General features: G+C 38.5%; 1 protein-coding gene across 1 annotated transcript; it reads right to left on the reverse strand.

The window, feature by feature from the left end:
• Positions 1-16657: 16657 nt before the first annotated feature.
• Positions 16658-44654, reverse strand: LOC122015333 (SCY1-like protein 2). The gene is made up of 15 exons (XM_042572166.1): positions 44479-44654; positions 43834-44396; positions 41517-41621; positions 36332-36436; positions 35871-36053; positions 35598-35724; positions 34882-34943; positions 34695-34781; positions 30737-30823; positions 28688-28801; positions 27534-27662; positions 18751-18813; positions 18246-18407; positions 17852-17970; positions 16658-17780 (listed from the first exon to the last, which is right to left on the reverse strand). The coding sequence occupies exons 2-15, from the start codon at positions 44323-44325 to the stop codon at positions 16844-16846; spliced, it is 2772 nt and encodes a 923-aa protein (XP_042428100.1). The 5' UTR covers positions 44326-44396; positions 44479-44654; the 3' UTR covers positions 16658-16843.
• Positions 44655-72089: the final 27435 nt, after the last annotated feature.

Consider the following 72089-nt stretch of genomic DNA (forward strand, 5'->3'; position numbering starts at 1 on the left):
AAATACAGTTTCCGAGCTGGTTGGCGAACGTGGTGCTAGTCTCCAAACCGGGCAACAAATGGAGGGTTTTCATTGATTTCCGAGATCTCAACAAAGCATGCCCAAAAGATTTCTACCCTCTGCCTCGGATCGACCAGCTGGTGGACTCCACAGCCGGGTGCGAGTTAATATGCATGCTAGACGCCTATCAAGGTTACCACCAGGTGTCGCTCGCCCGAGAGGATCAAGAGAAAGTAAGCTTCGTCACAGCCGACGACACTTACTGCTACAATGTAATGTCGTTCGGATTGAAGAATGCAGGAGCAACTTATCAGCGCTTGATGAATAAAGTATTCAAGGAGCAGATCGGACGTAACTTAGAAGTATACATGGATGATATTCTCATCAAGTCCGTCCGAGCGGATGATCTCTTTAAAGACATGGAGTAGACTTTCCGAACGCTGATGAAGTATGGAGTTAAGCTGAACCCTCAGAAGTGTCTGTTCAGAGCAAAAGGCGGGCGCTTTTTGGGCTATATAGTGACCGAGCGGGGCATAGAGGCAAATCTCAGCAAGGTCAAAGCGCTGCAAGATATGCCACCCCCAAGAAATCTAAGGGAAGTACAGCGCCTGACCGGTCGGATAACTGCGTTGTCCAGATTCATCTCCAAGACTGCCGACCGGAGCCTCCCTTTTTTTAAAATCCTGCGCAAAGCTACCAAGTTCCATTGGGACGAGGAATGCGATCGGGCATTTGAAGAATTGAAGGCATATCTGAACTCTTTTCCCGTGCTAGCCAAGCCAGCTATGGGTGAGCCGCTCTGTATCTATTTATCTTCAACCGAGCAGGCAGTAGGCTCGGCATTAGTGAGGGCAAGCGGAGAAGAACCTGTGTATTTCTTAAGCCATATTTTAAAAAATGCTGAATCTCGCTACACCGGACTCGAGAAGCTAGCTTTTGCTTTGGTCCTCGCCGCTCGGAGACTTCGTCCTTATTTCCTAGCACATACAATCATCGTCCGGACGAATAGCCCATTGGGGAGAGTGCTGCTGAACCCAGAAGCGTCCGGACGGCTCATCAAGTGGACAACAGAGTTGAGTGAGTTTGATATTCAGTATCAACCCCGGTCGGCGATAAAAGCGTAGTCCTTGGCAGATTTTGTTACCGAGGTGCAAAAGCCTGAGCCTGAAGCTATGTGGAAAATTTTTGTGGATGGGTCGTCCACTCGACTCGGAAGCGGAATTGGGGTGTTATTGCTCTCTCCACAAGAAGAACGGATGCATCTAGCCGTCCGGCTGGAATACAGAGCCACAAACAACGAAGCGGAGTATGAAGCCCTCATAGCCGGCTTGCAGGCAGCCCACCATGTAGGAGCCGGTCGGGTGACAATCCATTCGGACTCCCAGTTGGCCGCTCAGCAACTCTCGGGCACTTTTGAGATTAACAACGCTCGGCTCAAGCTTTACGCTGAAGCCTTCGAAAAGCTCAAGGCCAACTTCAGAGAGGTCATTATCCAGAAGATACCCCGAGCGGAGAACCAGGCTGCAGATGAGTTAGCCAAACTTGCAAGTTCAATATCACCGGTCGTCATACAACAGCCAATTGAGCAAGTATCCCTGGTGGCGCATATCGATCGGATGGAGGGCCTCGAGTTTCCGAGCGATTGGAGGACAGCCATCATGGAATTTCTCCGCTCGGGTGCGACACCGTCCGATAGGGAGGCAGCCCAGCTATTGAGCAGGAGAGCCGGCTGGTTCACACTTGTTGGAGACCAACTCTACAAGAAGGCTTTCTCCCGCCCACTTCTGAAGTGAGTGAGCTCGGAAGACGTGGAGTACATCCTCCAGAAAGTGCACCAAGGATCGTGCGAAGGACATCCGGGCGGACGATCGCTGGCTAGGAAGATCCTGCTGGCTGGATACTTCTGGCCAACACTGCAAGAAGACGCCGCTCAGACCGTCGCGACGTGCCTTTCCTGCCAGAAGTACCACAACGTCTCCCACCGACCGACAGAGGAAATAAAGGCATCTACAGTTTCCTGTCCGTTCGATCAGTGGGGAATGAATATCGTGGGTCCGTTCCCTATGGCGACTGGTCAGCGGAAGTTTTTACTGGTGGCGGTCGACTACTTTTCCAAATGGCTGGAGGCCGAGCCGCTGGCGAAGATCATAGAGCAAATGGTCAAAAAGTTTATCTGACAGCATATAATCTGTCGGTTCGGCATTCCTCGTCGGCTGGTATCTGATAACGTGCGGCAGTTCGTCAGGAAGCAGCTCGAAGAATGGTGCAAAAGTTATGGCATTGAGCAACACTTCACTTCCGTGGCGTATCCCCAGAGAAACGGCCAAGCGGAAGTAACCAACAGAGAAATACTCAGAATTCTTCGAGCCCGACTGGACCACATAAGAGGAAGTCGGGTGGACGAGCTGCCGGGCATCTTATGGGCTATCCGCACGACCCCAAAGGAGGGAACGGGAGTCACGCCGTTCCATTTAGTGTATGGAGGCGAAGCAGTGGTCCTGATTGAAGTCGGCGTCGAGTCCGTCCGGATCCAGAACTATGATGATGATAACGCCGAGCGGAGGAACATGGAGTTGGACTTGATCGATGAAGAGCGAGTCAAAGCGTCTGTTCGGCTGATGGCGTACCGGCAGAGGATGAAGCAGAATTATAACCAGCGCGTGATTCCCAGAGCGTTCTAGGTTGGCGACTTAGTATGGAAGAAAGTAAAGTCGGTCGGGGACGTTGGCAAGCTGGAGGCTCCTTGGGCGGGTCCCTTCAAAGTCATCGAAAAGCTCCGCTCGGGTGCTTATTATCTGGAGGATGAAGACGGACGACAACTGGATCGACCATGGAGAGCAAATCATCTCCAGCCGTACCGAGCTGGGTGAGAGGTGCGCTGATGTAATTCATTTTGTGTATCTCTTGGTTGCCTGTGTTCTTTTAATGCAGGAAGCAAAATGATAAGAAACGCATTTGGCAACCTTCGCCGAACGGCAGTGTTGAAATTAGCCTTAAAGGCCGTCGAGCTCCGACGTTAAAAATCTAGAGTCGTGCCGGCGACTATAAACCCTCCGGCCGGAAGACCGTCGAGCTCCGACGTTAAAAATTGAGAGTCGCGCCGGCGACTATAAACCTTTCGGCCGGAAGACCGTCGAGCTCCGACGTTAAAAATCGAGAGTCGCGCCGGCGACTATAAACCCTCCGGCCGGAAGACAATCGAGCTCCGACGTTAAAAATCGAGAGTCACGCCGGCGACTAAGACCGTCGAGCTCCGACGTTAAAAATCGAGAGTCGCGCCGGCGACTATAAACCCTCCGGCCGGAAGACCGTCGAGCTCCGACGTTAAAAATCGAGAGTCGCGCCGGCGACTATAAATCCTCCGGCCGGAAGACCGTCGAGCTCCGACGTTAAATATCGAGAGTCACGTCGGTGACTATAAACCCTCCGGCCGGAAGACCGTCGAGCTCCGACGTTAAAAATCGAGAGTCGCGCCGGCGACTATAAACCCTCCGGCCGGAAGACCGTCGAGCTCCGACGTTAAAAATCGAGAGTCGCGTCGGCGACTATAAACCCTCCGGCCGGAAGACCGTCGAGATAAAGACGGAAGAGGTCGACTTGTGAGTCGTTTGGCCGTTCGGCCAAGTAGCCAAAAACACTTGCGAACATCTAGCGAAAATCCCGTTTGCAAAACAGAACGTATCAAGCCGAGCGGATGGCATGCATATTGATTAGTAAAAGAAAAAAGCAAACAAGGGGATAGCATATCATTAGAGAAATTAAGGCTGAACCGCCGAATTACAAAAAGTGATTGTTTTTAGCCGAGCGGCCAGATTACATATAAGCTTCTATTCTAAATACTCGTAGAGATCCTTCGGGATGTTTTTGAGGAGTGTTGCCTGGTCCTGAGCGGGGATAACGGCGGAATCGGGAAGTTGCCATTTGGACTTCAAGTATTCTGTCGTGGCATTCATGGCAAGTTCAAAGGCCATGTACATCCGCTCGCAAACTTTCTCCGAAAATTCAGCCGAACGGATGTAATTCAGCCTTAGGGCTGCGACTCGGCTAGGCTCAGCGTCTTGATATTCCTTGAAGGCCGCTTGGGAGGCTACGAGGGACTCCTATAGAGTTTTCAGCTCTTCCTTATGCTTATTTGCATCGGCCGAGCGACCCGCCTTCTCTCCATCGAGCTTCTCCATTAGCTCTTTCACTTTTTGCTCCAGGCCCCGAGCCTCTACATTCTTCTTCTCCAGATCGGAGATAGCCGTTTTCTTCCGCTCGGTGGCCAGACTTATCTTGCGATCCAGTGATTTGTTCAGGCGATCAAGTTCGGCCAAAGTGTGAGTCTGGTCGGTCGCCTTCTTCCGTTCGGCCTCCAACAGCTCTTGGGTCTTTTTAAGCTCCTTCTGCAGCTCAGCATATGATGGGCCTTGGGAAGGAGCGCCACCCGAGCTCCTTAACCTTTTTAGCTCCTCATCCACCATCGCCAGACGGTTGGAGACAGCGATCTCCTCCACCCATCTCTGGAATAAGCAAGATTGTTAATAGCCGATCGGAAAGAATGCAGAAAGGACTTTAAAGAACACGCTTACCCCAGTGGCCTGCTGCATGTGGCTGTTGGCCAGATTGCTGAGCGGAATCATCGCCACGCGCGTCCGAGCGTCGGCCCACATTTCGGCTAGAGGCCCTTTCAAGGTGATCGTGTGCTCGGGCGCGGTAGGACGATCGGCTTCGGGCATTAATTCCTCGGTGGGGAGATGCAGGGAGACCCGGACGGTGCGGCGTCGACCGGGGGTCGTCTGGGCGGAAGCCGTAGAAGGATCGGAAGCTGGCGCAGAGAACTGGGACAAAATTGTTGAACGATGGACTTGACGGGGAGCGGGCGGAAGGACGCTGACTGGAACAGCCTCAAGAGGGTCCGCCGACGCGTCCAATTGCGATGGGGTCCGATCGGACGATATCGCCTCTACCACTGGAGCTTTGCCTCGAGAATCAGCGGTAGTTCACTCGGAAGGATGGACCGCAGATGTAGCCGAGCGGAGTGGTGTCTCCGTGCGGCGCCGCTTTTGTCGGGGGGTCGCTCTTCCTCTTTAGCAGAGCCTCCCTCCCAGACGGAAGGCTCTCAACTAGCAGTTGTGCCAGCCGCTGGCTCCGGGAGAGAAGCCTAAGCGGCCGACTCCCAGGCATTTGTCTCGCTCTCTTCTTCATTAGAGCCGACCGGCTGGATGCCAAGCGTCTCCATCTCTTTGGCCGCCGCAGCCTCGAGCGCCGCCGCCTTCCTTTTCAAAATGTCAGCCATCACCGACTCCATGACAATGTTCGCTGCAAAGGAAAAAGAAGAAAATCAGTTAGCAATCAAGGCAAATGTACAAGTAAGATTCTTACCAAAGCTGCTTGAGAGGGGGGTCCTGATCGGACTCAGGCCGAATATGTACATCACCCCTTCTGGTAAGAACTTGTTGATGTCGACCCTTAGACCGGCCGGCATGTTGGCAGCATGAAGGTAGTCCGGTCTGGTCTTGAACCTTTTGAGCTCAGGGGAGACTGGCGGTCCGGTCTGCCATTGGGTTCGAAAGGGAGCCCGCTCGGGAATGCGAATATAAAAGTAGAATTCTTTCCAATGCTTATTGGAAGAAGGTAGTTTATTGAAGAAAACTAAACCGGGCCGAGCCTGGAACATGTAAGTGCCCGGCTCAGACTGTTTAGGATAGTAGAAATAGTAGAAAACCTCCGGTCGGAGGGGAATGTTATGGATTTTGAATAGGACGACAACGCCGCATAGAAGGCGGGAACTAGGCTTCCGAGCGGAATGTCGAAAAAATTGCAAACGTCAATGATGAAGGGATGAATTGGAAGTCGCAGACCGGCAGTGAACTGGTCGCGGAAAACACAAAAGGCTCCACGCGGCGGTTTGTGTGGCCGAGCGGAAGGAGTGGGTAAGATAATTTCGAGGTCGGAAGGGATGTCAAAGTTATTTATCAGAATATCAGCGTCACGCCGATCGAAGCGTGACTCCATGGTAACATACCACGGGCCGAGAGTTTGGTCTTGGGATTGAGAGAAATGGGCCATTGTCCGAACGGACCAAATCAAAAAAGGCGAAGAAAGGTAGAGGATAGAAGAAAGAAGACAGCAAACGAAACAGTGCCCCGAGGACCAAAACTCTGGAAAGAAATGCAAAGAAAACACAAGAACCAAAAGGAGAAAGAAGGAGAGCCTTACAACGAAGAGGAGGATCGAGGGAAGAACGCCGGAGATCGTCGGAGAACAGGAGCAGGATCGCCGGAGCGCTGAGGAAAAGGAACTGGGGGGCACGCGAGGGCAGAAGTGAGGCGAAGGAAAGAAGAGAAGCCTTTATAGGGTGGAGCTCGAGCGGCCTCCACCGTCGGATCCAGGTCACGAGAATCGGAGCGCGCATCGCGCCGTCCATTTCGAACCGCCTCGGTCTCGTCACCCGCGGCGCCGCCGTCGTACGATGACGATAGCAAGGCCACGTGGCATTCCATCACGGGGGAGCATTTAATGAGTGCCTTAACGAGGCACAAAGCGCGTGCCCGGCCTTAATGTCGAGGATTGGCGCAAATTCTGAAGAGATCCGAGGAATGTGGCCGTTGACTGAACGCCGTAGCTACCCACATGGTGGTCGAGCGGAAGATAATTTCACGGAGACGCCGCTCGGTGCAACTAATAGTCCAGTCAGTCGGACTAATCGCCTCCTTCGACTAGACTTGAAGAGGAGGCAAGTGATCCGGCAGTAAGGACGGGGGACCCCCCTTTGAGGGAAGTCAACGCCACGTGGAGGTCAAAAGTCAAAAGGCCGACCGGAAAAGGGGGGCCGACCGGCCGAACGGGGTATAAGCAGAAGCGAAGATAACCCGACAGGGAGTCGGGTCTCCGACGCTCATGGTAAGCTAGGTTGCCGGGCCGAGTGGGTATAAGTAGCCCGCTCGGCCGAGGCATAAAGCAGTAATGTTGTGAATAGTTTCATCCGGGCACCCGAGCACCCGACTTGGAATCTCCCGAGCGGATCCGTACCTACGTCCGGTCGGACGCGATGGGACTGCCGAGCGACCGGACGCTCGGCGCAGGAGCAGAAGAGACAAAAGGGCAAGGGCAATATCGGGAAACATCTTCTGACAACAAGCATGTACAGTGACCAAGTCCTATGCTAAACCTTACGACAGAAGGTTCTGACGTCCCATCAGAGAGATGCTTGGACTATAGCGGTATGGTGTCAGGCAAGCTCCTCTGAAAAGCCCATACTAAGGTATGGTAAGAGGACACGTATTCGCCTCGGTATGTGTGCATCAGCCTCCTCATAGCTTTATATAAGGGTCCTCATACTTCGCCGGAGGTACGCAATCTTGGATCTTCGAAGCCACTGTAACGCCCGCCCTCCCTGCTACCCTAAGGGACGGGGCTACGATACTCTACGTATAAATTTTTCTTTTTAAAACAGCGGAAGACTTAAAATAATTTTCATAGTTTTAATAAAACTTTTTCTTTTAAATTTCTTTTGAACTATACTATCACATGGCATCAAAATCATAACATCAAATCCAGTGGAACCATAATGTCAAGCCACACATGTTTAGGTATCACAAGTCATAAAATACCAATGCATAGTTCTTTAAAGAAACTTTAAGCAGGTTCTTATTTATTTGGTTGCCTAGCCACTGTCACACACATCTTCGTTGCCCCTCCTGCTGCTCCTCTAACTCATCCAGCTTTTTCCTTTATCTGTGGTACAAGGAAAGTAAGCTATGAGCACTCATGGCTCAGTAAGTTCCTTTCCTACTCACTAAAACCAACAATCAGCACATAATCAAGAATGCATCAACAAGTCATAATCTCAACTAATCATGGCATAACATAGCATTCTATTCAAGCATATCATGCATCATAATATAATCACAACTAGTCATAGCATATCAAGCATCACCATGGCCGAAACATATACATAGTGCATTGCATAAAACATAGCTAGACATGGCATAACAAACAAGTATTATGGTATATCAAAGCATGGCCGAAACATGTATATCAAAGCATCATACTATGGTCGAAACATGTACATCAAGGCATCATCATATCTATGGCCGAAATCTATATATCAAGCATCAACAAATCCATGGCTGAAACATGTCTTTAAGGTATAACATGAACATAACATAATCCTACCTTATCATGGCATATCATAATCAAGAGCATAACATGAAACATAGCATAATCATAAGGTGTATGCAATATGATTTTGGAAAACATGTATCCGAAAAACATGTGTATGTCTCATGATCTTTAAAAATCATTTTCTTTTACATATATACTTGAAAATAATCTCAACATAAGGGGGATCCCGGTTATGTACCACTTACATATTGCGCACAACCTTGTAGGTCCAAGGTAGCAAGTCTTGAACCCTACGAGGCAAACATACTAGGCCCTTAGTCCTAGGGGCACTTAGGAGCTCATCCCTAACGAGGTCCTTAGTCCCCGGGGCGCTTATGGAGCCCACCCTTGGTACAAGCCACTCACATATAAAGTAAAGTACATGTCATACATATCATGTATCATAAAAGCATGCATCACTTAGGCACACATCATATCATAAAAGTATGCATCACTTAGGCATACATCATGTCATATAAGTATGCATCACTTAGGCATACATCATATCATAAAGGTATGCATCACTTAGGCATACATCATGTCATAAAGGTATGCATCACTTAGGCATACATCATATCATAAAGGTATGCATCACTTAGGCATACATCATGTCATAACAATATGCATCACTTAGGCATAGATCATAAAAACATGCATATCTTAAGCATAAAGCATATCATCAAGCATGCATGATTTAACCACATAGCATATCATGAAAGCATGCATATTTTAAGCACTAAACATAGCACCAAAGCATGCCTAATTTAACCACATATCATAACATAAGCATGCATATTTTAAGCACAAAGCATATCATATCATAAAAGCATGCATATCATATCATAAGTCATAAATCACAAGCATACATATTAAGCATAAGGGTGTATCTTGTGATTATCCTATCATAGGAAACATGGTATCATATTTATCTTGGTTTTAAGCTTCCTAAACCCTTGTGGCCGAAACCCTTTAAAGCTCAATTTAGGTTAAACACAACATTCAAGCATGTGGCACCTAAATTATCATCATAACATTTTCATAGGAAGCATTATAAACATGATTAACTTAGTTTCTAAGTTCCTCAAGTCCCTAATTTCATATGGCCGAAACCTTAAGGTGTGAAAGAAGGTTCCATATGACATAAAATCATGGACAACTTTAAATCATATTTATAACATTTTTACCAAGGAACAAGGTAAACACATTTGACACATTTGAATTAGTTCCTAAGTTCTTTAAGCCCTTAACATATGTCATGGCCGAAATTTAACAAGTTCTCATTAGGGCTACAAACAAGCATACAAGCATGTGAACTTGGTCTAACATTATGTATAAATTCATACAAGGTATCATCCAATAGTTATGGCCGAAACATACCCTAGCATCATTTTAGGTCATAAAGCAACATATAGCAATTGAACCTTGGCTTTCTACTTATCATTTTTCATGTAGAGTGACATGAGCATATTTAATTTAAGTCCTAGGGTTTCTAGGGCATCTAAACCTTCATGGCCGAGACTCACAATGGTCCATTTAGATCATGGAAAAATTATACAAGTATGTGACAAAATCAATACATTATCCTATTTCCATAAGAAGTACTTTTAACACATTTGGTTTCATTTCTAAGGCCTCTAGGTCTTTTAAACCCTACTTGCCCGAAACTCACAGAATATAAACTTGCTTCAAATAGCCTAAAAGCATGATAATTTATACAAGTTTCATAGCATGTATAAAGACAAGCATAATGAGTATACATATGAATTGTGTCTTAGGCTTTCTAGGTTTCTTTTTCTCTTTTTCTTTTATTTTCTTCTCATGGCCGAAACCTACCATTCTTTAGCTAGGTTTTTAAGTGGCCTAAAGCATGAAAAACCTAAGTAAGTTTCATGGCAAAAGTTACTAAGAAACATATATACAAATTGGTTCATGAATAAGCTAGGACCCCTTGTGGTCATACATGTTATATGTCATGCCACTAATTTTTCTACACCCTAATTAAGCATGAGGGCATTGAACAACTTTCATATCTAAACAGCACAGAGGTCTTGAGCATATTAAAAAAAAATTTAAGCTTTTCTAAGCTATCCATCTCATCATGGCCGAAAAACCCTAAGAAGGAGTTCATGAAATTCTAGCAATATTCAAGCATACAAATCCTTTAAGATCTTTGTATTCTATCACATGAGCATGGTTATTTAAATTTAAAGGTCTTCCTAACCCTAAACCCTTTCTTGACCGAATCATATGAGTGGGTTTTCTTTTAGTTTCAAAATATCTTCTAAGGAAGAAAAACTAATACATGATCCTTAATATTTCATAGGGAGACCCTTGTACTAGTTGGGTAAAACAATAAATTTCCCTAGCCTCTTAAGAATATTTTTGGCTGAAATTCTAGGGTTCAGTACTCCTCTGATCAAGCATCATATAGGTATAAAAGCATGAAGAAGAACCCCCTTTCATAGCATAGAAAAATCTATCATGTAGTGAATACTAGTTTAAACATCATTAGATTTTTGAAAGCTCTTCTTGGCCGAATTTTCTCAAACTTGTTTCTAGGTTTTAAAATCTTCATAAAATCCGAAAAACACTTAAAAGCCTTGTACCACAGGTGAGGGGAAGCTTACATCCTTTTCGCTTGTGGATCTAAGGTATGAAGAAGAAGAAGTAGCCTCTTCTTCTAGTTCCTTTCCCTTGATTCCTTTGCTAAGTCCTCCTTGTATCTTAGGCTTTCTTAGGGAAAAATTTGGCTTTGGGGCTGAAGATGGAGGAGAGGGGACTGTGGTTTCGGTGAGGGAGAGGAGAGAATGAGAAAAATGAGAGAAAATAGAATTTTCCCTTTACATATTCTCTTTTATGTTAAGGGGGAAGAGGTAGCAAACTTAGTTTTTTGCTTTCCTTCTCCCTTAGCCTTTTTTTCTATTTTATTTTTATTTTTATTTATTTATTCATCCTCATCATTCATGGTGAAATAAGGGGGATTGAATCCCCTTAATTCCTCTTTAAACATTTCGGCAAAACCAAAGAGGAAGAAGGAGAGAAAGGGAGGAAGGCAAGTTGCCTTTCTCTTGCTCCTTTCTTGTTTTCTTTTGGCTAGCTTTTACTCTTACCTTTATCATGAGTTTCCCTCCTTTGCTATCAATATCTTCTCTCTATCCCAATTGGTCTCTACTATTTAATTCTATGAATTATAATATAAGAGGTTCAAGGTTCAATCCTTGACCTTCACTTCTTTTTATTTCATTTTATTTCTTTTTGCTTCAACTCACTTCCTATTATTTTTCTAAGGCAAAATCCCACATTCATATATTTATCTTACAAGCTTAGTGGGTATTACAGCCACTTCCTTAGTTTCCTCTTGCCTGACTTGGGCGTCGGAGGGTCGCCGAGAACCCCTTCCCGGCCCGACTTCTTTGCAGGTTCGCCGGAGCTCCATACGGTCGGTCAGAGATCCACGTCATCAGTTCGGAGAGTGCCACGTGCCCAGCGTCCATCGATTCAGCGTTCGGACAGGATCATGATGTTTAATCTATTTTTTAAATTATACATATATTTTAATAGGTTGTTAATTTTAATATATTTTTGTTGAATGATAATAGTTGGAAAGAAAGAAGAAAAATTATAACTATAGAAGATATCCGATCATTTAATGAGTATGGTTATACCCATCGGAGATCCTATACATGATGGGTATGGGGACGGAGGATATAGAATCCGACCCGAACCCGACTCATTGCCATCCCTACCGATGAGCTCGGTGCGTTCGAGGAACGAGGTGCTATGGAAGAGAATACAAGCGGACGAGAAGGAGGCGCGCGACATTTCCGAGGGACGAGAAGCCCAAGCAGAAGCTTGCTCAAAGGCCGGAAGTTGGGTTCGGGTGAGCCCTATTCTGGATGACCCAGATCACCCAAGCAAGCGGAATCGGAGCGAAAGACTCGGACCAAGGCGAGCGGAACCAGAGCGGAAGACCGGGACCGAAAGTCAACAAAATGTTGACTTTTTGGTTTGGGCCGCCCCGACCCAGTCCAGGGCGCCCGGAATCCTTCCGAGTGCCCTGACCAGGGCTATAAATACAGCCCTGATCCCAGAAGTTATTTTTCCTGAACATTATATTTGTTTTTTTATTGCTCTACTGTTATAAAAATTTTCAGGATTTTTTTTTCTCCAAATCTAAAAAATACATATTTTCAACTGCTTAAACTTCTTATTTTTTTCAGATTTTTTTAAAAACCCCTTAGAACTTTAGACCTTCCAAGTAATATGTTTAGCATACCCTACTTTTAATGTGATCAAAAGGGGGAGTAGTAAAGATTAAATCTAGAAGAAGGGTAGTACAAATTTTTAATTTTAATTTTTACACTTAATTTTTTCACTTGCAAAATTTTTGGTACTTGCAAATCTTTTTTTATAAGCTACTATTTGTTTACCCTAACTTAACTTGGGTTTGATCACATTAAAAAGGAGAAGATTGTTGGTACCCCAAGATGATTTTGTGTGATCAATGAATCAGGTTAGGTCATGTTAGTGTTTAACCCTGTGTCTAAGTATGCGGGAGCTTAGACACAGGGTTAAACACTAAGTCGGCTAGTCGGTGCAAAAGACGCAACTAGCGAGAAGGACAAAACGAGAGAGAGCCGACGGGCTCGGTGCATTCGAGGGACAAGGTGTTGCGGAAAAGTATATGGGTGGACGAGAAGGAGGCGCGCGGCATTTCCGAGGGACAAGAAACTAGAGCGGAGGTTTTCTCGAAGGTCGGAAGTTGGGTTCGAGGAAGCAAGTGAAGCCGGAGCGAAAGACCTGTACCAAGGCGAACAAAGCTATAGCAGAAGACCGGGACCAAAAGTTAACAAAATGTTGACTTTCATATTCGGGGCGCCCCAACCCAGTTCGGGGCACCCGGAACCCTTCCGGGTGCCCGGACTGTGATCTTTATCTGGATCACATCAAATATGATCTGTTGCAGTGGGGATAAAGTTTTATCCCCCTCCAAGCGCTTGAAACCCTTGCAGGCGCCCCGACCAAGGCTATAAATACAATCCTGGTCCAGAAGCTAAGAACAACAAGAAATTAGAGAAATAACACTTGTGATTAGTTCTGTTTGAGTTTAGCTTTCTATTTTTGAGTTGTGACTACTGTAAGAGGTTTCTCTACCTGAAAGAGATTTTAGTGAGCTATTAATTTTCTTGAATTAACAACCTCCCCGGTTGTAACCAAGTAAATCGATTGTGCCTCTTTTTCTTTATTTAAATACTTAATTCTTTTTATGCAAGTGTTTTATTTAACTAAGCTATAAAAGATCGAGAAAGGTTGCGTTTGTTTTTGTGCAGGCTATTTACCCTCTATAGTCGGTCGCCCAAGGGACTTACAGAATCATTGTACCATAAAAAAAACAAACGTATGTGTGAATTATTAAGATTATACTCAAAGTCTCACATTGAAAACATATGAGAAAAAAATCATGGGGTTATAAGATGGAAGATATCTCCATTGGTATGAGATATTTTGGGTAGAGTTCAAAAATAATTTCATGAGGGCTTAGGCCCAAAGTAGATAATATCATACAATTTTGAAGATATGTGAATTCCATCCATCCAACGAGTGATATTAGAGTCATGGTTAAGATATAGCCATGTGGGGAACCTTAACAAAGGAGAGGGGAGGTCAGATTGGAATATGGTGGTCCTAGTTTGAGCGGAGAATTGTTGAGATTACAATATAATCAAAGTCCCATATTGGAATTATATAAAAAAGATCATGGGGTTATAAAATGGAAAATAGCTTCATTGGTATTAAGTCTTTTGGATAGAGTCAAAAAATAAAACGACCTACTATATAACCTTGCCTCTCAGCCCAACAACCCTGCTTCTTGCCAAAGTGCCCAACCTACTTGGTGGCCTTGACCTCCCGTTCGGCAACCTTCCTACCTAGCCTCCTGGTTTGGCAACTCGAGCTCTTTGCTCAGCCTCCTGCATGGTAACCCCCCGCCAGACCTTTCGGCTCAATAAATTGGTCTCCCTGTCTAACGTCTCGACGTTCAACATCTCGAGTTCTTTGCTTACACTCAACAATTCAGTCAACTTAGTAGCTCGACTTTTTTAAGCAGTTAGGCCTTCTTTGGCAACTTGGCCTTCTTAAATAGCTCGACCTTTCCTGACAGCTCAACCTTCCCTGACAATTCGACCTACCCAACCTAGCTAGCTCAATAGCTCGGCGTATTGAGTTCAACTAGACAACATGTCAAGCTCATCTCGACAAATCAAATAAATCTGAATTTTTAATTCAATAATTTTTTATTTATCACAAACAACAAAAGAGAACAAATACTTGCAAGGAACTATATCTAAATTAAAAGGTTATTGCTAACAAATAACTTAATGCTAATTACATAGTGAAAAGAATAAAATTTGGAACGAAAATTAAAACAAAGTTAATCAAGAGCATAAAAGAAAATCTTAACTAAATGTAACAAATAAGATAATCAAAGTTGAAACCCCCAATTTAATTAATTGAGATTGAGAAAGTTACAAAAGAAAAATTTTAAGCATGAATGAGAAATTTACCTTTAAGAGAGATATTTTTAGTGAATTAATTTTAAAAATATTTAGTTAGATTCGGAAAGACAATATTAATTAAATGAATTACAACAATAAAATTAAAGTGAGATGCGAGAAGACAATTAAATAATTGCAATGTAATAACAAAATAAGTGCAATGAGAAAATAAATAATTAGAGAAATGTAAAGTGCAATGAAAAAGATGAATAAATTGAAAAAGAAAGTTCAACAAAAGGAAGAGCAATGGAAACTCAAAATGTAGTTCGAAAGTTCGAACCCCTTTCTTACTCGATGACTCATGTTGTTGTAACACGACACTATCTCCCCAAAATATATATTACTATAAAAATAGTTCAAGCAAGAGTACTCCATACACGATGAAGTTCTAGATCTTTAGATCTTATAAGTATACATTTTGTCTAATATAAAATTTTAGGAATAAAGTTAACTTAGATCTAATTTTAATGGATTTTTCATGGTGTCAAGTTGTATTTTTTGTAGCTTGTGCAACTTAGTGTTGTTGAAAGTCTTAAAGAATCTCATCAAGTGACAAAATTAGGAGAAATATAACAAAAAAAAAAGAAACTTAAGTGCTCCAACCAAGGTTAATGAAGAGCAACCAATGAACTAATTGGGTTTTTTAATTTAGTTTAGACAAAAATCCTCAAACAACGATCTAATTCATAACTGAAATAATATTCGATCGCTAATTTAACTATAAAATTATAATTTCATCATAATATCAATTGTTATTAACTAAAGAGAGGGGGAAATTTTATTATTAATTCGGTAAGTAAGAGGGTAACAATTTAGACAGGTAGAGGAAAAATTTTAGTAGAATATACCAAGTTTATTGATAAATAAAAAATGATTCCTCTTTAATGATATGAAGATAAGTAACAATATTTTGATTTTTCCTAAATCTATCATCTCAACACATTAATATAATATAGTCAATTGATTATTTATTCAATCAACTAGATGACATTAATTTTTATAGGATAAAATAAATATCTTCACCAAGATGAACTTAAAATAATTATCTTCACCTAGATGAACTTAATAAATCCAAATTGTACATGAATGAGGAACAATTAGACGGAGAAGATTGTTAAAATATAAATTCATATATACCAATCCTTGAAATTAAATTTTTTTATCATGTAACTTATATTTTTTTCAATTTTAGTCCTGTTATGAATCAATTTATGTTTTTAGTTTAATAATTTGAAATATTTTTCAATTTCAATCTATTTTTTTTTTAAATTAAAATTTTTCACCGAAAATACCCTGTTAACGATCAAAATGTAATTTTAATTTGAGAATTTTAATTTTTTATGACCCATATGACTTTTATTTTGTATGACCCATATGGATTTTGAATTTTTTTTTTTTTAAAAAAAAAGAATTAAAATTAAAAAATATTATAAGTTATGGGACTAAAAACATAAATTGACTGGTCTAACATTAGAAAAAGTGCAAGTTTCAAAACTGAAAACGTAAATTAACTTATAACAATATTAAAATTGAAAAAAGTGCAAGTATCGAACCGTAAACATAATTTTCTCATTATTTATTCTAATATGGTACTTTGTTAGACCTGCGTGATCCCTAAAGATTTTTGAACCAAGACTATACAAATTTTTAACTCATCCAAAAAAAAATTGAAACTTGTATCAAATCATATACCAGTCTTGGGTCTTCTATGAATACATTGATAGTCTCACATGACTTGCATAGTGAAATTTTGCGCACACTTTTAGATGTATCTTTAACTAGTCATATATTAGAAACCAAAAAACCCATAACTATTTGAACAAAAAAAAAAAAAATCTCACCATGACTACGTCAATTCTTTGACCTATCAATTGACAGATGCCACTCCATTATGGACTCATTTCCTTGTGTCAAACAAAACGCAGAAAGTGACAGGAGAAAAAAATCACTGCTGATACAAGACAAGAGTGACTGGATAAATTTTCGATAACACATGTATGGACACTTTGAATGAGGTGTATCAATTTGCCACAGTGCAACTAGAACAATAGAAACTCCACAGATGCTTGCATTTTCTGAGAGATGATTTTCTGGTGGAGCTGATAAGGGCCAACTTTTTCAAAACAGAAGAAAATTTCCGACTAAAGCAAATCTAACAGGGGAGGCTGTTCCGATGGTCCCTGAAGAGGTCTAGACTGTGATGCTTTTGATTGTCTGCCACTCCCTTGGTTTCTGCCACGTCCTCTTCCAATGGCAGTTGCTGGTGGTGGAGCAATTCTAGGAGTAGGCTGCCCATTGTTAACTGAGGCAAATATCGATCCTATGTCTGTAGTTTTAGTGGCACTACTGTTAGGGTTGAAGTAACTCACACCTGATGCAGAGCCTTGACCTCCAGCAAGTGACGCAGATGGACGGTTCAGCTGACCAACACTTTGACTTTTCATTGGCAAACCACCTTGATTGTTTAGGTTCGAGATCAAACTCCCATTTTGTGTCTGTAACTGCACAATAGAACTGTTGGTGGAAAATCCTGCACTGCTCATCATGCCTACTCCTGAAATTCCATAACTCTGATTTGGTGCATTTACAGCCCCTAAGCTGCTTGCTGAATTACTTGATGTTGGTGGCCAATCGGCAAAGGGATCCAAATCATTAAAAGAATTGTTAGAAGTCCCCATGGGATTCTGGTTTTCATTAACACCCAATTTTGTACCAAACCCAGAATATGAGTTGGAAGGAGGCCATTCTATGTCGACAGGAGTGCATGTTGGAGAAGTATGCTGGCTAGATGATGCAGTCAAAGACTGCAAAGGAATATCAGTGATAGGCACCTGCTGCACAATTAGTACTGACTGTTCAGGTTGATGGCTAGCCTTCCCAGGAAGTGATGTATTGCCAATCTTCTTTACTGCTGGACCCCAGTCTTCATCCCATGACGGCCTACTCTTGGTTGATAAGTTTTGTTCAGTTAGTTTTGACAATGGTTCAGTCTTCATATCATTAGCTGACATGGCAGAGAGTTTAACTTCCGGAGATCCAGAATCAGACACTGTGACACCCCGTTTCTCTTCTATCTTCCTGAAAGAGGATAACTTGTAAATTACTTTTATACTTGTATATGAAGGGAAAAAATATCTACCATTGTGCACCTTAGGATATCCTTGATGAAGAGCATGTACTTGGCAAATTGCTGAACATTCAGTTGCTGAGCAATAAGCAAGGGGAAAATCAGGGGGAGCACATGTTCAGCAGCAAATTCTAGGCCGTACTACATAGTGGGGGAAAAAAAAGTCAAACCCGCAATTGTTACCTTGGGAAATAACAAAGCAAAGAAAACACACACACACACACAAAAGGTAAACCTAGTGTTCAACACAAATAAATAAGTGAATTTTATGAAAAAAATATATTTTTCTTTGAAAACATTTTTTCTGAAATATCTATGTGAAACGAGAACATTAAACACAAAATGGAAGCAAATCAAAGTGAACTGAAAAAATAAACTGAAAAAGTATCTAAGAAAACAAGTTCAGCTCAATGTACTTGTTTATAAATAGAATTTGCTACTCCAAGTGTGCACATAAGTGTTGGTGCTGAGTGGTCCACAGCAGTACATCGTTGCAGTGTTTGCAAGATATCCAAAATTGCAGGTTTGTCAAGTGTTGAAACCAAATCTCCTAAGCAACGCAAAGCATTTACTCTCACCTGTAATTATAAAAAGGAAGACAACATGAATTCTGTAAAAAGATAATCTGAGAATAAGTTTTATCATTCCTATGGTTGCTGAATATAGCAAGGCAAGACACAACAGAATCACATACAAAGACTTTACTGTCATATACTCGTGTCAGTTCAAGAAATTTTGAAATTCAGGGAGTTATATCGAACCTTCAGTTATGCATGGTAGAATAAATTAGTGTCAGAACCAACACAAAAATCCGATATTGCATGTAGCTGATGATCATGCTAAACTTGACCAAAGAAGGCTATGACTGCTATGACATATACCCCAATGAAAGAAACAGTTGGATTTAAATTTTCTACTTACAGCAGCAACTGTAGTTTTCAGAGCCATACTGTGAACACGAGGAACCATAGCTTGCTTCACTAACTGTGAAAGAAAACACAATCAATTAGCTACATAGTAACAAAGTGGGACGTGCTGAATAATCAACAAAGTATAGACAACAAGAAGAATAGCAAGCAGCTCATCATGCAAAAGATCTATAAATTTTTCAACTAAAATAAATTAAGATAAAAGCATAACTGTGCAACATGTAGGCCCCCACTACAATACACTCAAAATATGGTGATAGTCATCATCATTGATTCAATTTAAATTAGTGTATATTATAAACTTTGCAACAAGTAGAAATGATGGAAGCTGATCAAATTAGCAGAGTTCGGCTAACAAATGTTGTTCTATTAGCTCTCTATCAGCTCTAACAAAGAGATGGTAGAGAGTGTTTGCCTAAGTTTGCCGTGACAGTAAATGTAGGTGGGAATGGATATTAAGATGTGGGCATTAAAAGGGACGCAAAAACAATTATATAATGATGACTAACACTTAAGAAGAGAGAAGAAAGAAGATAAAGATTAGGTCTTGTTTTGGGGCATGAAGTATGGGGAAAGACCACCACCCAATAATTCATAATAAACCTTATATAGTGCTTGTGTACAAGAGTTTATTGGTTAAAAAAAGGCTTGCCCTCAACTAGGATGCCACTACAAGTAGGGAGATATTTATATTTGTTTATGAAAACTGAAAACACATCATTATTCGTTGCCTTATTTTTCTAATTTCTCAATGGTTTTTATGATAATTTGTTCTTGTCTTGGGTAACATCAATCAGCTTCAGTGTAACAAACAATATTTGTCATACGATAGTATCAAAAAGATGTACAAATGTTTTCCATTTTTTTATACAATTTTCAATTTCTTTTTCAAGAAAACAAAAAACGGAAACAATTTTACAAATACTGAGATTAACCTGTAGCCTCACACTGTAGTTCAATAATCAATATCACTTCAAATTATAGCATGGGTAGCAAATAAAAAAGCTTAGCCATTGACTAGAACACTATTTATCTTCTAGAAAAATAATATAGTTATTCTCTACCAATTTTTTTCCTTCTGTCTTTTATACTACTGTATGAAAAGATAAAATCATAGGTGATGCACATCAATTGTCCAGCATATGGAATTTTAATTTTCAAATTTTATTCTCTAGTGTTTTCCCACCCTGTGCTTTATTGTTTGTTATATTTGGTGTAAGTCTTAGATGCTCGTTTTTCTTAGATTTGTCAGTTAATAATTCTACCCATATAATTTAGTCCCACCCACATGGGTGTATGTTTGAGTGATAAATGTGATTATAGTCTCTCTGTTAAGTATCAAAGAGTATACTCCTGGGCTATGGTTTTCTACTAAATTCTTAGTAGGAGGCCACAGCATCTGTAACACCATCCTTGGCTCATCCTCAATGCGAGTGACCCATGCAAATAGCCTCTCACTGTTGAGCCCCCTCTCTTCTCGTGAGGATTGAATGTAGAGAACCCAACCCATTAAGAATCCTATCCGCAACTTAATAAAGTGAGGTGGTACTTGTAAAAATAAGGACATGATTTTCTTTTGTCAACCTAGTGTAGCTCATGGTTTTTATGAAGAGAAAATGAGGATCAGAACATATTTAGCCATGCATAGCCATGGTTTTTATGGATAGGATTGGATGGTGCTAAAAGAAAGCCCTTTGTATTTGATTATGTATGCCCATGGATTTTCATGGACAAGGTGGTAAGGATAAGATCAATCTAGAATGAGCATGAGTTTTGATTTCTACAAAAGGGAGAGAAGCGAGCATTGTGGAAACTTGGAGAAGAACTTAATCTTGAAGAGGGGAGAGGAGAGATTAGGTTTTGCTCAAATCTTGAGAAAGAGTTTGTTACTATAGAAGGGAGTAGTGAAGAGAAAAAATAGAAAGAAAAGAAAAGACAGAAAGAGAAAGGGGAAAGGAGGAAGAAAAAGGGAAGGAGTAGAAAATTCTTGGATGGAATTTATTCTAACTACTATATATAGCATCAGATGCCTTTGACTGATAAATCTGCCCTCAACTGTGAAGGTAATATATATAGATCATCCATATATAGATAGGGTTTAATGCTAACAAAGGACATGTTGCCTTAATGTCAGCTTATTATGTAATTCCTTATTTATGTATCAATTGCATATTTGCATTTTACTCTGTGATATTGTAGTTATCTTGTAGTGATAAAAACATGGTATTTGACCATGCATGCCCCAGATAAGTTTAGATGGTGCTAAAAGAAGATAAGGCATTTGTATTTGACTACATATGCCTATGGATCTTCATGGATAAGGTTGTAGGAGAACTGGATCTTCATGGATAAAGTGGTAAGAATAAGATCTTCAAGAATAAGCGTGGTTGGATTTCTATTAAAGGAAGAGATGTGGGGTTGTAGAAACTTGGAGAACTCGATCTTGAAGAAGACATCAGGGTTTGAAAATTTTGAGAAACAGTTTGTTACTAGAAAAAAGAATCATGAAAAGAGGAAATAAGAAGAAAATTAAAAAATAAATAAAGAGAAAGAGGAAAGGAGAAAGAAAAAGGATAGGAGTAGAAGGAGAAAAGAAATTAGGATTATTGGATTTTTGGAGGAATTAGGAAGAGATGGTGCTTCTCTTGTAATGAAAGAAAGGAAAATCCTGTTGCAACAAAAGGGGAAAAGAGAATAGTTGTTATCCATAACGATGTGACTGAAATAGACAAGTAGGGCTCAAATAGAAACATTTTGGGAGTTCTTGTACAAGGTAAGAGCTATTGTAGCGAAATGTTTAAAATGATATATATATATATATATATATATATAGTCTATGGTATGGCCCACTAATGGGGATTATATATTAAACATGTCGACATGGTTTTGTTATGTTATATAAAATTAGTTTTGCTCCTAAACAATGAGTCACCAGGGGTAAATGTGAAATTATAGACTCATACAACTGGGTTAATTGTGATTTTAATTTTAAACTTGATGTTGGATCCTTGGAAAAGCTAAAGGGGAATAGTTGATCATTTGTTTGCTTGGCTCATGCCTACAATTGTTTTAGCATGTAACAAAATATTAAGCATAAACACAAAACACAACAATGCAAACACTTATCATTTACATAATTTGGAACCCTCGGTTCCTATTCCACGACCTATAACTCGTCGATGAGTCACTCCAACAATCCCTCTATACTTTTTCCTTCTAGAATACCTTCTAGTGATAGAGAAACCTCATAGCATAGAATATGAGCTTACAATCATAGGCAATAAGAAGATATAATGTTAAAAACAATTTACAACATAAGAAACATTAACAAGATGAAACTCTTCTTAGCTTGTTTTACTTGTTGCTTGCTTGCTTTCATTCACATTTGATTGCTTAAGAAATGCAGTGTTCACTACCAAAATCCTCATTTGAAAGGCTTCTTGTTGCCAACAACTGATGTGTGTGATTCATGCACAAGTTATTGGTATTGTTTAGCATACATTTATTGCAATGCATGAGCATATTTTGCATAGTTTCTTAACTTTTACACTATCTATCCTTTTAGTTTGGAAAACTACTCTTGGCGTGTTTTATTGACAAGACATGAAATTGGAGCTCAATTTAAGATGAAAAGCATTGAAAGCATGTGTTCGACACAACCATGCATCACCATCAAAGTAGAATGAGCATTAGAGCGTCAACCAGAACTTCCAATACAAAACACAGTCTGGTCGTGTCCCCTGTGCATTACCATTGGAGTAGAACGAGCATCAGAGTGTCAACCAAAACTTCCGGTACAAAACACGGTCTGGCCGCGTGGCCGTGTGGCCGTGTTCTTCCTAATGCCGGCCAAGGAGACATCTAGCATGCCACATGGCATAGTCGTGCTTCCCAACACGGCCTGAACATGCTTCCCAACACGGTCATTGCACGGTGGCAGCACCCTTGTTTTCTAGGAAAGTTGTGCAAGATTTGGAAGACATTTGAGGCTATAAAAGGATTAGGGGCACTATTTGAGGATCAAGGGTTAGAGAACCCTAGGAGAGAGTCGTCTTCCAAGGAGCCGCAAGGATTCAGTCCACCAAGGAGCCAAGGAGATCTTTCGAAGACGACATCGACATCTACGACTGAGCTCTCTTACTCTTCTCTCTTTCATATGAATTGTAGAATGCTTAATTCTATGTCTGTGGCTTGTATCTCCATTTTCATGGAGTAGTTTCCGTAATTCTAGAATTAGGGGGTAACTCGATGTGTTTTTTTAATCTCCTCTTTTATGGCGTGATGTGTTTAATACATGATTCGATTTTAGTATACTTACATGTTAATGGTGTTAGCGTGCATTAACATATCATAGGGAAACGGGGAAAGACTGAGAGGTCAACCTAATTCTCCAACCTATAAATTCGGAACTTGAGAGTTTGTTTATGAAAGTAGTCCAAAGCCTCTCAAGGGTACCATTGGTTATCACAGAACATAAAGGATTTACCCTGATTCGGCCTCACGAAGTAAGGTATAGCGGTATGGAGGATCATGAGGCATCGTGATAGCAACCTCCTTGAGAAAGCGATTGCCTTAGTACTATTACCACGAAAGTAGGGATCGCGTTTGGTAGATACACTACTATTGTCTTTGAGGAAATAGCGGTTACCTTAGGATAAACCACCTTAAAACATATCGAACACTGAGGTAAAAGAGGGAATTACAATTAGAGTGTCAATGATCATCGTGGTAAAACCGAAGTCCTAGAATTGTTTTTAAATCCGATTTTCTCACAACTTCTCACTTAATTCGTTTGCTTTCACAATAAATTCTCTTGATTTCGATTCATGTAAATAGCCTACTTACATTTGGACTGATACTCGACTTCACGGTTCCATAGGATGATATTTTATTACTTGTGCACTTGCGTAAATCACACATCAACAACTATCCACTATAATTCACTCAATTAATTGACTAATCAATTGTAACATGCCTCAATCAATTGATTGCATTAGCTAAGTTGACTAGACTTTCATCTAGTCGACTATCAAGACTCCCAATGAATACTTAAGTCGATTGATCTTTCATCTTGTCAACTGATTTGGTATAGCATCTAACCTGTTAGATCAATGACTCTCTACAAGGATTTCTACTATTCTAGCAGTAGACTATTCCTACTCATTAATCGACTATCGTACCTCAGTCAATTGCACAGTTGATTAACCCACGAATAGAAACACTCGCTTTGTTTCATATGCAATCCAACCCAAGTCGACTTCCCTATCGAATCAACCAGAAGTCAACTGAAACATTGACTATAAAAGAACTCTAAGTTTGAGTCCTCGTTCAAGTCAAGTCTACTTGAAATCCAAACTATAGGTCACTTGTAGACTCTCATCTCATTTAGACTTTCCCGAGCAAGAGGTCACGCCTCCTAAACTTCCATGTCTTACCAAGAGACATCGTCATAGAGACTTCCTCATCTTCCTAGTACCGATCGACCTTGACTATTATGACTTCACCATCTACCTAGTGTCAGTTACTTTTAACTCATTGAGACTTCCACTTACCCAACCTTGCATCCTTCTTGACCCACTAGAATTTCCACTAGCCTAGAAGCCTCTAACCTCCGGATCTTCCACTTGCCTAGCATTAACTCAACCTTAAAGTATCAGGACTTTCTTCACTTGCTAAGCATCCTACACTTTCACTTGCAAAGCATCCAATCAACCTTGCCCTACCTAGGCTAACCTTGATTTACCTAGACTTCCATCACTTGCCAACCCTAGTTGGACTTTTACCTTGCCACCAACCCCAGTTGGACTTTCACCTTGCCAATTCTAGTTAGACTTTCCACTTGCTAACACCTATTAGACTTTCTACATGCCAAACACTTGTTTCTCTTTACTTTTGCCAATGCTCCACTTGCCGACAACTGTTGGACTTTCCACTTGTCAAGTGTCCAATCAACTAGTCAACCTTAACTCGGTGTTTCTCCAAGTTAAATATCCCGACACCATTAATCTACCTGACCTATCAACCTAACTTAACCTTAATCATATTTTCCAAACATAATTGCTCTAACATCAAGCCATATTGCCCAAACATCAAGGCATAGCATATTGCCCACACAAACCTTTGGTCTAACAAGACCAAGGTAGAGCATGATTGCACCATCACTAAGAACAATAGTTATTAATTAAATGGAATCTACGCTATAGTTTATCGATTGGATTAAATTTGTGATATTGCTTTTATACTACCAAATTAGTTTATGGAAAACTATAAGAGCATCCACATCAGATACCCTATTCGAAGATTTTTCCCTAAATTTTGGATAGGGTAGCTAAAAAGCTTTTGCATCAACTACCCTATGTATTCCCTAAATTACCCTATGTATTCCCTAAATTATGCATTTATGAACAGTACTTCTTTAAATTTAGGAAATAAATTTTATTCCCTAAACATTATAGAGGAGAGAGAAGAAATAGGGAAGTTGATATATGATATATTGAAAAGTGGATATCCAAATTTAAAAAAGTAACTTTTTTATCTTAAATTATGCATTTTAGATAGGGAAGCTGGTGTGGATGCTCTAAGCACACATTTTTGAAAAGTATTGTTGTCTTTGTTTACTCACTAGAAGCCAACTCGCTCGGCCCTTGAAAGATAAATTAGCAGAAAATCAAAGTCCGCACAAGCAACTATTGACTGACCTCAGTCAATCCATCCCTTGATCTCAAACTAGATCAATATCCATTCAATGGAAACTTCTCTTGGTCAGAGATGCACAGCAAGTGCGAGATATGGGGATCATGGCCAAGAATAGTGCATCCTTGCTCCACCACGACCCTTATTATGCTCGAGCTAGGCCAATCCAACAGTGATAAAAAGAGAGAAAAATATATATAGGAGATGAGAACAAAAGGAAGTAAAAGGGGGGTGGCTTACAAAAGGTAATTCAAAAGAGATAGAAAAGCAGGGAGGTAGGAATAATGAGAAAGAGAGAGTATTAAAGAAGAGGGACCAAGTTTTGAAAAAATAACAATAGCACTACAAAACGCATGTACACTATTTATTTTCATTCAAGTCTTCCTCTCTTCTCTGGTTTGTCTCAAGTCAACATACTGATAAATTCTTTCTTTTTCCATCATTTTGCATTCATCAGTCTTTTGATAAATTGCTACACGCTAAGATGAGACTAATTATTCTCTTGCCATTTAAAATCTCCTTCTCTCTGAATTGATGTCTCTCCTTGCATCTTCTTCCTCTGTCAAAATAAAATGATCAAAACCTCAGATCTCTCTCAACATTTCTATCTTCTTAGAGTAGATGTTGGAAGTCTAATCTCACTTATCTGTTGGTCAAAACTTCAAAAGATATGCTGGGCGTTGTTCTACTATCAACATTTTCATTTTCTCGAGTAATTGTCTATACATTACTTAGTAACTTTTCTAACATCTTATCTATCAGAGTTATATCAGAATCTACTTGATCGCCCTTGAATTAATTGGTAGCAATAAAAGTAGAAATAAAATCCCTAAAACTCTTCATGCTGTTATTTTATGTTAACCAACTTCAGAATCCTATGTATCTTCAGCTAGAGAGACAGTTGGAAGAAGATTATACTTGCAGATTCAAGTTTTTACTCATTTGAAAATCAAATCAATTCATATTTATATTATTTTCAGATGTCAATTCTTTCAAAGAACAATCCATTGCATTTTGCAATCAAAGTTCATCAATTGTTTCACCAATATTGTATATTCATCTTCATCAAGCATCACAGTCACTTTTTTTTCCTTCCTGTTAAATCTTTCTATTTTACATAACAAGTTATACATAGATCAATATATGCACTAGTTTGATAAAGTCAGAGTTGAAAGAGTTAATAATATATGCATATAATCAGTGTGGCATAAGATATTATAATATTAGGTACTATGTAAGACTCCTAAATATGAGTATAGTGTTCTTTATGTACTTGTAAATAATTCAGTAGTTTCCTCCTCAAGTGTTATAAACGATCTACTTATGATTCAAATCTCGAGTAAATTTTTCTGGGAACTACAGATCACTTTCTCAAATTCTCAGTATTGTAAAACTAACAAATATATGTAATTCATTCAAATCAACACCATAACCTGAGAGTGCGATTACTAGAAAAATATTTGTACCAAAGAAAAAACCGTTGGTGTGACTACCATCAATGGAAATAAGAAAAAGTAAAATCAAATGTCAAAACATTTATTGCCAAAGTAGTTTATAAATTAAATTGAACCAAAAAGCAGGCTAAATCTTTCTACAAATCGTTCAAAATTCAAACAAGCTACATTTCCCTATTGCAATGATACACCAATATACGGTGTGACTTTGTTTTTGCCAGATGCAATAGTAGAAGATCATTAACAAACTACTTGATTACAGAAGTAATCACTGCTATTAATTAAGATGTTATAAATTGAAAGGCATCATTCAATCAAACTTGAATATAGATCATGAAGTTTAGCTATACATTCAGGTTTTAGAATGCTTGTTTTCCTAAGGTTTTTGAATAATTGAAAAAAAAAATATCATCCGCATAAATTGAATTTATAATTTAAGTTGGTTATTTACCATACATTTTCAACAAATTGGAAAAGAGATTGATAGGAGATGGGAAGATCAACTGACAACGTCTCAGAAAAGATTTAACACTTACATATGCATCTCAAGTATCATAACCCTTCAAAGTCATCACTTCTATAAAAAAAAGTTGATATTATTCATGCATATATAAATAAGAACCTGAACCTGCATATCAAGTTGCCTTGACAAGGGAATAGTTCTCCGCAAAACCTCTTCTTGTATGCGGGGATCAGAATCATCAAAAGCTCGAACAAACAAGGGAAGTAGATGAGATACCAGATCTTCTTGGCTAGCCTGGAAAAGTGCATTCAGCATGAAGTAATGTTTGTAACTGTAAAGTGCATAAAGGCAGACTGATGCACCAACGATATAGCAGAATAGCAAAAGAATGTCCTATAAAAGCAACTACTATGCTCTGTAGATATTCTAATTAAAGAAAAGTACATAAGGACAATCTGCAAACCAACTAAAGTCAAATTTGCAGTTCAGGAGAAAAGAACACACAATATCAACAGGCTGCAAGTAAAATTCTGAAAAGTATGAAGCATAATGGTTCTTTAAACTCATCAATCTCTTTAAACAAGGTGCTAAATATGTTGGGTTAGTTTAAGAAAATAGCTTGGAGAGACAAAGTAAGACGAGATAGTAACAAACTGAACAACCATGTCAATGATTAAAAAAAAAATTGTTAAAACTTTTTTTAAAAATTGATCATACCCTGCAGAAAAAAATACAGCAATATCAAAAGCTTATACAAAGCTCTAACTAAAAGCTAACTTGACAATTTTGTTCTTAATGACCTTTTTTTCTTCATTTTAAATTGGCTAGACCATAGTTGATAATAGATGCTCTAATAATGCAACTGCAAAGTACAACATGAATATGGATACAAAAAAAGCCTGCATTAATCCACAACTAAACCCTGAAAAACATTACAAGAGTTTATATCATGAAGTACAACCAAAGAGTGACACTAAACTGATTGTCTACAAGGATCTGAAAAGCTGACACATCATTCAAGGATTCTATAGATAAAGAAAGCATCAGCGACAAAGCTATCACACCAGCACAATACAAAGTTTAAAATGTTTTAGCAATCATCAATGCCATAACCAGATGTCCAACCATGTTCATAGGTCCAACTGGACATTTAAATACAGATATCATTGAGCATAAACAATCAAGGAAATTAAGATTTTCTTTATATATATATATATATATATACATACATACATACATATAAAGGTTTGTATCATAAAACACAAGTCAGAACTGTGGCCTATATCTACAGAATTAAAGAGTTACCAAAATTGATTTACTTTGTGTATAAGAAGCTCAGCATTCTTTATAAGTAAAAGAAGTGTTTCTCCTGATGCAGAACTCAAAACTGGTACAAGTGCAGGCAAAGTTGAAAGCTCAAAATCATTTTTGTCCTGCAAAAACATCAGTTTGCATGCTTTTATTAGGCTCAAATTCAGTGTATTTTAAAAGTATAATAAAGATCACTCATGAAATTCCACTAAAACACCAATAATAGAATTTTAAATTTGTGAGACACTTGCAGGGAAACACAATAATCAGAACACTATTCACTTGCCCATGTCCCTCCATTTTGTAATGACAGCAAGTGAAGAGCAGATGACTGGATGTACATAATAAGGCATGCCATTGCAATGAGTGGATCCTACAAGTAAAATAAGCAAATCCAACATTTGAAGTTGGGTCCCACCAATGAACTCTATTTAGGGCAGTCTAACTTGGAAGTTTCAGGTGTATCTTTTATGTTTACACCTTTGTTCCTAAAGACATTCAAGTCAACTACCTTTGTTTTAATTAACTTTCAAATAACGTCTCTTGCCATTGCTTAAAGGCACATCTTTTCTAAAAGAAGCATCTTATATGCTAGATTTTTTGTTGTGCTTATCCAGAATCCTTAGTTTCGTAGGTTCAAGACATAATATGCGAAATATTTAATCAATAGCATTAAAAAAAAGACAGAAGTTCAAACGAACCTTTGAATTACTCCTCCAGTTATAGCACCACTCGGAAGATAATTCTTTAAGACTGTAATACTAGTTAATAGGATGCCAAAAAAAGGAGATCAAACCAAATATTCTTCAATTACTCATTTGATTTAGAATACTAACTCTATTTTCGCTCGAATTAGTTAATCCCTTTATTTTTCTCAATAATTAATTATTTCTTTAGAAATAAAAGCCTCTAATGTGCTTAGCTAGAAGTTTTTAGTTTATTAGAACAGCAAACATGAATATGCCAAATATTTTAATCATCTGCAAGGTAGACAAAAATTTAGAGTCTTTGAACTACTCCTCAAGACAGCACAGCTTGGCACTTGCAAGATAATTCTTTTATGACCTTATGCAACATACTGATACTGATAGGATCCTACTAACAATGAGATTAATTCAAATATTCCATCAATTACTCATTCTATTTAGAATATCTTCCTTTATTTTCTCTAGAAATAGTTATCCCTTATACCTTATCTAGAACTATTTGTTTTCTTTAAAATTAGCAGCTTCTTGGATGCCCATTAACAATCATAGATCATTTTTGTATTAGGTATCTAGAATTTGGCATCTGAAGGTATATTCCCTCAAACGTGTCAAAATTCCCATTCCTCTTCCATTTAATCAATGTTCTCCCTGTATATATGACATGGGATCTTATCATGTACATACTAACATCGTGTTATTCTTACTTACAGAGACACCAGTCTTTCTGACACTAATCATATTACATGGTATACTAGACTTCTGAACAACATGCTGGCATTTTTTATCAGCCCATACTATTACTAAGTGAGTCAATGGATAAAAATTTCTCTAGCTGGCCTTGCATGAACAAAGTGTATTATCATACAGTGACATACAAATCTCAAGTTAGTGCTCGGCTTCTGTTCAATCACCCTCTTTGTAAACTCTTAGAGAAGCTCAAAAATAATTCTGAAAAGAACATCTAGGATTAGCTAATTAGTTACTCCCTAATCATTTAAAGTTCAAACAATTTTGAAGATTTATATATTCTTATATACTGATTGCTAGAGAACTTTCCACATGGTAAACAAAAAACCGTATCAAAAGGATAAAAGTTAACTTTATAATTAGAAGAGAGATTATCAAGTTGCTTGGTAAAATATATCACCTGAAGAGTACAACTACCGAAAAAAAGGAGTCCTTCAAATGGCACTACCAAATATTTTGGAAGAATAACAACACAAAGAAAAAGAAGCATATCTGCTCAACAATACAATAAGAAGGTAATAAATTGAACAAATACCTAACTTGTAAAGTGCTCTATAAGAAGGAAAGCAAAAGGCAAATAAGAAGAACTTTTGCATATTTTACCTGCGACTCAGCTATTTTAAGGATCATAGGAAGAATGATTGGTTGTATTACCATATTCCGCAGCTCAGAACAAAGTGGTGGAAGAACCTACAAGAAAGAGAAATTACTTAAAATGTAAGTTATAAAACAATAGTCTATAAACATAAAGTCTCCATTAAAATTATAATCATCCTACTAGTGACGGATAACATGAGTTGCACAACAATAAGAATGGTCCTTTGAGATCTCAGAATCTAGGGTTAAATTACTGAGATACCTACCTACGGGTTACTCTTCATATACTAAGCTTCTACATAACTTCATTATTGGAACCAAACATGGTTTGAAATCTCATACCGTGTCAGGCGAAAAAACATATCATTCCAGTAAATCACCAAAAACTCGATACCACTCGGCACCAAGGTTCAAAAACTCAAGTTGTGTCCTAGTTTGAATCTTTGACCAGAAAAATATTGTTCCAATATCGTGTCGACGCTCCGATGTACGGTGCTGGTGACAAATTGGAGGTTGAAGAAAGAAGGAAATGAAGTAAAGAAAGAAACATTGTCTATACTAAGTGGTATCAAGTTTCGATAATTTACTGGAATGATATATTTTGGCTTCACCCAACATGGTACAAGATTTAAAACCATGCATTCAACATAGATATGCTTCATCTCCTTCCTTTTTCAACTTCAATCCATTACTGACACCATGCATCAAAACATCGATACGATACCAAAACACTATCATTTCAGTCATAGACCGAAACCTCGTCACGGCTTGAGATTTTAAACCTTGGAACCAGAGACTAAAATATTGAGCCAAGCCAAGATCTCGGTCCCCAACCAACTCATGATAGTGCCACTAGTATCAATGTTCGAGATGTCACAAAGGAAAAGGGAACCTCGAAGTCAAAGGAAGAGGAAGGGGAGAAATATGAGTGTCGAAGGCATGCGAGAAGGGGTGTCAATGTTGAACAAAAAGGAAGGGGTGGAGGAAGAACTCGGAGGAAGAGAAAGAAGAGGTGTAGGATGAGGTACCATTTCAATTTCGGCTCAAAGGAAGAAGCTAGGTTTTGTTTCAGAGGGAGGAGGAAGTCACTAAACCACAAAGGAAGCTAACCATAGACCGCTTACTCCATGACGCCTATATCAAGGATCTCACATGCTGACTAGCAAGCGGAATAAAAAGCTCCACGCATCTCGACAAATACATCTTGAGATTATTAACCTTGGCCAGAACCTCAATTTTTAATTTTAGGTTAGCTAGTGAAAATAGTATCTCAAGCTCATTTTTTTCAATTATCTCATCAATCAACATAATAGGAAAGGGTTAATGACTAAATATATCACAACCTTTATCACTTCTAATACTCACCTTTAGTTAACAAATACATCCCAAGTTCATAACCTATTTAAAGTTCCAACAATTCTCTTCCTCTATTAATATTTACCATTTATTTACTATTAATTATTAACATAATTACTTAAAATAATTTTATCAAACCTAATTTACATATAGTAATGGCACTGTATGTGTGTGTGAGCGGCGCATACATTTACATTTATTTATATGTATATGTATGTTTGTGTCATACACACAGACATATATACATAAATACACATATAATATAGTGCCATTACTATATGTGAATTGGGTTTGTAAAACTATTTTAAGTAACTATGTCAATAATTAATAGTAAATGAATGGATCCTAGTTGGTACCTGTATGGGTATTTGCTTCAATAGGTCTTGGGGTCAATACCAAATTGGTGCAAAATGCCTCATTAGGTGTCTGACCTCCCCATGGGCCTCTACGCTAGGGCAAAATGCCCCCGTGATTTACTCTTGTATTTTGTCATGGATCAACGATACTAACTGCTTGGGGATGAGCGATATCACGTTTTGCTCCAATAGTAAATGAATAGTAGCCCCCACGGGTTAGAGTAGTTGGTACCTAGAGAGTGTTTTCTCCAATAGATCTTAGGGTCAATTCCGATGCAAAATATCTCATTGGGTGTCTGGCCTCCCCGTGCAAAGGGTTGTTGCACTAAGGCAAAATGTCCGTCATGATTTACCTGCTTGTATCTTACCATAGAGCCTGTGATACTAGACTGCTTAGGGCAAGCAATATAACCTTTTACTCCAATAGTAAATGAATGGTAAATATAAATGGAGTAAGAGAATTGTTGGAAATTTAAATAGGTTATGAACTTGAGATATATTTGCCCACTAAAGATGAGGAAAAATTTATTGAAAGTGATAAAGGTTAGATTATATTTAGCATTAACCCTTTCCTATTATGTTGTTAATGAAATAATTGAAAAAATGAGCTTGAGATACTATTTTCACTAGCCAACCTAAAATTAAAAAAAAAAATGAGATTCTAACCAACATTAATAATATCAAAGCCATTTTTATCAAGATACGTGGAGCTTTTCATTTCGCTTGCCAATCAGCATATGAGATCTTCGATATAGGTGTCATGTAGTGAGCGGTCTATGGTTAACTTCCTTTGTGGTTTAGTGGCATCCTCCTCTGTCCGAAACAAAACTTAGCTTCCTCTTCCTCGAGCCGAAATTGAAATGGTACCCCGTCCTACACCTCTTCTTTCTCTTCCTCCGAGTTCTTCCTTCACCCCTTCCTCTTCGTTCAACACTGACGCCCCTTCTCGTATGCCTTCAACACTCATATTTCTCTCCTTCTTCTTCCTTTGACTTCAAAGTCCCCTTTTCCTTCGTCACATCCAATGTGTGAGACTATAACCGAATGATAAAACTAATGAAGGGATATAATTGTTAGAGTTGAAATTGGCTAGCATTGATTTCTTGAAATTGAAGGGTAGGAATAGGTTAGAAATATTTTATAGTTAACCCTAATTCTAAAATATCACAAAGAAATCCATCCCCAAGAAACAAATTTTCAGTGTTTACTACACGGTAGAATTTGAAGTCCTAATCAACTAGGGGGCTAACTACAAACCAAGAAAGAAAATGGGCAACATTTATTTATATTTATCAGTCATGAATTGAAATAAATCTAAACTCTGGCACAGCTTGAAATTTTATATCTTGCATGCACATACAAATTAAATGCGGAAATAAGTAATCTCAATACTACCTATCATATTAACATCTGAGTAGGCGCAAGACAACTACACACCTATAAAGCCTAGGCCAATCATATTTCCTCTGATATTATCTTAAGGTTTGACAGAAGCTTAAAATTACCCAAAATAGTTAACCACAAGGAAGCCTGTTCACTTGCTCAGTTAAACAAGTACCCAACAACACAAGCTAGCAATGTGAGACAAAGTATCTAAGAATAAAGCTTCTCTAGTTCAAATTTGATTTTCATGAAAATAAACAAAATTTCTCAATTCTATCTGCTTAAACTTGTATATGAACTGCATTTAGAGGTAACATAATCAAGGGGGAAAAGGTTCTTGTCCAAATCTCTAGGCTAAATATAAAAATTTCTTTCACTAATCAAAGCTTCAAATTTTAAGCTTCAGCCATTTAGCAAAACTACACAAAGGAAAGTATAAGCATATCGCAGCTGATAATCCTCTCTCAAATATGTTAGGTTTCCAATGAGGTAGAAGTATAGAGAATGTAATCAGAAGATCTCATTTAACAATTCTAAAATGTAATAAGGTAATGAGTCTCTTGATACATAGTCCATAAATCCATATATCTAATACCCTCCCATAACATATAAATTAGTTAGCAAAGGAATTTACCATTTCCCAATCTGAAAGGCTAAAGTTTGCAAAAATTACCACTAGGATATAATGCACCTTAAATATCCTACAAATATCTAAAGAGATATGTACCCACACGCCCAGTCCATTGAAATTCAGAATTAAAGCCTTTCAAGTCAATGTTAAGATTGAGAAAATACAATAAAAGAGAGAATCAACCAATGCATAAACAGTTTGAGACAAAAAAAAAAACAGAGAGAATTATGGTGTAGACCTTGTAGCGCAAAACACGAGAATCAAAATCTTTCCACATATCGGATAAAGCTTTTAGAAACTCTGACTTCTGCATATTATCTCTTTCCTGTGAATGCACAATATTATTCCAACCCCTATGAACTCACTCCCACCATCTATATAATTAGGCTATCTATATGCAAAAAATGAAAAGCAGAGGGTCGCACAAGCATATGGTCCAGGAAGCGAAGAGCACGCAATCGGGTATCATCACGAAAAAAGGAAGAACCTGCATAGCCAGAAAAGAGCATTAGGGATTTTCTAGCATGTAGCTAAACAAAATTAAAGCTTTATCCATACATATGTATAAAGCAAGCATTGTGTCAAACTCATGTTCCTGAGGGAAACTAGTGATGCTCCAAGATATCACTAACAAGTGGAAGCCAATTTTAAGATCTCCCTAGTTCATCTATTCAACCATTGTCTAAGATCACAAACAGAAGAATGTGTTAACCATTGGGTCAGAGTACATAGATTTATCCATCCATTGGCCATCATGTATCACGTCATTCAAATTTTAGATCTTTAGTTATACATAAACAGATAAACTTCCTTCAGGTCTCTCTTCACCTTACGATCTCAACTTTTTTCCTTTATTTCAAAACACCATATATTAAATCTTTTTAACAGTACATTTAAACCAAACAAAAATTGTTGATATGCCTGTAACTTTGACTTAGTTTCTTCAAGAGAGATTAAGTTGGCACACTTAGATACATAATAAAGAATCAAAAAACTAGGCAAGCAGATGCTTCATTGTTTCTCTCTTTTTAATAGAATCCTTTGCAAACATAAATAAATATACAATAAAAATTCCATTTAGGTGATTAAGATTACCCTGCACAAACTAATTTACCTTACAAGTAATGGAAATAGCTCTTACCAGTGAATTCTAATGCACTTGGCCTAGAGCTCTCATCCATCGATAACATCCTTCGCAGGTCGACAACCAATTCCAGCGGAATAGCAGAGAAAGTTTCACTTGTTAAATATGTCATACTATTTGTGTACTGAAACATAAAACAAGTTTATAGCAAGAAATAAGAGAGAGAAAACTGATTGTGATAAACTTTCTATTAATATTTTCAAAGTTATCAAGTGGATAGAAACTAAATTTTGTTCACAGTAATAGAAAGAACTAAATTGTATATTTTACCATCTTAACATTATTATGGCAATCCAAAAGAGGCTTCCGGGCAATCAAATGGTAGACAAGGCAACCAAAACTAAAAATATCACAAGGAGATCCTGATGATGTTGCATTGTTGCGAACCAATTCTGGAGCAGTATAATTTAGTGATGGCTGGATCGGTAAGGCTGCATCCTCAACATCATACTCCTGCATGAAACCAATTAATCCATGAATATAACAAGGAATACCTACCATAAATAGATCACGACATGTTGATTTGAAGATGCAGTTGAAAGTTAACAGAACAATAATAATTGCAATTATCAGTCATTATCAATATGACAGTATGAGGATTAATAGTGGATAAAAATCATGATCTTACTTGCCTCTTTCTTAATTGTCTAAAATACAATGCAAACTCTATGTAAAAGAATACAAAACAAAAATGAACCAAACAACATACATACAGAATGATTGAAACTGACCGCATAATGAAATATCTGTGCTGAGCCACTTGTCGCCTGGTCGAGCGGGACTGTGAACCCAAACCCACCTAGTTTCCAAGCTCCACTTGATGTAATAAAGATCGACTGAAGAAACAAAGAGATACAAGCATCAGAAACTATACTAGTTTGGCTCTTGATAAAACTAAAAGTTAGCTAGAGAATTTCCGAAGAATAGCCACATTAGATAATATCTATCAACTGGAAGGTCTCAGATTAAAGACAAACAAAATTAACAGAGTGAAACAAAATGCAAGTGCAAGCAGATGTGAACAGAAATAGCAAAGAGAAATACCCAATAAATGGAATCTTTGCAGTTGTCCTCCCTAGCAAAACCAGTTTCAGTTAAGGGAATTTACGTTTATGCAAGTACATATTCTTGACCGGCAACAAATTTATATGGTTCAGGACACCATCCTAGATCCAACTGGGCAGCAAGGTCAAAATTGTTTAAATACCTCGCCTCTATAAATTATTAAGAGGCTTCAAGTTTAAAGTTTAGAATCTGGAGTTAAGTTTCAAACTCGGATCAGAATGATATAGTTTTGTATCATATTATCATGTCACGTCGATTTGTCTGTTGAGGTTATGTTTTAGAAGTTAATTGTTAAGGTTACGTATTTCGGCGCTAGCTCATGAGATGTTCAATGGTTGTTGAATGTTGCAATAATTACTAGTAACACAAATTTGAAACCTATATTTTTGTTTTCACTGCACATATAAAATTTGAGAAAGTTCAAGTTGTACTCACTTAAAGTTTGATTGCAGACGCCATGACTTTTAACTTCTTGCTTGGGCTTGTTCTACTACTATTTTGAGTCTAAGAACTTGCATCCAAAATGGGCATACATTGATCTACATCTTCTACATCTTAAGATATGCAGTAAATTCAAATTTATTCATATTCATGAAATTCAATATATTTTTTTTGTTTTTTATTTTTAAAAACTTTATATGTAACATTGGACAAATGGTAAACACAAACAAACATATTTATCTTTTTTTAAAAATAATTTGATGCAATATTAAATCAAATTAAATGTCACGCGAATAATTAAGATAAGTTTAGTGAAACATAGGGCATGCCACCTTTTTATTACCAAAAGACATATTGTGTATTGGATAAGACTATCGGTCCTAGCAACATCCTAGTAAAGATCAACCTTCCAAATATTGATTTCCCCACATGTGCATCACCATATCTCTGTCCACCACAAAGAGTTAAAACTTAGATGACACTATTGGAAATAGAATTGGTATAGGCATACAATAAAGATACATATATGTCCTAAGTTTTAATATGATGAATCACCATATGATATATTAAAGCTATAATAAGAAGATGAGAGCGCGATGAACCTTGAAACTCAGCTAAACTCTCTTGCATATCTTGATAGTCATAAGCTTCATTTCATTTATAAGTTCAAAAATCTCGAGTCATACTAAAGTTTCAAAAGATCAAAATGATACTTTTTCGCTATCATGTTGAAGCTTTGACATACAGTGTCAATGGAAAAATGGTGGAAAGAGGGAAAAAATCAAGAAAAGAAAGAGTTATATACCTAAATTTAAACTTTGTGTTCCATTTGGAATAGTGCAATATTGGCATTATGTTGTTCGGACACAAACTACCAAAAATAACAAACATATTCTAATTCATTTTGACGCTTGCTATATCATGCCAAGTGGCGTTGAGCGTCATCATGACATGATATTCATTGATATAATTGACACAACAACACAAGATTTGAACCTATTGAGTTTTGATAATTTATTGAAACAATACAATTCAACCCTACCACATGACCCTACACAAAACTCTAAACTATAGTGTTAATATTGATTCTTAATAGCCCTAGCATCATAATCATCATCCTGGGTTGCATGTGTATGGCTTTCTCACATGTCTAGGACTCATGTGTTAAAGGAACATAAGTTTTATAACCATCCAAAACATCTCCATTATCATCACCTCAATAAGTAGTTGACATCGCTAGCATCATTTCGTACTTCTCATCAAAAGCATTAGACGGCAACAAAGTTTAATCACTCTCATCATGTTCTTGCTCATTGTAGCAAAGGTAATTACGCTCACCCAGATATCCCTCACAAGTCGTTCCTAGATTATGAGAAGGGAGATAAATCGGGGTCGGCTTATAGCCAATCGCCAAGTGGCCAGGGTAGGAGTTTTTTTCCAAGGGCATGTATCTGCCGAGAATTGATCTCTTCATATTGTAATAAATCTGTCACCCTCTAGCCAACTGGATGTTACAATTTTTTTTAGTCTCGACCATACTTTTCTCCACATCTCGATCACACATAATACATTGGCATCTCCTCCATTACCTATCCCACCATCCATATCTCCCACTACAAATACTCCATCTACTAGACCATTACATGTGTACACAAGGCATGCTCGGTCAAAACCAAATCCATGTCCCTCACCTCCTCTTCCTGCAGCTCGTGATACTCCTCGCCCCTTCAATATTGATTTTCCTATTACTTTTCGTAAAGGTTTTCGGTCTTGCACTATTCATCCTTTGTCTAATCATAGCTCGTTTGGTTACCTTGGTCATGCGTTCCGCGCTTTTCTTATTTCTCTATCATCCACAGAAGTTCCAACTTCCTACTCTGAGACTTATCAACACTCGACTTGGCGAACTGCAATGAAGGATGAAATGTCTACCCTTATCTCTCGTGGTATGTGGGAGTTGGAAGCTGCACCACATTCGGTTGATATTGTTGTTTTAGTGTTTACTCTGAAATTTAAAGCTAATGGTACTATTGATTAATACAAAGCTCGTCCGGTGGCCAAAGGATTTACACAATCTTATGGTGTTGACTACTTTGAGATATTCTCTCCTACTATCCGCCTGAATTCTATTAACTGTCAATCAATCTTGGCCAATGTATTAGTTAGATGTGAAGAATGCCTTCCTTTATGGCGATTTGCACGAGACCATTTTTATGGAGCAACCTCCCGGGTATATTGCTCAGAGGGAGAGGAGAATGCTACTATGGTGACTTAAAAAGGCTATTTATGGTCTTAATTAAAGTCCTAGAGCCTAATTTGATAAATTCAATAATATAATCAGAGTTGTTGGCTTCAAACAGTACAAATCTAATCATTTTATGTTTGTATTCTTATTGTTTATATTAATGACATCCTAATATCCAGGAGTGATATATATGGGATAGACGAAAGTAAGAAATATTTGCAGCAACACTTTGTGACAAGGGATATGAGTCGCCTAAGTATTTCTTAGGAATTGAAATTACTCACAGCAAATCTAGAATTTCATTATGCCAACCGATGTATGATATAGATTTACTCAAAAAAAATGGGATTGCTTGGGATAAAGACGGTTGATACACCTATGGATATCGATTGGATATCTATTTAAGTGTTTGGAATGATATTGGAGAGTTCTTTGAGCATAAGGTAAAATATAGATGGCTTGTTGGGAAACTCATCTACTTAACAATAATGAGATCTTACATCTCTTTTGTAATCGGAATAGTCGGTCATGTTATGGATAAGCCGAAGTAAGTTCACTGGGATGCCGCTACAGGATTCCTACGTACATTAAGAAATCTCTAGGAAAAGGGTTTTCATTTAAGAGAAATGGACATCTAAAGATCGAAGTTTATTCTGATGTCGATTATGCTGGATCTAAGACCAAAAGAAATCCCCTTCCGGGTATTGTACTTATTTAGCGGGAAATCTAGTAACATGGCAAAGTAAAAAAACAGACTGTTGTTGCTAGGTCGACTATTGAAGCTGAGTAGAGAACCATGGCTCACACCGTAACCGAAATATTATAGCTAAAGAATTTGCTTGAAGAATTAAGGTTCACCTACAATGAACCTCTACCAATGTACTTTGATAACCAAGCAGCTATTTACATTGTAAGTAGCCCGATTTTTCATGAGAGGACTAAGCATATTGATGTTGACTATCACTTTATTCGCGGGTGTGTAATGAGCCAGAAAATTACTACTTCATTCACATCATCATCCAACCAAGTCAACAATGTCTTCACTAAAGCATTAGGAGAAAAATAACTCTTAGAACTTTGTGACAAGTTGGATATGATTGACATATATGCTCCAACTTGAGGGGGAGTGTTGAATCCTTCCGAAGATTCCCTTAATCGTATGAATTATGATTGATTTAGATTCCCTTGATTGTAGGGATTGAGATTGATTTTTTCTTTTCCCTCCTTATGTATATAAATACCTACATGTAAGCAAATTAATAGTAATATAGAGAGATTTTTTCCTTCTCTTCTGCAGACACTATCAACACTACTATTTTTTCATGTGTTGCTTTCACTAATAGCCAGAACCCATAAATTGGAAGTGTAATATGAAGCATCATATCACATCTCGATTGCTAAACATGGTTGGAAATTTCATGCCATGTTAGACAGCATGACCGAAATTATCATTTTGGTGAATTATCGAAAAACCTGATAGTCACTATAGACACGGGTAGTCTTTCATGTGTTGCTTGTATCAAATATCATACTTATGTTGATACTCAGCATGCTTCAACACACTCCAAAGCATGCCAAGGTGAATTGTCAACACACAGAATTGCATGTTGAAGTGTGTCAAGTGAAATAATATGATTTGATTCATTAAAATGTCCATCTTTATTTTTTAAAGTAAAAAAAAATAAAGTGAAAGAAAATTTAAAAAAAAGTAAAACTCAGTATTCATCTCAACATGTTTAGCCACGTGTTGAAGTGAATCAAGGGTTGTCACATTATGTTACAACAAAATTTTAATTCAATTGACTATTAATTTATTGCAATCAAGTTAGATTTCAAAATGAACAACGCGTTTTTCCTTTTCAAATTTAGTCTTTCCTTTTAGCAACTCAATCTATTTGTAAATCTATAACAGGAAATAGCTATGTCAAATTTTAGCACATGCAAACTCTTACAATTCAGTCCAGAGTAAATAAAATAAAGATGTTGGGAGATAATAACAATAAAATGTAGTAGATCACAATAAAAATGTTAGCCCCTGCAAGAATACAAAACAATACTAAATCTACACTACGAGTAAAGTAAAAAAAATAAAATAAAACTAAATTTTGTTTGCCTTGTATGTATTCAAGAGAGAAGGAACTAGGAAGAGTTAGATAGGGAAATACCTCTGGAGATATAGCTCGATGAACAAGGCGTGCTTGGGTGTGGAGGAACTCCAAGGTTTCTGCAATCTGAAGCATTCCATGTTTGACCTCTAAAAGCCCCATTTCCTAGACAAGTTGGAAAACATACAAAGCTTAAGAGGAAAATAAACAAAAGACCAATATAAGTCACTATAGAACTAGAATTACTCCCCTATAGAACTTGACACCAATATGAGTCCTTATAGAACTAGAATTACTTCCCTACATAAATAAAGACCAATATGAGCCCTTATAGAACTACACTGACTAGAAAATGCACTGCTTCTTTGTCAACAATAATAGCCCACCTCTATTGAGGTGATTAGTTAGGTACTGTCAATTTAATATTTATTTATCTGGAATGCCTTTATCTGTTGGCCCATTATGTAATGATTTTTCATCTTAGGGATATCAACTTGATCCGAGTCAAATCAGAGAAAGACTCTTTAGTTTACTAGGTTCAACCATTAAACAAAACACTAGAACCCAAGTATATATAGTTTGTCATCTAACCCTATACTCTCCCTTCATTAGCTCACAACTCTTCATGTGCGAGACTAGGCTAGGGTGTTATTTAAAATCTCACAATACCCCAAGTAAGTTGCAATGTTGAGGCCCATGGCGGCTCTTGCATCCCACAAAAATGCCTTTATGACTACCTAATCATGTCTAGGTTTAGGCTCACTCTTACCAAGATGTGCAAATCTGCCAAAACAATGACAGTTTCCTGTCTAAGCTTATAAATTCTCTTAGCTGGTCCACAAATTTGACTGTGAAACCAAACTAGGTGTCACATGTGCAGTGATATTTCATAATTTAATTATCTAAACTGACATAAATGTTTGTTGGTATTTAGAAGAGGACCAATTTGACAGTCATGAAATTGTTCAATCAAACTAAACATCACATGTAGCCTATACATTTCTTGGCTTACATGTCAGGTTGCAGAATATGCCAAACCAAGTGCCATGATGGACAACCGCCTCTCCAATAACTTCATAGGTCATCATAAATATTACTAAACACAAAATGAGTAATAGAAAGTAGAAACTGATAAAACTATGGAAGACTAAAAAGATTACAGGGCTGAAAAGAACTAATAAAATTGTTGAGTTACAAGTGAAATTGTACCAATTATTTATGGCCAGTTATATGGATCCTATTACACTACCAAGCTCCATCTATGACTATATCAAAAATAATAGTTCGATAATTGATCATCGAATCATTTTTTAACAAATCAAGTAGATACATGTTGTCTACTGTGGAATTCCCTAGGAAGTACCTCAAAATGGCAGTTATGATTTTCAACTTGTTTCCTTGCAGTATTTGTCTACTTCTATGTACTATATAGTAGGGTAAGCATAATATTAGGCAAATTGCCAAACAAGCGCCCACAATTATCAATAACAAAGCAAATGTGTTTTAAACTACATGGTCAGCCGATTAATGTTCTCACAAAAAGATTTAATTGCAATACTGCCATAAATTGGTATAAAAATAACCATGTCATATGGACTTCACAAATTGTAAAGCCAGTTATGAAAATTATGATTCATATACTTCTGTAAATAGAACTGGAAATTACACATCAATTTCCTGTGAAAATCATAAGTTGCTAAGACAACAAATAATAATAGAACAGAGTGGTAAAGACCAAGAGAGTATTTTCTTTTAGGTGTTGCAGAAACAAAGAAGTTATAAGGTACAACATAATAAAGAAAAACTAATAAACAAGGAGGAAAGAGAATAAGCCCATGCTAATTTGAGAATAATTCAAAGAAAACTGAATATCAGATAAGGAGAAAAGAGAAAAAGGTAGAACAGAAAATAGTTTGGTGGGAAGAGGAAAGTATTCATTAGTATATTGATAAGAAGATCACATCACAACCCAGGAAAGCAGTATGAGGTTCGATTTTGGTTCCGCATTAGAAAACCAGGTAATCATCCCCCCTCAAGGGGATTTGGCAATCAGTCTAATTAGGTTCATCATCGCTCTGGAATAGAGCAGCACTTCAATGTTGTGTTTATTCTGAATAGGTTCCTCGCACAAGGCATCATTCTACTCCTATCCACAGCTAGGATACCGTATGAAGAGTTAAATTTGTTAGAGCAATATGTGATCCAACTAATTCAAAAAGAAATCCCAGACCCCCTCATACTAAGGCAAAAAAAAAAAAACAACAACAATTGGATTACGATTCTATTAAGCAGATTATCATCCCTATATTCAGTTAATCGATGAGAAACTAAAGTTGTTCATTATAAATAGATATATATATATATATAAAGTCCACACCATGCCGTTGAGCTCCTTAGGGACGCGGGAAATGTTGTCTAGCTGGCCGAGGGCGTTGGCGACTGAAGCGAAGATCGGCTCAGTGACCATGGCGATCGCGTTCTTACTCTCGTCGAGGGCCTGGACAACGTGAAGGACGCCAGGGTGGCGGATTCGCACGAGGCGGGCGGCATCGGCCCGGACGAGGTCGAGGAAGGCATCCTCGGCAGCCTTGGAGAGGCCCGCGCGGGAGCGAGTCTCGGATAGGGCTCGCTTGTCGAGGAGCCAGACGGTGACGAGCGGATAAGGAGCAGAGGGGGCGGACGCGCGCGGGCGGCCGGAGAAGAGGCGCCAAACGAGGCCGGGGCCGCCGGAGCCGACCTGGTCGAGGAGATCATAGTCCTGCAGCGGCCGCGGTCCGGTCACCTCTTGCACAGTGGTATGGACAGTCTTCTCGATCACGGCGCCAGCCTTGGCCAGAGCCTGCGTCAGTGTCTTCATGTTCAAAGACATCCTCGCTCCTCCCCTTCTTCCTGGCCCAGATCTGATCACGAGGAGCGAGGACGGGGGAAATCTTGATGATTCTGCAAGTATAGAAAGGATGTGTTGGAGGTTTTGAACAGAAGCTAAGGGGGGAGGGAGAAGAAGGAGGAGGAGAGCACCGACAGAGGTGGCGGTGGCGTGGGCCGGCGGTGGTGATGGCGGTGGTCCTTTGTTTTATCGGACGACTCTGAATAAGATGACTCCGCCCCCGTTGTAACTCGGGTCGTGTTCTAAATCGCAACTCCTGGTGGTTGGGCCGTGGGATCCGTGGTTCCGAGCCGAGCGTCAACTTTCGTTCCCAATCCGCTAGTCTTCTCGGCTACTTCGGAATTAAGTAAACGTATTAGCGAAATTTTCATTTTACCCCCGAACTATTCTCAAAATAACTTAGCCAATTTATAATTGACAATGGAATATTTTAACTGACAAAGCTTGAAATTAAAATCTTCCATTTTCAAGCCATTAATTAATTAATTGAGAATGGAGTATTTATAAAACAATTAAAATCTTTGATTTTTTTTCAAGCCATTAATTAATTTGTTAATCAGTTTGCACTTTGAAAATAAATATAAAATGGATAAAAAATACCTTGCAATCAGAATTCTCATTAAAATAAACTCTTTCAAGCATAAAGATATTAATATTTTAATTAAAAATTACATACAGGGGATGCAAGTTATTTTATAAAACAATTTAAAGTTAAATTTTTCAACAAAATTAACTCTTTTGAATGCAAGAAATCAACAATATTTTACTAAGCATGTCTAAAGATAAAAATACTGTCAAATTCCTAATTTGGAAGTGCACACAAATTTATTAGCTCGCGCCTTAAAAAAAATTGATAAAAAATAAACACAAGTTGATTATGGATCATTTACGACTTAATTTTTTATGAAATAAAGTTTGATTAGTTTCATTTAAGGTGCATAGATGTTAATATTGATCAAATTTTAAATAGTGTATATCTATTTTATGCTTCTTTTTGGGGGAAAAGTCCATTTATTAATCAGATTATGCTGCCTTTTAGACATTCAGATAGAACATGTAAAGTTTTTTTATGTCCAACAAAATATATTTTGGTGAGTAATTTGACCATAAGCTAATTTACAAATCAATTTACATCCTTTTATGTCATTTTTTAAAGTGCAAATTCATTTGTAAATCAGTTTTGTATTTAAAATGAAAGCTTTGATTATTATAAACTTGTGTTAAAGCTCAAGTCTAATCTCTTACAGCTCATATGTTTTTAGTTTTCAATCTTAAATTATCTTTAATGATATTGTCTATAGCCTCTTATCTTCAAGTTTTCAACCGCTCAAAATTTCTCGTCTTAAAATCTAGCTTGCTAAAAAAAAAATCAGTCCTTTCTTCTTCAATCAACTTTGATTCTATCTTTTTTTACTAACCTTCAAGCACTCGAGCATAACATAACAAACTTAACTATCTCAAACCACGAGCTTCATATGCACTCTAGCTACTATGTCCTTATACACTTAATATACACAATACTATATAAAATTTAAGCCCATTTCTAAACATATTAAAACAACTTAGTCATTTAGTAAAATATAAATAAGTTGGTTGAACCTAACCATTTGTGAGTTTCATTGCAGCAATAATTTTGGTGTCATTAAATAATAAAAGAATAATATTGATATTTAAGCAAATTGTCATAAACTCCCTAATAGTAAACTCAACTTTCTCCTCAGTTTCTACATCAGAATAATTTATTCTCACTCATTGCATACAAAAGTTTCTTTACTTCAACTTCATTTTAACTACCTAATGCACACCAATTTACCTAATTGTCTTCATTTTTTTAGATACAAAAAGTCTAAAATGAGATGTAATTCCTCTTAAATGTGATAATCTAGTATATTTTCTATTAAATAGAACATGATTCTTTTTTCGCATGATCAATCGATTGGGAGCTCATACCAATCGATTAACTTTAGCTTAATCGATCCAGCTTAATCCAATCGATTGGTATGACTCTCAATTGATTGGTCAGGCAAAAAAAAATTATGCTCAATTGGATAGAAAATATACTCGATTCTAGTTAAATTGTGTTAAATTTAGGAGGAATTATACCTCATTTTAGACTTTTATACTTATAAAAAATTATGAGGGCTTCTGCTCCCTTACGACAAACTGATTGATTCCTAATTAATTGGAGCTGCCCAATTAATAAAAAATATACTAGATTCTAATTAAATAGTGCTGAATTTAGAAGAAATTATACATCATTTAAGACTTTTCTATCTAAAAAATGAGGACAATTAAATAAATCAGTGCATTAAGGAGTTGAAGCAATGAAAAGTATGCATATAGGGAGTGGGAATAAATCAGTGCATTAAGGAGTTGAAGCAATGAAAAGTATGCATATAGGGAGTGGGAATAATTTTTTTCTAACGTAGGGACTAAAGAGGAAGTTGAGTTTGCTATTAGGGAGTTTAGGTTAATTTATTGATATTTTTATAAACATATAGTTAAAAATCTATTCACAAATAAATGTAATTAATATGAACAAAACTTATAGGGTAAAAATCAAAAAGATGTCCTACGTTTTGTTGACGATATAATTCATACACTTTATTAATGATAATATGTGATATATAAATACCATTATAAAGTGAAAAATAGGAAAACACATAAAATAGGAAAACATATAAAATACTATAAAACAAATAAGTAATTCCTAATGATAATTATTCTCTAATAATTAGGAAACAAATAAGTACTACCTAATAATAATTATTCTTTAATAACTAGGAAACAAATAAGTATTTACTAATAATAATTATTTCTTAATACTCTCCCTTAAGATGGTGTAACACCCCACCCTCCACTCTACTAGTCTGTGAGAATGGGACGTTATTGTACTATTAACTTTTCTTATCTAGTGTTGCTCACATGTTGATAGTTATACTTATAACTCTTTACAAACTCGAAACATGCAATAAGTAATAGCTGGAAACATAAATAACTCATCTAATACATTCTACTTAATTATTTGTTCCCAACTAAAACTATATATATTAATCTGAACATGCTAAAACTATACATTAATCTGAACATGCATGCAACAATAATACAACTCAGATAGCGGAACTAATGCGCATAGCAAATAAAAGGAAGAATTTTAAAACTTAAAATATTCAATGAACAAATCCAGCAACATGAAAGAATAATCCCAACAGTCTAAATACAAAATCTTAATGAATTCTTAAGCAAAATCCCAAGGCTTCCATAGTCCAGACATCACACATCCATCCACACCTCCTTGTCGCCTTCCTTCACTATAACTTTCCTTTCCCTTTATCTGCAGTAAGAGGAAAATGCAACTATAAGCAGAATGCTTAGTAAGCGCTATCTAACTCACAAAACTCGAATATGCATCTGAACAGGAAGAAATCTAAGAACTGAATGCTTTAAAAGGAATACTACTCATGCTCATCTAATAACAAGGAAACCAAAACAGACTGAAATGCTAAACATGTAAATCTGCTCAACTAATAGTAAATAACAGTAAGAACAATCTAAACAACATGCTAGCATAAAAGAAAACTAAACTTGTTGATCTTTAAACTTATGTGAAACTTATTTCACTTGTTCAAAACTTATACTTTTATACTTCAAAATAATAATCTCTTGGCCCAGGCTTAGTACCATTGCGCTCCCTAATAGAAACCGAGGTAGCGAGCCACCAGTCCTACGAGGGTAAAGACCTTGGTCTTACCAGGGTCGAGACCTCGGAACCGGTCACCTGAATTTGTTTAACGACAACCTCGAAGTCGGGTACTATCCTTCTCAAATAAAATACTTATTACTTGTTAATACTTATAATAAAAGACTGCCTCATACGAAACTGCAATACTTAAACAAATTCTAAAAATGCCACGCTTAAACAATTCTAAAACTGTAATACTTAACAAAATCTGCACTATGATACTTAACAAAAAACTTCACCATGATACTTAACAAAAATCTGCACTATAATACTTAACAAAATCTGCATTGTAAGCTTAACAAAATATGCACTATAAGCTCAACAAAATCTGCACTATAAGCTCTAAAGGGGTTGTTTGTGCCCCTTTTACAGCACAAAACAAAATTGAAACTTGTTGGAATTAAAGCCTATGTGAAGCTTGCTGGAATTTTAAACAAAACCCATGTAAAACTTGTTCAAGCTTATACTTTTATAGAGCAACAGAAATCAAGACTGCAGGTCTAACTACACCACTAAGGGATCTAACTGAATGCTCCCAAAACCAAAGGTTGTTCATCTTCATTTCATAACACAAAACCGAAAGCTAGCAGTAAGGAAGAAAACTAACTACATGCTCGAAATTTATCCAAGCTATCTTATGTTCATTGCCTAGTAGTAGCATCCGAAACCTACAAGGCTCTTACATGAACCGATCCTACCTGTTAAGATCCCAAGTAGAAAAATCTACATCAGAAATCTGAATTTCTAATTACAAAGCCTGAAGAAAACAACTCACATGCTTAACCTACACCATACATTTCCTTTCCTTGAGACTCACGGCAGCAAACATCAAAACACTACTCCTTACAACATGCTTCAAAGAAACAAGAAGAACAAGGATTCGTGAGCTACTCCTACTGCAGGTGAGAAGCACTTACCTTGTTCTTGGACTTACAACCGAAATCGCTTCTAGGGCTTCGGAGAAAACTCGAAATCTCAGCAACTTCTTCTCGTCTACATGTTCTCCTCGACAAGGTGATCGCGATGGTGGAGAAGGCCCTCGGAGATCACCCTGGACCGGTCGCCGGAGAGAAGCCCTAGCTTCCTCTTTTTCGGTTTCACCCGAGAAGGGAACGACGTCGCACGCGAGAGAGGAGAGGAACTTTAGGTCACGGAAATAAAACCCCAATTCCTCCCTTAACTTATCTCTTTTAATACCTAGATATTTCTATTATCTACTACTGCTTAAAGTATTTTCCGCTATCTATTTTTGATCGGCACGGCCCTGCTGGGTTCCTGGTCATCCGAAACAACTTAAGACTTTGCTTAACCAGAGGTCTCCCGTTTGATCCTCGACCCGACCTCTTTTTGCCCCAAATTCGTTTCTTTTGTTAAAAATACTAAACGAACTCTGAAAATTGCATAAAAATACTCTAAAAATTTCTTAAAATCTCTAGAATATTTCTAAAGCATTTCTAAATATTTTTAAGTACTATTATGACTCGTAATGAGGAAATTTGGGTCGTTACAATTCTCCATACCTTATAAAAAGTTCATCCTCGAACTTAGAATAATTCTGGATTTTTCTGTCTCATACTGTCCTCACGCTCCCAAGTAACCTCCTCATGCTTCTGGTTCTGCCAGATGACCTTCACTAGTGGTACTTTTTTATGTTGGTGCGGGTAGCACTAACGGTCTAACCTAGGTTTTGATGAATGACAAATAGGTTAAGTTAGTTTTGTTGTTGTCTGACACTTAGATCGAGTGTGCAGGAGAAGTCCAGACAGGTCGACGGGCTGACCGGATGTCTGGCACGAAGTCCAGCTAGGTCGACGGGCTGATCGGATAGCTGGCGAGAAGTCCAAGCGGGTCGACGGGCTGACCGGACGCTTGGCAAGAAGTCTAGTTAGGTCGACGGGCTCACCGGATAGCTGGCGAGAAGTCCAGACGGGTCGAAGGGCTGACCGGACGTCTGGCAGGTAAGTAAGGTAAGTCACTGGAGGGGAGTGATTGCGAGGACGCGTTCCCGGGAAGGGAACATTAGGCGTCGATCCGGCTTAGATCCATTTCGGATATCTAAGTCGAGATCGTGACTAGATTCCGGTCTCGGAAAGACGAAATCTAAGTCATACTTTTTCTGTTAATTCATACCTTATAAATTGTGCTAACAATCTGTGTTGCAGGATATATTTTGCCTCGGACTAACCTTGTTTTGCAGGAGAAGGAATCTCTGGAAAAAGGTGGTCCGAGCGCCCGGAGGGGATCCGGGCGCCCGGAGGCAACTTTTATCCTCTGCGTCGCCTCGCCACGTGGAGCATCCTGACTGAACTTGCCACGTCGCACCAGGGCGCCCGGAAGGGATCCAGGTGCCCGGAGCAGCATATAAAAGAAGCCCCAGGGGTGGAGCTTCAATAATCATCTCAGAATTCCCAGATTGCTTTGCTGCTCTGTGCTCCAGCGACGCTGACAAAGCTCCGATAACGCGCCCTTGCTCTTTAAGTTTTCCTTTCTGTCGGTATAGCTTTGTGTTTTGTTTCATTAGCATTTCTTGTACTCTTTTCTGTAATCATATTCGAATTGCTAGTGATTGCCCAACGAAAGTGGTCAAGGACCACGGGCCTTCGAGTAGGAGTCGTCACAGGCTCCGAACGAAGTAAAATCAATTGTGTTCATTTACTTTTCCGCTGCGTACTTTTACACTCGAGTTTTCGAATCGATATTCACCCCCCTCTATCGAACGATCACGGTCCTACAAGTGGTATCAGAGCAGGTACCGCTCTGATTTGGTGCAACCACCAATCAGACAGGGGATGAAAAATTAATTTTTTTTGTTTCGGTTTTCAGTTTTACGTTGCAATTAAATCTAAATTGGTGCAACACCAATTTAGATACTTCTATTATTTTCTTCCGCACTACTAATCCAAGACCAAGTCTTGGGATTTTCCTTTTTTTCTTTACTTGTGTACAAAACAAGAAGGATTCAGACAATACGACCTCCACTCTTCAACGGGGCGATTTTCCGTACTGGAAGAAGTGCATGGAGGTTTACCTCAAAACTGACCAATGGATGAGCGTTACGAGACCTATAAAATTCCAGCAGACAACTCCGGAATATTGGACAGCTGATTTGAAGAAAAAGGCGTTAAGAGAAAATAAAGCGATCAACACTCTACAGTGCGGATTAACAAGAGAAGAACTGAGCAGTCGGTCCACACAAAATGCTAAAGAGTCATGGGACAAATTGATAGCCGAGGGAACGCGGCCAAGGTAACAAAACGAGACCGCTTTTAAATAAAATTCTTAATATAAAATGTAGGAAAACGGCGAATCAGCTCCATGCGAGGATCAAGGATATCCTCAACGGGCTTCATGATAGACCACCGGATGGAAAATAGAGACTTAATAAGGTACACATTAAATGCTTTTCCACGTAATAGTTTGTGGGCATCAATCGTAGATGCCTACAAAATTTCAAAAAATCTTTCTAAGTTAAAATTAGACGAGCTTTTCTGTGAATTAAAATTACATGAACAAACTAATGCTGGAGCCGAGAAAGGTATAGCGTTATTTGCAGGTTCCTCCAAAGAAAAGAGGAGCAAGCCTGAATATGAGGAAGATTCCGACCAAGACTCCGAAGACGAAGAACACCTGGTGAACTTGGTAAGAAAAATGTTCACTAGGAGAAAAAGGAGCTTCAGCAAAAAGGACCTTCAAAAGATCAGTTCTCCCTCAGAACAAAAGAATGTGACTTGCTTCGGCTGCAATAAAAAGGGACACTATAAGAACGAATGCCCAAAACTGAAGTTCGACAAACCGAAGCCAACCAAAAAGAAGGCCCTCAAAGCAACGTGGGACTACTCCTCGGACGAATCAGAGGAAGAAGAGCAGAAACATCAGAGCCACCTCGCACTGATGGCCCGCGAAGCTGAAACAAAAGACGAGTCGGAAGATGAAGACGGGTCTGAACCCAAAACAAGCCACGAGTCCGTACTCGTTTCCGAAGGCCCGAATGAGGTATATTTTAATTTAAACAAAAAATTTTTTAGAATTATTTCCTTTTTAAATAGTAAATTAATCAAAATAGAAAATGAAAATAAATCACTTCTTGAGGAAAATCAAAACCTCAAGGAACAGATCAAAAATTCAAATCCAACTCAAGATCTAACACTTGAGGAGGAGAATTTATCATTAAAAAATGAGATTAACAATTTAAAAGAAATGCTAGAAAAATTTACAACAAGATCAAAAAATCTTGACTTAATCCTAAGCAATCAAAAAGCATGTTATAATAAAACCGGACTCGGATACAAGTCGAACTCAAATAAAACTTTTAAGTCATTAATGACTCAATACAAATCAACTAATCAAGCTTGGGTTCCAAAAGCGTGTCTGACCACGCAAGTAGGACTTAATCAATATTATATACTTAAAGAAAAAGTATATTATATAAACTCGATTAAACCAAATAAAAAACCAAAATACAAACCTAAATCGAAAAATTCAAAATTTAAAACTCAACAAAATATAAACTATCACCAAGTTAATTATAACTATAAAAGGAATCGACACAAACCTAAAACCAAAATTTAAATAAATAGCTAATAATTCAGGGGGAGGCTCCAGAATAGCTGGCACCTCCAAAACTAACTTACCCGACAGGGTAACCTAAAACAAACTAACCGGTAATTAGGATTAGTTAAAAAGAGACCAAGTTTAACTTGAATCATGGTACTGGTGAAGTTTTTGGATGATAGTACGTTAGGGAAACTTGGGCATCGCATGTCTAGAAAGATATGGTTTCGATCTGGTGCATTTGGCCAAGTGGAACTGACCGAAGCTACCCTTAAATGAATCTAACCAGTTAGACCAAGATTTAGTACTAAGCTCCGTGGATAGGACTATTCGGAAAACCTCGAAAGGTTGGTTACTTCTAATGACGTCCACGTGACTCACCAAGCTTAGAAGTTTATCCGAAGATTGCCTATTTGTGGAGACCAAAGCTAAATCTGAATCTAACACAAGTTAAACCAAAACTCCATAATTAAAAATCCAATTTAATCTCACAAAATCATAGGATTCCCTGATTGATAATATAGATCGGGTGAGATGAATAAGGCTTAAATTTACTTTAAAAAAAATATATTAATTTCAAAATTTTTAACTTAAAAATTAATTTCAAAATTTTAATTTTAAACTTAAAAATTAATTTCAAAATGTTAATTTTAAACTTAAAAATTAATTTCAAAATTTTAATTTTAAACTTAAAAATTAATTTCAAAATTTTAATTTTTAACTCAAAAATTAATTTCAAAATTTTAATTTTAAACTTAAAAATTAATTTTAAAATTTTAATTTTAAACTTAAAAATTAATTTCAAAATTTTAATTTTAAACTTAAAAATTAATTTCAAAATTTTAATGTTTAAACTCAAAAATAAATTTCAAAATTTTAATTTTTAACTCAAAAATGAATTTCAAAATTTTAATTTTAAACTTAAAAATTAATTTCAAAATTTTAATTTTAAACTTAAAAATTAATTAATTAATTTTTTAATTTTAAACTTAAAAAATTAAAAAATTTAAACTTAAAAATTAATTTCAAAATTTTAATTTTAAACTTAGAAAAATTAATTTCAAATTTTAAAACTCAATTTCAAAATTTTAATTTAAAAAAAAAAAAAGTCAAACACCAGGGGCGGGCGCCCCTGGTATTCTCCTCCGGGGCGCCCGGGAGGGGATCCGGGCGCCCCGCCCAAAATCAACCCCGGGCGCCCGGAAAGGCTCCCTATAAATAAGGGGCAGCGGGCGCCCCCAACCCTTGCCCCACAAACTCTTACTTTTGCCAAGGTTCACTTCGAACCTCAGTGCGAGAGTATTTGAAATCAAAATTTTCTTGCGGTGAAGACGCTGCTGCGATTCAACCGAGGTCGTCAGATCTTTATTTGTCGATGACTCCTCGGTAAATCTTCTTCCCCTATCTGAAAAATTTATTAGAATTTGTCTTCTCATTTTTTCTTAGAAAGTCTTTTTTATATACAGTAGGAAACGAACAAATACTGGTGCTAGACCCTCTAATGCTAGCACTGACCCTAGGTTTCCCACAAATGAACTAAGGGTTAAGTTTGAGTCAACCATTTATAAGGCCATTAGGACTAAATGTATAGATAGATCGTTCTTTCTAAATTCGTGTACCTCCGTTATAGAGGTTATAAACCACTATAACTTAAAGAACCTTGTCAAATGTACCAGTCCAGTAAACATAAGTCTGTGTGCTGAATTTTGCAATAACCTAGTGAAAGTAGACGATCTCACCTATACCACTAGGGCGGCGGGTACTGATATCACGTTTTCCCCTACGACTATCCGAGAGTTTTTAGAGTTACGTCTATCTGATTGTCCTTTCCTGTGTTATCCTCCCAGGGATCTACCATTCGGAGATCCCTACTCACATATTACTCTCGATACGATTTATTCGTATTTTTTTGGGGGAGAGCGGGATCCCACTCTGATCCAGTTTAGGTCGGTAGAACTTCGAGTTCAGGACTACGCTCTTTATAGGGTCTTAGTCTTTTGCATTCTACCACTGACTACTCGGGACATCGCTGTGATGCACCCATTCCATTCATTTTTACTCTATGCCCTGAGTCATAGGTTAGATATTGACATCAGCCTACATATCTTCTCCACCATTATCTACTCAGCCGGATACGTGACTGATAGACGAGTCCACATGCCGTTCTGTCACATTCTGACAGAATATATGTCCTCGTTGCACATTGATGTCACTAGAGAAGACATTGCCTATATGGCCGAGTTTGATGTTATAGCAGCTAGGAACTTCTCTCTAGCTGGTATCCACGTAGATGAGGGTGACGGGACTATGTCTTGGCGGAGGAGGGCACGGCACCAGCATGATCCAGACGCACAGGGGGAGGCCGAGCAGGATGAGTTCATGCTTGCACCGGCTCCACCACCCCCCCAGCTCGAGCACCACGTCACGCTCCCCGCACTCTAGTCGACCGTATGACCGGACTAGAGAGAGCTATGGTGAGTCTCCAGCAGGAGAACTCTGATTTTCATCAGGACATACGGCGAGAGGTTGCCGAGTTACGAGCCGCCAGGGAGACCCGACACACTGAGCTGATGGCGCTTCTCCGATCCTTGGGATCTGGACTACCCCCTTCATCATCTCAGTAGCTCTAGTTATGCCTCACTTCTGTAGCTACACTACCTGTAAAATACTTTGGATCTATCTAGTGATATTTCAGACTTGCATTGATTATGTTCTATCTTGGTAGCCTAGGAATTTTGAATTTCAAAATCGTTTTCAAAAATAATTGTTTTCAAATTATAAGTTAAACCTGTTTGTTTTCAAAACTTTCCATTTTTAGTTTTTCAAAAACAGTTTTGACCTTAGACTAGTTTTGAATCCTTAGAAAGCATGTACCCATAGAACTAGTTTTGAGCATCTCATCAACACCTTAGGTTTACCTTGCTTGTGTTTGACAAACATAGAAAGGGGTGAGATGCATAGGCCAACTGTCTGGACTTAAGATGCTTATTTCAGTGCATCAGCATAAGTCTGGACGTTAAATACAAATCAGACAGTAATCAGATTAAGTTCATCAGTCAAGTCAAACACTGACTGCTTATAATCAACTTAATATGACTAACCAAGTGAAAGCTACTATCTTCTGATAGTTAGTTAGTACCTAATTGGTTAGACAGCTGTTTAATTTTAAGTGTCAAGTTCAGGGGGAGAAATGAATTAAAATCTTGTATGTTTTTGTACATCTATTTTAAAACTAACTTATTTTCGAACACCAGTCCTCAAAAAGTTAAATTTAACTGAGTGTTTGAAAAATTAGAAGTTTAAAAAAAACCCCACCTAATTTTTTTTTTTTAAAAAAACTTAATTTTAAAGTTGAAAATTATTACAAATTTAAACTTATTTAGTTTTGTAACATATGCTTGAAAATTAAACTTTCCAAACTTAGCTTTTTAGCCTTAACAATTTATTTTGGCTAAAATTTTACTTGTTTTTTTTTTTTGAAAAATCTTGCTTTGAAAAATCTAAATTTGAAAACCCGGATTTGAAAATTTTACACGTTTGAAAAGTTAAACTTGATTAACTTTAAACTTATACTTTTCAAAATTCAACTTGGCTCCCCCAAGTCAACTTGAATATCCTTTTAAATTGGTTTTAAAATTGTATTTTTTTCAGTATCTTTGAATTTTGAATCAAACTTAGAAATTTTCCAAAATTAGCTATTTCTTAAATTAATAAACTTTTACAGTAACTCTACACTATTCTTGTTTACCCTTGCATATTTTTGTTGAATGCCAAAGGGGGAGGATTAGGTGGTTAAGTTAGCTAAACCTAATTGAAAACACTAAAACTAACTTTAGAAACCATGTACCCATGTACCTGTTTTATTTATTTATTTTTGCGTCTTTTCACTAACTTAACCAGGTTGTCATTTCATCAAAAAGGGGGAGATTGTTGGTGCGGGTAGCACTAACGGTCTAACCTAGGTTTTGATGAATGACAAATAGGTTAAGTTAGTTTTGTTGTTATCTGACACTTTGATCGAGTGTGCAGGAGAAGTCCAGACATGTCGACGGGCTGACCGGATGTCTGGCACGAAGTCCAGCTAGGTCGACGGGCTGACTGGATAGCTGGCGAGAAGTCCAAGCGGGTCGACGGGCTGACCGGACGCTTGGCAAGAAGTCTAGTTAGGTCGACGGGCTCACCGGATAGCTGGCGAGAAGTCCAGACGGGTCGAAGGGCTGACCGGACGTCAGGCAGGTAAGTAAGGTAAGTCACTGGAGGGGAGTGATTGCGAGGACGTGTTCCCAAGAAGGGAACATTAGGCGTCGATCCGGCTTAGATCCATTTCGGATATCTAAGTCAAGATCGTGACTAGATTCCGGTCTCGGAAAGACGGAATCTAAGTCATACTTTTTCTGTTAATTCATACCTTATAAATTGTGCTAACAATCTGTGTTGCAGGATATATTTTGCCTCGGACTAACCTTGTTTTGCAGGAGAAGGAATCTCTGGAAAAAGGTGGCCCGGGCGCCCGGAGGCAACTTTTATCCTCTGGAAGGGATCCAGGCGCCCGGAGCAGCATATAAAAGAAGCCCCAGGGGTGGAGCTTCAATAATCATCTCAGAATTCCCAGATTGGTTTGCTGCTCTGTGCTCCAGCGACGCTGACAAAGCTCCGACAACGCGCCCTTGCTCTTTAAGTTTTCCTTTCTGTCGGTATAGCTTTGTGTTTTGTTTCATTAGCATTTCTTGTACTCTTTTCTGTAATCATATTCGAATTGCTAGTGATTGCCCAACGAAAGTGGTCAAGGACCACGGGCCTTCGAGTAGGAGTCGTCACAGGCTCCGAACAAAGTAAAATCAATTGTGTTCATTTACTTTTCCGCTGCGTACTTTTACACTCGAGTTTTCGAATCGATATTCACCCCCCTCTATCGAACGATCACGGTCCTACACTTTGTTCCTTAGTCTCTTAACTTCTCTGTCCACTATCTGTGTAGGTCTGCTCTCATAGCTAAGATCCTCCTGGATCTGCACTGACTGAGGTTGAATCACTTGGCTAGGGTCGTGAAGATACTTCTTTAGCATGGAGACATGAAATACATTATGTATTGCTCACATGTCTTGTGGTAAGTCCAACTTGTAAGCTACTTTCCCAATCCTCTCTGTGATCGGATAGGGTCCTACGTAGCGGGGACTTAACTTGCTCTTTTTGCCAAATCTTATCACTCCCTTCATAGGTGCAACTTTGAGACAAACTGAATCCCCTACTTAGAATTCAAGTGGCCTACGGCGTGTGTCAGCATAACTTTTCTGTCTACTCTGGGCAGTCTCAATTCTCTGTCTGATCTTCTGGATAGCCTGAGTGGTCTTATCTATCATCTCTGTCTGAATGCCCAGCTCCACTTCCATTTCTTTCCTTTCACCTGCTTCTTGCCAGCAAATGAGTGATCTACACTTTCGACCATACAGTGCTTCATACGGTGCCATCTTGATAGTGGCCTGGTAGCTATTGTTGTAGGCGAATTCAGCTAAGTACATATACTTACACCAACTACCCTTAAAATCTAATGCACAAGCCCTGAGCATGTCTTCTAAAATCTGATTTACTCGTTCTGTCTGTCCATCAGTATGGGAATGGAAGGTTGTGCTGAACTTGAGTTTGGTGCCTAATACATTCTGCACACACTCCCAAAAATGAGAGGTGAAGCGCCCATCCCTATCGGAAACAATTGACTTCGGGACTCCATGAAGTCTGATCACTTCCTTAACATATAACTGTGTCAACTGCTCTATAGAGTGAGACACCTTGATGGCTAGAAAGTGGGCAGACTTGGTCAATCTGTCCACTATCACCCATATCGCATCGTACCCATTAGTGGTCTTTGGAAGACCTGTTATAAAGTCCATGGATATTTCTTCCCACTTCCACTCTGGTATTGGGAGAGGCTGTAGAACTCCTCCTGGTCTCTGGTGTTCTGCTTTGACTCTTTGGCATGTCAGGCAGGTGCTGACATATTTTGCAACATCTCTCTTGAGTCCAGACCACCAGAACCTCTGCTTCAAATCTTGATACATCTTGGTGGAACCAGGATACATGGAGTATGGTGTACTATGAGCTTCTTCTAGAATCTTCTTTCTCAATTCCTCATCATTGGGGACACAAAGGTGGCTCCCTTGATAGAGGATTCCACTGTCTGATACCCAAAACTCTGAATTTTCTTCTTTTTGTATCCCTTGCTTGATCTTCTGGATATCTGGATCTTCACTTTTCTTTCTCTGTATATCCTCAAGCAGGGTTGACTCTAAGGTCAATGCAGAGAGTTGTCCATCAATAATTTCAACTCCAAAGTCTGACAATTCCTTCTGTAGTGGCAGTGCTAATGATGACAAGGACATCATGGTTGCACTGGACTTTCGACTTAGTACATCTGCCACTTTGTTAGCTTTACCTGGGTGGTAGAGGATTTCACAATCATAATCTTTAACCAACTCTAGCCACCTACGCTGTCTCATGTTTAAATCTTTCTGGGTAAAGAAATACTTCAAGCTCTGATGGTCGGTGAAGATTTTGCACTGAACTCCATACAAATAATGTCGCCAGAGTTTTAGTGCAAAGACCACAGCTGCCAGCTCAAGATCATGAGTGGGGTAGTTCTTCTCATAGTCTTTGAGTTGTCCGGAAGCATAAGCTATAACCTTCCCTTCTTGCATGAGAACAGCTCCAAGACCCATCTTGGAAGCATCATTGTAGATATCAAAACTCTTGTCACTCTCTGGAACAGTCAGAATGGGAGCACTGGTCAATCTTTTCTTCAATACTTGGAAACTTTGCTCACATTTGTCTGACCATTCAAACTTCTTGTTCTTCCTAGTTAGGGCTGTTAGTGGAGAGGCTATCCTGGAAAAGTCCTCCACGAACTTTCTGTAATATCCAACTAAACCAAGGAAGCTTCTAATTTCCCTGGCGTTCTTGGGTCTACACCAGTTGTTAACTGCTTCTATTTTGGCAGGATCCACCTGGATACCTTCTTTAGAAATGATGTGACCTAGAAACGCCACCTGCTCTAACCAGAACTCGCACTTTGAGAATTTGGCATAAAGCTACTTTTGCTGAAGGCCCTGCAGTACTATTCTCAAGTGCGTGTCATGCTCCTCTGGGGTTCTTGAATAAATCAGAATGTCATCGATGAACTCGATGACAAACTTGTCAAGGTATTCTCTGAACACTCTGTTCATTAAGTCCATGAAGACTGCAGGTGCATTAGTCACACCAAAAGGCATGACTACAAACTCGTGGTGTCCATATCTGGTCCTGAAAGCTGTTCTGGATATATCACTTTCTTTAACTTTCAACTGATGGTATCCAGAACGCAGATCTATCTTAGAGAACACTGTTGCACCCTTTAACTGATCAAATAGATCATCTATTCTGGGAAGAGGGTACTTGTTCTTAATTATCACTTTGTTCAGCGCTCTATAATCGATTCACATCCGCATGGATCCGTCTTTCTTCTTAACGAACAACACCGGAGCTCCCCATGGTGAATGACTAGGGTGAATGAAACCTTTGTCAAGCAGCTCATGGAGTTGTTCTTGTAGCTCTTTCAGCTCTGCTGGAGACATCCGGTACGGAGCTTTTGAAATTGGACCGGTACCAGGAACCAATTCAATTTCAAACTCCACTTCTCTGTTGGGAGGTAGTCCAGGTAGCTCTTCTGGAAATACCTCCGGATACTCACAGACTACCCGAACATCTTCCTGCTTGGGTCCTTTTTGTTCTTCTGTATTCACAATGTGTGCAAGAAAACTAGCACACCCTTTAGCTAACATTTGCTGAGCTGTTAGGGAAGAGAGGAATTTTTGGGTCTTCCTCTTTGGCACTCCCGTAAACTCAAAGGATGGTTCACCTTCTGGGCTGAAAATCACTTTCCTTCTGCGGCAGTCCACCGAAGCGCTGTACTTATTGAGGAAATCTATACCCAGAATAACGTCAAAATCCTGCATTGCTAGAACTACTAAATTAACATATAGCTCTCGGTCTGAAATTTTGACTGGTACAGCCCGAAGTCACTGGTTGGACTCCATGACTTCCCCGGAAGGTAGGGTTGTTAAGAACTTAGAGTTCATGCTCTCTGTAGGCACCTGAAATTCCTTGGCAAAGGGTAATGATACAAAAGAATGGGTCGCCCTAGTATCAAATAGTACATTAGCTACATGCTGAAAAATAACTACTTGACCTGTTACGACCGTGGAGGCACTAGCAGCTTCCTCTTTAGTGAGGGAGAATACTCTGGCACTGGCTGAAACTGGTGGGGCCTCCAACCTTCCTTGACTGAGCTGAGGTCCTTCCAGAGTTGCAGACATGTAGTGTAACTAAGGCTTGTCCCGTATTGCGCTGTCTATTGCTGAGGTGCTTTGAGCTTGTTAGGACATGCCTTAGCCAGATGCCCTTCTTGACCACACGAATAACATCTAGTCATACCCAAAATATAGGCTCCTGGATGTACTCTTCCACATTTAGGACAGGGAGGGAACTTGGCCTGCTTGTTTGTTGGACCTCCCTTTTGGTTGCCTCCTGTATTCCATCGTTTCCTTTTGTTATCTTTGCCCTTCCAGTTCTGCTTGCTTGCCTGGGGTTTCTGACTCCCTGCTGTCATGTCCTTTATCTTGACCGGCTTGAGTTGCATTTGTTGTGCCTTGATGCTATTTAGATAGTGCTCAGCGACTAATGCCCTGCTGACCAGCTCTTCACCAGTCTGTGGTTGGTGAGTTCCACTACTCACGTTAAGTGCTATTTTTGGCCTCAGCATTCGGAGCATCAGTCTGACTCGTTCTTTTTCTGTACTTACTAGCTCTAGGTAGAGACGAGCTAGTTTGTTGAATCTCTTGACTGCTTCTTCCACTGACAGGTCACCTTGTCTGAATTCTATAAACTCCTCATAATGTTTATTGGTGATCCGTTGGCGGAAGAATTCTTCGTAAAACTCTGTCTCGAAGTTAGCCCAGCTCATCTGGTTGGCTGCTCTCTTACTCTTCACTCTCTCCCACCATATACGAGCATCTCCAGATAGGCAGAAAGAGGCACACTTGACCTTCTCGACTTCTGGTCAGTCAAGAAGCTCCATTGTGCTCTCCAGTGTCTTGAACCAAGCCTGGGCATCCCAAGGCTCAGTCGTGCCTAAGAAACTTTCTGGCTTCAGCTTCAGCCACTGTATTAGATATGCTTCTTGTCTTTTAGGTGTTGTGGCGACTTCCAGGGCAGCTGGTGGAACTTTAGTCACCACTGGAGTCTCCACATTGACAGTTGGGGGAGTGGGAGGGACTGGCTGCCGATTAGCCATCAGATTGACGATCACTTGTTGCTGCTCTGCCACTTGTCTCTGGAGTTGAGCAACAACTTCAGAGAGATTTGGTTCAGTTGCTCTGGGCTCTTCGTTCTACTGTGCTTGGTCCTCAGTACGAGCGGTACGGGGACGTCCTCTTCTTGACATCTAGTCATGTAGAGAGAGAAAACCTGAAATCTTCTCTATACTCTCTAGACATATATATAAAAACATAGAAAGACAAAACAAAAACTTTTATCTAGCTTAAGCACATATAAGCAAATATTTCTAAGGATTTCTCTATACTACAAATAATAAGGAAAGACATACTAAATGAAAGAATTTGAGTACTTTCTTACTTGAAGACGGCAAGGCTGATGCTAATGTGTGTGTGATGCTGGAGAATGAGGACTGCTCTGATACCAACTTGTAACACCCCACCCTCCACTCTACTAGTCTGTGAGGATGGGACGTTACTGTACTATTAACTTTTCTTATCTAGTGTTGCTCACATGTTGATAGTTATACTTATAACTCTTTACAAACTTGAAACATGCAATAAGTAACAGCTAGAAACATAAATAACTCATCTAATACATTCTACTCAATTATTTGTTCCCAACTAAAACTATATATATTAATCTGAACATGCTAAAACTATACATTAATCTGAACATGCATGCAACAATAATACAACTCAGATAGCAGAACTAATGCGCATAGCAAATAAAAGGAAGAATTTTAAAACTTAAAATATTCAATGAACAAATCCAGCAACATGAAAGAATAATCCCAACAGTCTAAATACAAAATCTTAATGAATTCTTAAGCAAAATCCCAAGGCTTCCATAGTCCAGACATCACACATCCATCCACACCTCCTTGTCGCCTTCCTTCACTATAACTTTCCTTTCCCTTTATCTGCAGTAAGAGGAAAATGCAACTATAAGCAGAATGCTTAGTAAGCGCTATCTAACTCACAAAACTCGAATATGCATCTGAACAGGAAGAAATCTAAGAACTGAATGCTTTAAAAGGAATACTACTTATGCTCATCTAATAACAAGGAAACCAAAACAGACTGAAATGCTAAACATGTAAATCTGCTCAACTAATAGTAAATAACAGTAAGAACAATCTAAACAACATGCTAGCATAAAAGAAAACTAAACTTGTTGATCTTTAAACTTATGTGAAACTTATTTCACTTGTTCAAAACTTATACTTTTATACTTCAAAATAATAATCTCTTGGCCCAGGCTTAGTACCATTGCGCGCTCCCTAATAGAAACTGAGGTAGCGAGCCACCAGCCCTACGAGGGTAAAGACCTTGGTCTTACCAGGGTCGAGACCTCAGAACCGGTCACCTGAATTTGTTTAACGACAACCTCGGAAGTCGAGTACTAGCCTTCTCAAATAAAATACTTATTACTTGTTAATACTTATAATAAAAGACTGCCTCATACGAAACTGCAATACTTAAACAAATTCTAAAAATGTCACGCTTAAACAATTCTAAAACTGTAATACTTAACAAAATCTGCACTATGATACTTAACAAAAATCTGCACCATGATGCTTAACAAAAATCTGCACTGTAAGCTTAACAAAAATCTGCACTATAATACTTAACAAAATCTGCACTGTAAGCTTAACAAAATCTGCACTATAAGCTCAACAAAATCTGCACTATAAGCTCTAAAGGGGCTGTTCGTGCCCCTTTTACAGCACAAAACAAAATTGAAACTTGTTGGAATTAAAGCCTATGTGAAGCTTGCTGGAATTTTAAACAAAACCCATGTAAAACTTGTTCAAGCTTATACTTTTATAGAGCAACAGAAATCAAGACTGCAGGTCTAACTACACCACTAAGGGATCTAACTGAATGCTCCCAAAACCAAAGGTTGTTCATCTTCATTTCATAACACAAAACCGAAAGCTAGCAGTAAGGAAGAAAACTAACTACATGCTCGAAATTTATCCAAGCTATCTTATGTTCATTGCCTAGTAGTAGCATCCGAAACCTACAAGGCTCTTACATGAACCGATCCTACCTGTTAAGATCCCAAGTAGAAAAATCTACATCAGAAATCTGAATTTCTAATTACAAAGCCTGAAGAAAACAACTCACATGCTTAACCTACACCATACATTTCCTTTCCTTGAGACTCACGACAGCAAACATCAAAACACTACTCCTTACAACATGCTTCAAAGAAACAAGAAGAACAAGGATTCGTGAGCTACTCCTACTGCAGGTGAGAAGCACTTACCTTGTTCTTGGACTTACAACTGAAATCGCTTCTAGGGCTTCGGAGAAAACTCGAAATCTCGGCAACTTCTTCACGTCTACGTGTTCTCCTCGACAAGGTGATCGCGATGGTGGAGAAGGCCCTCGGAGATCACCCTGGACCGGTCGCCGGAGAGAAGCCCTAGCTTCCTCTTTTTTGGTTTCGCCTGAGCAGGGAACGGCGTCGCACGCGAGAGAGGAGAGGAACTTTAGGTCACGGAAATAAAACCCCAATTCCTCCCTTAACTTATCCCTTTTAATACCTAGATATTTCTGTTATCTACTACTGCTTAAAGTATTTTCCGCTATCTATTTTTGATCGGCACGGCCTTGCTGGGTTCCTGGTCATCCGAAACAACTTAAGACTTTGCTTAACCAGAGGTCTTCCGTTCGATCCTCGGCCCGACCTCTTTTTGCCTCAAATTCGTTTCTTTTGGTAAAAATACTAAACGAACTCCGAAAATTGCATAAAAATACTCTAAAAATTTCTAAAATTCTCTAGAATATTTTAAAAGCATTTCTAAATATTTTTAAGTATTAATATGACTTGTAATGAGGAAATTTGGGTCGTTACAGATGGTGTCCCAGAAATGACACCAATTTTGGTACAAATAGCAAACAACCGAGGTCGAGAAAGTGACTTAGTAAGTGCATCAGTCAACTGATCCTCAATAGAAATACGAGTAACTCGTAGTTTGGAGGCATGCACTAGATCACGAACAAAGTGATAGTCAATAGCCAATTGATGTCCATGGAGTCAATTGGGATTGATAAGATTCAATGAGTTAAACTCATTGAGTGAACTTGAATTCACCACGGAAGAGGAAAGATCAATTTTGACTTGACCAAAAGGGAAGAGGAAAGGTCAATTTCGACTTGACCAAAAGACTCTTCATGAAAGATGACTAATAGTCAATTCATGAAGAAGATCAAGAGGCAAAAGGGAGATCAAGAGCTAAATGGACTTTTGGTATTCCATGGGAGTACAAAAGAAGGAATTTTGGCCATTGATTGTAAGAAAGTTCATTTTTTTGTCTTCTTCTCCTTCCTCCTCTTCTTCCTCTTGGTCGATCCTTCTGTAAGGAAATAGGTTGCTAAATATGCAAACGCGCAACGGAAAAACCTATTTCCTCTAGAAGATCTATGTGAAGGAAAACAAAACTTATACTAAGTTAGATTTAAAGAGCATGAGATTATACCTCTGTAGTGTGCACTCAATCTCCCGACTGCTCGGATCTCAGCACGATCAAAGAGTTCGTGCCTCTTTCGGTATCCGCATAAACAAGTACTGTAAAATATGATACTCAAACAAGCACTAAATAATAGGATTATTGAGAAATAATCTTATTAAAATTTTTAGAAATTTTCGGGGATTTAATCGGAGCCCGTAGGACGTATTTTGAGGGGATAAAATTATAGGCTTTGGAAAATGTCTGTTTGGAATACCCAAATTTGGGAGTTGACTAATTCTATTAACCTAAGGTATAAAACCAATACCATAGTTTATTTTCCCTAATTTCCCTTTCCCTCTTCTTCTCTCGTCGATTCCATCCCTTCTCCACCCGCGTCGAACCTCTTTGCCCAAAACCATCGCCGAACCTCCTTCCCTCTCCCTCTCGTGTGTTCCTGCAACCGGAGCCGCCGACCTCTCCTCCTCTTCACGCGGGCACCAGCCGCCGCATCTTCTCTTCCCCTGAGCCCTAAGCCCTCGCGACGTCGCCTCCCCCTCGTCGAACCTCTTCTCCCCGAGCCACCGCCGACCTCTTCTTCCCTCTTGAGCTACAACCGCCTACTCTCCTCCTTCCCGAGCCCTCACACGACGCCGCCCAAACCCATCGTCGAGCCACGGTCGCTGAACCACAGTCGCCGACCCTTCTTCCTCACACTGACGATGTCCTAACTGATCAGACAAGTGGTTTTCCCCTAGTAGGTATGGAAGTTTGTTTTCCTTGATAGCTCAGTGTATGAATTAGAGAATGCTCTGGATTTTTATCGTTGCTCGATTTACTGCTCTATGTAGAGATTTGAATCGGCTTTGTTTCTCCCTGTACGAGTTTTAGGATTGTTCTTTTTCTTGATTTCTGATCGGGTTTGGTAAGTGAAAGTTCGTGTCTGCTTTGTGTAAATTTTCTACAAGTATAATCCCCTCTCTAAGTAGGGGTTTTGGGAAGTAGAATTGGGAAGAGGAGGATTTGATCCAATGTTGTTCTTGTTTACTTTGGGAATCGGCAGTTGTTGGGGAAAATTCAGTGAGTTTTAATGTATTTCAAAGATGGTTCCAACCTTTCTCCTTGGTGAGTTTGAAGTTTCAGATAGATTTGCTTGATTGGGACGAGCTATTCATCGAGTTTTGTTTTCTTGTATTGGCTGTATTCTATTTGAAAGGGGTTCAAGATGTATAGATGGGTTTCAGTTTCCTTTGATCTTGTGTTGTTTTATTTGTGAGGTTTTTGTACTCTTGGATGTCGATTAGATTTGGGTTAGATGCAATAAAGAACTGGTTTCTTCCGCAAGCTAGTAGCAGATACGATAGTTGACCGAAAGACTGAATTTAGGAAGGGTTAATGTCTACGATCAGTTAGGGTTCTCCTTAATTAGGTTGGATATTTTGTTTAGCTGTTTAATTCATTCGAATTTAGTTAAATAAAATATATATATGTTGATTGATGCAGGTCTCTGATTCGAGACGAGCGTCTCGACGTCGGATTTGGGTTGGCACGATCTTCGCAATAAAGGCGGATACTTCTTACCTTGATTCTGTAGTTCTTTGAACTTAGTGCATGAGCTATCCTTGGATAGAAATTGCTTTTACCTTGACTCCACTCTTATTTATTTTGCGCTTGATACTTACACTCGATCTTTAAGATATTCATTTTTACATCTATATAGTCTCTTGTTGTTGTTCATGATAGGCAGCAGATACTAGATACCATAGTTGTATGCTTTGACTGTTTATTTATGTACTATATTGAGCATGTTGGCTTCATGTAGCATACCTAATTTTTACTTATATTGGTATGATGACTATTGTTTGTTTATGTACCGTATTGAGCATGCTGGCTTTATGTAGCATACCTAATTTCTACTTATATTTGTATGATGATTGTTGCTTTTGGCGCATCATATCATGGCATGCATGTCAACGACCAATTCTCCCTTATGGTCGAGAGAGTCGTTGACCAGGACGGCATCCTCGGCCAATCGAGAGAGTGGTAGCTGGAGTTGATGCCGCTTGTCCTGTCGTGCTTCCACTCAGTCACTCATAGGTAGTGATAGCTGGAGTTGCGAGCAGCAGGGACCCCTGTCGCAGATGTAGCTAGTTAGCTACTATGCAACTATCCCCTTGGCCACTTGAGAGAGTGGTAGCTGGAGTGGTGTGCAGTCTGTCACTGACCTGACCTTTCGACCATACAGGGGTCATGGTGCAGAGAGATGGGCGGGAGTGACCATCCGTGCATACGCTATTATTATACTTGCTTTGGCTGTTGTTGTTTACATTGTTGTTATTGCTGTTGGTTGCTACTCGGAAAACCTAATGGTTCCACTGTACAAAAATTTTGTACAAAGGTCTGAACCTTTTCCTAGCTACCATGTGTTCTTTTAAATTAAACTTGGATCTGCGGAACTTAACACGTTCGATCCAAATCACCTAAGTTATTAATTTCATTAAATATTAGTTTCCAAAATTGGCTTCTAGTACTGACGTGACGAGGCACATGACCTTCTTGGATATGGGAGCAACCACCACCGACTAGACAAAGCCTTTTAAGGAAAACTAATATTTAATTTCCTTAAATAACTTTAGGTCAACCGAAAAGAACAATCAAATCACAAGGAAAAGAAAAATAAAAAAAACACAACATCGAAAACAAATTCAAAATACTAGAATCGCATGCTTCTTGTATTTGGTATTATTTCCAAAAATAACTAGTATGATGCGGAAAGGGAAAACACTAGTTATACCTTTTAGAAAGACCTCTTGATCTTCTACCGTATTCCTCTTCTAATCCCGGACGTTGTGTGGGCAACGATCTTCCGAGACAAGAACCACCAAGGCACCTTCTTCTTCTTTGCAAGGTTCGGCCACCACATGACTCCAAGAAAGGATGAGGTTCGGCCACCACCACCAAGCTCCAAGGGATGCAAGAGCGAAGCCTCCTTTCTCTCCTTTTCTCCAAGCTAGATCCGGCCACCACAAGGACTCCAAGAGAACAAGATGGTTCAGCCACAAGAAGGAGAAGAGAGAAGAGGAAGAGGCCGGCCACCAAGGAAGAGAGGGAGGAAAAGAATAATAGAGTTGTTCTCCACGAAGGCACCTCTACTCCCTCTTTTATAATCCTTGGTCTTGGCAAATAAGGAAATTTAAAAAAAACTTCCTTAATTCTTTTGCCATGAAAAGGAAAATAATTTCCTCTTCTCACATTACATGGCCGACCACTTTTATTCTCCATCAAGGAAGTTTTTTTTTTATTCACAAGAATAAAAACTTCCTAATTTATTTCTAGAAATTTATAAAAAAATTTCTCCAATAATTTTTCCTTCATGGTGATTTGTAAATTAAAAATCTTTTCCTTTTAATTTCACGTGATCAGCCTTAGCATTAATCAACGTTGGCAACTTCTCACATTGATTTAATTTACAATCAAAAAACGTGAGTTGCTTAAACAAGCTTCTCACGTGAATTTGCAAACAAAAACGTGAGTTGCTTAAACAAGCTTCTCACGTTGACTTAATTTGCAAGCAAAAACCGTGAGTTGCTTAACGTAGATATCTCAAAGCTTCTCACGTTGAAATTTCAAAATTTCTCACGTTGACACATCACAGCTTCTCATGTTGACACATCAACGTTGGCAAGCAAAATGTTCACAAGCTTCCCGTGAGTTGCTGTTTTGTTCATGTTAATTTCAGCAGTGTGAAGCAACACCAACAACATGAACTAGAAGATGGATTTGGATGGATATAATTTTCTATATACAAGAGGTTACGATAGGGACCGAGAGGAGGAATTGGTTTTGGTCTCCCAATGAAATTAAGCTTCCCGTGTTCGCCCCGAACACACTACTTAATTTCATCAATAATAATTCATTCCACTAAAGAACTATTATTGAACTACCGCACCAATCCCAAATTACATTTTGGGCTCCTTCTTATTATGAGTGTGTTAGTCTCCCTATGTTTAAGATAATGAATGTCCACTAATTAAATGAGTTACTGACAACTCACTTAATTAATATCTTAGTCCAAGAGTAGAACCACTCAACTTTATCGTCATGTCGGATTAAGTCCACCTGCAGGGTTTAACATGACAATCCTTATGAGCTCCTCTTGGGGACATTCTCAACCTAGATTACTAGGACACAGTTTCCTTCTATAATCAACAACACACACTATAAGTGATATCATTTCTCAACTTATCGGACTTATTGATTTATCGAACTAAATCTCACCCATTGATAAATTAAAGAAATAAATATCAAATATATGTGCTTGTTATTATATTAGGATTAAGAGCACACACTTCCATAATAACTGAGGTCTTTGTTCCTTCATAAAGTCAGTATAAAAAGAACGACCTCAAATGGTCCTACTCAATACACTCTAAGTGTACTAGTGTAATTATATAGTTAAGATAAACTAACACCTAATTACACTACGACCTTCCAATGGTTTGTTCCTTTCCATCTTGGTCGTGAGCTACTGTTTATAATTTATAAGGAACCGATAACATGATCTTCTGTGTGTGACACCACACACCATGTTATCTACAATATAAATTAATTGAGCAATTACATTTATCGTAAATGTAGACATTTGACCAATGTGATTCTTATTTCTAGATAAATGTTTATACCAAAAACTAAGCTTTTAGTATACATCCTAACAATTGCTTACTTACTACTGTTGTTCACTTATGCTAATATGTTCCTTATGTTGAGATATGATCTCATTGTAGGTGTTTAGACATTGGTTTATTTATTAGAAATGTTTATATACCTTACATGTTACCTCTGTAGCTATGAGCAGTACTGTAGCGACCTAGTACTACTTATGACCTTCTATTACTAGCCTAGGATATGGTTTCAGATATGAACATTTATTATGGTTTTATTTTAGTATCTGCTACTTCCCTTATGAGACTGTATTCCTTTTGGCATTCTCTATTGGTTTATTTTGTTCATGCACTATCTTTCTTATACTCGCTGAGTTCCAATACTCACCACCTCGCAAATTGGTTTTCTTTCGCCAGATAACAGGTAGATGATTGAGAAGTTGCTTGGAGAGTCTCGGCTGCCAGTCCCACATCACACTTGAGGATAGCTTTCTTTTTGGTTTTGTTTCTCTTCACTTGCATTTCACACTCATTGGATTTAGTGTTGTGAGAACTAAATATGTTTTGATACTTTTCTTGTGGACTTTGTATCTACGATGTTTTGTGGACTTTGCATTTGTGGGTTTTCTTCTCAATTATTCCGTTGTGTTTTCAGTGCGACCATGTGGGTTGTTAGTGTTTTAAACTGCGTGGGTGTTGTTGTTTTGTTCTAGCCGAGTAGGCTGTAGAATATTAAATTGTGTGGTTGTGTTTATATCCAGCCGTGTGGGCTGATGAATATGTTATATGTTGTTTGTGTATGTATATTGCTTTATATTGTCATCGGTACAGGGGAGATGTTGCCGAAATTTTGTCGGTAGGAACTCCTCTGGGGGCGTGACAACTTTTGGTATCAGAGCAGGTTTACGATGTCTGTTATTTTTTTTGTGTTATGGATTTTTGAGTTAATCTGATACCAACTTTTGGTATCAGAGCATGGTTCGAGTCAAATGTTAGGTTTTGTGTTTTTTTTTATTTTGATCTTGTTTCGATTTATGATTTTTGGTGTTCCGATTGTTTTGTTTTTCCTTTGTAAGTTTGATATCTCGATGTGACTCTTAAGTTTTGGGACCAGGCAACGACAGGATATCTCCGAGCTATAGGATGTAAGTTGTCTACTGCTAAATCATTTTCCTTATATACTTATTACTAACAGGAATGACACGAAGAGGGTCGACTGCTATGTGTAACTGTGGACAAGGTCGACCATGAAAACAACCCACGGTGTCGATGGGTCCCGAACCTGCTGCCCAAGGGATGGAGTTTACAGGAAACCCGAATGAGGTTGATTCAGGTAGTAGTGATCGGAATCCTCCAACCTCTACTAGGGAGCATGAGTTACAGACGCCGAGAGTACGATCTTCTATACCTGCTCCAAACACTACTGGTTGGGTGATGGATAGAGCCCGAATACCCCTGTTGGCGAAGTCTGTAAAAAATTGAACTACTCTATTCCATGGGGGTGTTGATCCTTGGGCGGCTCATAGATGGTTGAAGAACTTAGAGGGCACATTTGGGTACATGAAGTGTACAGATGAAGTGAATGTGGAGTTGGTCACATATCATCTTCGGGATCAGGCCGTCACTTAGTGGGACATGCAGAAGACGATCTTTGGGGAACAACACGTCATGTGGTCGATGTATCGGGAGGCATTTGAGAGACAGTATTTTTCGATTACATTTTGTCTAGCTCGTCGTCAGGAGTTTCTGAACCTCAAGCAAGGCGACCGTTCTGTGATGGAGTATAATGCAGAATTCAGTAGATTGGTTGAGTTTTGTCCTCATCTGGTGGCTCAGGATTATGATCGGATACATCAGTTTACTCAGGGACTTGCGGCATATATACGACTCAAGATGTCAGGATTTTCAGGTAGTTCTTATCGAGAGGTTTTAGATCGGGCGTTATTCATTGAGATGACTCAACAACATGTGAATTTGGAAAAAAGTAATAATAAACAAGTGACACAGAAGAAAGAGAAAAGAGGCCAAA

The sequence above is a fragment of the Zingiber officinale genome, chromosome 8B (assembly GCF_018446385.1).
Source record: "Zingiber officinale cultivar Zhangliang chromosome 8B, Zo_v1.1, whole genome shotgun sequence".
Lineage (NCBI taxonomy): Eukaryota > Viridiplantae > Streptophyta > Magnoliopsida > Zingiberales > Zingiberaceae > Zingiber > Zingiber officinale.

Bases quoted from the DNA above. Each gene is read 5' to 3' on its own strand.
- LOC122015333 (XM_042572166.1), bottom strand. From the start codon at position 44,325: ATGTCTTTGAACATGAAGACACTGACGCAGGCTCTGGCCAAGGCTGGC. The intron at 18,814-27,533 runs GTTCAGGTTCTT...TTTCTTTCACAG, and splicing joins CAAGGCAACTTGATATGCAG to TTAGTGAAGCAAGCTATGGT. The intron at 17,781-17,851 runs GTGCACAATGGT...ATCCTCTTTCAG, and splicing joins TTCATCAAGGATATCCTAAG to GAAGATAGAAGAGAAACGGG.